A 72,089-nucleotide genomic window follows, 5' to 3' on the forward strand; every position below is an offset into this window, starting at 1 on the left:
TATCCTCAACAATAAAAGGACTTCAGGGGGAATCACTATCCCTGAACTCAAGCAGTATTACAGACCAATAGTGATAAAAACTGCATGGTATTGGTACAGAGACAGACAGATAGACCAATGGAATAGAATTGAAGACCCAGAAATGAACCCACACACCTATGGTCACTTGATTTTTTGACAAAGGAGCCAAAACTATCAAATGGAAAAAAGATAGCATTTTCAGCAAATGGTGCTGGTTCAACTGGAGGTCAACATGTAGAAGAATGCAGATCGATCCATGCTTATCACCCTGTACAAAGTTTAAGTCCAAGTGGATCAAGGACCTCCACATCAAACCAGACACACTCAAACTAATAGAAGAAAAACTAGGGAAGCATCTGGAACACATGGGCACTGGAAAAAATTTCCTGAACAAAACACCAATGGCTTACGCTCTAAGATCAAGAATCGACAAATGGGATCTCATAAAACTGCAAAGCTTCTGTAAGGCAAAGGACACTGTGGTTAGGACAAAACGGCAACCAACAGATTGGGAAAAGATCTTTACCAATCCTACAACAGATAGAGGCCTTATATCCAAAATATACAAAGAACTCAAGAAGTTAGACCGCAGGGAAACAAATAACCCTATTAAAAAATGGGGTTCAGAGCTAAACAAAGAATTCACAGCTGAGGAATGCCGAGTGGCTGAGAAACACCTAAAGAAATGTTCAACATCTTTAGTCATAAGGGAAATGCAAATCAAAACAACCCTGAGATTTCACCTCACACCAGTGAGAATGGCTAAGATCAAAAACTCAGGGGACAACAGATGCTGGCGAGGATGTGGAGAAAGAGGAACACTCCTCCATTGTTGGTGGGATTGCAGACTGGTACAACCATTCTGGAAATCAGTCTGGAGGATCCTCAGAAAATTGGACATTGAACTGCCTGAGGATCCAGCTATACCTCTCTTGGGCATATACCCAAAAGATGCCCCAACATATAAAAAAGACACGTGCTCCACTATGTTCATTGCAGCCTTATTTATAATAGCCAGAAAATGGAAAGAACCCAGATGCCCTTCAACAGAGGAATGGATACAGAAAATGTGGTACATCTACACAATGGAATATTACTCAGCTATCAAAAACAACGACTTTATGAAATTCGTAGGCAAATGGTTGGAACTGGAAAACATCATCCTGAGCTAACCCAATCACAGAAAGACATACATGGTATGCACTCATGGATAAGTGGCTATTAGCCCAAATGCTTGAATTACCCTAGATGCCTAGAACAAATGAAACTCAAGACGGATGATCAAAATGTGAATGCTTCACTCCTTCTTTAAAAGGGGAATAAGAATACCCTTGGCAGGGAAGAGAGAGGCAAAGATTAAAACAGAGACTGAAGGAACACCCATTCAGAGCCTGCCCCACATGTGGCCCATACATATACAGCCACCCAATTAGACAAGATGGATGAAGCAAAGAAGTGCAGACCGACAGGAGCCGGATGTAGATCGCTCCTGAGAGACACAGCCAGAATACAGCAAATACAGAGGCGAATGCCAGCAGCAAACCACTGAACTGAGAATAGGACCCCCGTTGAAGGAATCAGAGAAAGAACTGGAAGAGCTTGAAGGGGCTCGAGACCCCATATGTACAAGGTTTCTTTTATGAATATAGGTGCCCTTGTATTTGGAGCATATATATTCAGAATTGAGAGTTCATCTTGGTGGATTTTTCCTTTGTTGAGTATGAATTGCCCTTTCTTATCCTTTTTGATAACTTTTGGCTGAAAATTAATTTTATTCAATATTAGAATGGCTATTCCAGCTTGTTTCTTGTAACCATTTTCTTGGAAAAAAATTTTCTGGCCTTTTACTCTGAGGTAGTGTCTGTTTGTGTCACTGAGTTGCATTTCCTGTAAGCAGCAAAATGTTGGGTCCAGTTTTTGTATCCAGTCTGTTAGTCTATGTCTTTTTATTGGGGAATTGAGTCCATTGATGCTAAGAGATATTAACGAGTAGCAATTGTTGTTTCCTGTTATTTTTGTTGTCAGTTATGTTTTTGTGGCTCTCTTCTTTTGAGTTTGTTGAAAGAAGATTACTTTCTTGCGTTTCCTATGGTGTAAGAATCTCCTTGTTTTGGAGATTTCCATCTATTATCCTTTGTAGGGCTGGATTTGTGGAAAGATATTGTGTAAGTTTGTTTTTGTCAAGGAATATTTTGGTTTCTCCATTTATGTTAACTGATAATTCTGCTGGGTATAGTAGTCTTGGCCAGCATTTGTGTTATCTTAGGTTCCGAATGACATCTGTCCAGGATCTTCTAGCTTTCATTGTCTCTGTTGAAAAGTCTGGTGTAATTCTGGTAAGTCTGCCTTTATATGTTATTTGACCCTTTTCCCTTACTGCTTTTAAACTTCTTTCTTTGTTTTGTGCATTTGGTGTTTTGACTATTGTGTGATGGGAGGAATTTCTTTTCTAGTCCAGTCTATTTGGGATTCTGTAGGCTTCTTGTATGTTCATGCTCATCTCTTTCTTTACATTAGGGAAGTTTTCTTCTATAGGTTTATTGAAGATATTTACTGGTCCTTTAAGTTGGGAATCTTTGCTCTCTTCTATACCTATTATTCTTTGGTTTGGTCTTCTCATTGAGTCCTGAATTTTCTGGATGTTTTGGGTTAGGAGATTTTTGTATTTTGCATTTTCTTTGACTGTTATGTCAATGTTTTCTATGGTATCTTCTGCACCTGAGATTATCTCTTCAATTTGTTGTATTCTGTTGATGATGCTTGCATCTATGGTTCCTGATATTTTTCCTAGGTTTTCTATCTCCAGGGTTGTCTCCTTTTGTGGTTTCTTTATTGTTTCTATTTCCATTTTTAGATCCTTGATTTTTTTTTCAATTTCTTTACCTGTTTCGTTGTGTTGTCCTGTATTTCTTTAAGGATGCTATTTGTGTCCTTCTTAAAGCCCTCTATCATCATGATGAGATATGATTTTAACTCTGAATCTTGCTTTTTAGGTGTGATGGGGTATCCAGGACTTGCTATAGTGGGAGAACTGGGTTCTGAAGATGCCAAGGAGCCTTGGTTTCTGTTTTTTTTCATATTCTTGTGTTTGCCTCTCTTCATCTGATTATCTTTAGTGCCTGCTGTATCTGTCTCTGACTGGAGCCTGTTCTTCTTTTGATCCTGGTTGTATCAGAACTCCTCAGAATCCAGGAATCTTTGTGATTCTGTAATTCTGGGATCCCATGATCCTGGGATCCTGAGTATGACAGTGCTCCTGGGAGTCCAGCTGTTTCTGAGATACTGAAGTCCTTGTGTGACCAAGCTCCTGAGGTCCTGTTGTATCAGAGCTCCTGGGAGTCAAGCTTTCTCTGACTGTTACAGTAGTGTGTGTGTGTGGGGGGGGAGGGGGCAGAGCCCTGAGTTTGCTCTGGAAACAAATACAGGCTGTAAGGAACCCATGCCTCTGGGTGGGTCATGGCTTGCATTTCCCTGATTCCTATGTGGGTCCCAGTTATGCTGGGTGTTGGGGAAGATGTTCGTGCCTCAATTGTGCCTTGAGTGTGTCAGAGCTCCAGTGGTCCTGGTGTGTCTGATCTTTTGGGAGTTGAGTTTCCTCTGTGATCTTGTGTTCCTGTGATCCTGGGTCTGTTAGCACACCTGTGATTCTGTGTTCCTATGATCCTGGGAGCATTAGAGCACCTGGGTGATGGGCTTCCTCTGGGTGTTGTGTGAATGAGTGCCCAACCAGGGCCCAAGGTCTGCTCAGGGCACAAGTTCAGACCAGAAGGGCCAAATGACACATCTTACAGAGGTCAGAATGGCTAAGATTAAAACCTCAAGCTATAGCACAGTCTGGCAAGGATGTGGAGATGGGAACACATCTCCTTTACTGGTGGGAATGAAAACTTTTGTAATCACTTCAGAAACCAATATGGTGCTTTTTCAGAGAACCGGGGATACTTCTCCTTGAAAAGGCAGCTATATCGCTTCTGGGGATATTCCCAAATGATGCCCTACTATACCACAGGAATACTTGCTTAACTATGTTCATAGAAGCTTAATTCATAACACCCAGAAACTGGAAAAAGAACTTAGACATTGTTCAACTGAAGAATGTCTTTTAAAAAGTGGTACATCTACACAATGGAATATTATTTAGCTATTAAAAACAAAGACGTCATGAATTTTGCAGGCAAATGGATGGAACTTGAGGATATCATCCAGACCCCAAATGACATATATGCATGGTATGTAGTCACTTCTAAAGTGGATATACCCATGCTACATTCCACAGACCCAAAGAAGCTAAAGAAGATGGAAGGCTGAAATGAGGATGCTTGAATCTCACTTAGAAGGGGGAATAAAATAGTCATAGGAGGAGATGGAGGGAGGGAACTTGGTGAGAGAAGGGAACGGTGGTCTTCAGGATCAGGTATTGAAAGAGAAGATATAGGAGAGAGGACCAGAGGGCCAGGAGAAGTTAGTGGAAATCTATGGCTGATGAGGTTTGGGGTTTGGGGGTTGGGGTACATCTTGAGGATGTGCCAGAGCCCTGGGTTGGGGAAGACTCCCAGGAGTCAATGGGAGTTAACCTTAGCTGAGACTCATAGCAGTGGGGATATGGAGCCTTAAGAGACTACTTCCTGTTTCTAGGCAGGAGTCCCAGTGGAGAAAGGACTCCCCTGCCCTCCATACAACACACAAAACTTTCAACCCAAAACTTATCCTGTCTTCAAGAAATGCAGGGACAAAGATGAAGCAGAGACTGAAGGAATGTCCAACCAATAGCTGGACCAACTTGAGACATATCACATGGACAAGAACCAATCCCTGATGCTATTAATGATACTCTGTTATGCTTGCAGATAGGAACCTAGCATAACCATCCTCTGAGAGGCTCCACCCAGCAGTTGACTGAAACAGATGCAGAGACTCACAGCCAAAGACTGGATGGAGCTCAGGGACTCTTAAGGAAGAGTTGGAAGATTTAGGGCCCTGAAGGGGACAGGAAGACCAATCGAGTCAACTAGCCTTGGCTGGTGGGGGCTCTCAGAGATTGAAACACCAACCAAAGAGCATGCATGGGCTGAACCTTGCCCCTCATACTATGTAGCAGATGTACAGCTTGGTCTTCATACTGGTCCCCTAACAACTGGAGTGGGGGCTGCCCTTGACTCTGTTGCCTGCCTGTGGATCCTATTCCCCTAACTAGGCTGGCTGTCTGGCTTATTGGGAGAGGGTGTACCTAACCATGCAGAGACTTGATGTGCTAGGGTTTGGGGGATTACCCAGAGGTGACTCCATTCTCTCAGAGGAGAAGAAGATGGGGAGTTGGTGAGGGACTGTGTAAGGGGGGAATCAGGAGGGGGTTGCAGCTATGGGGCTGTAGAGTGAATAAAAATACAGCAAGACACAATACAGCCTTGTTAAAAACCAGAGTTTGTGATATCTGAAGTTGCTTTACTCTTACCATCCTTTCTTTGTCTCTGTCATGCTCTTGACAGCCAGCAGGTTCACCACTACGTCCACTCTGGGAAACAACAGTTGACTAGCTGAGAGAAAGAAAAGAAGAGGAGGAGGGAGGAAAGAAAAGAGGAGGAAGAGGAAGAGAAGGAGGAGAACACATGTAGAGGGCACATAAAATATCCTTCAAAGAGAGTTGTCACTGCTGTCTGCTACTCTCTGACCTGTTATTGGCCAGCCCTATGAATTCTGGCCCCAGGGACTTGTCTTTAATCAGGACAGATTAATAAAAACAAATTAGCAATAGTTACTTAATGATACTTTGGGGTAAGTAGGAAACTAACCAAAACTTTGTAAGAAAACTCAGGGAAATAAGGTGTCTACAAATAGATGTGAAGAATTCAACACTCAAGAATATATTGGGGCAGATCAAGATCAAATTTAGATCTTGCCCAGGAAATATCCAAAAAAGCCATCAATTTTTTTTTCTGTCTGACTTGCTGTCCTACAAAGACAGAAAATGAAAGCTTAGATGAAATGCCAGTCCATTATTGAATGTGTCTTCAAATGCAGAGTTATGACTCCAGATTATTAATGATCTAATCACTTGTTGGCCACTATTCTTCTGATTACCACACACAAAGGAAGAATGTGTGTGTAATGGAAAGAAGGAATAATTAAGACGAGGAAGTGGACCTTGGGTGAGCCATGTGAACATCACCTAGGAGACACCTGGGAAGTGTCACACAAGTGTACACTGGGAATCCCAGAGAAGTAAAGAAAGAGAGAGAACATTTGAAAAAATAATGGTTGAAAAAAGTCCTACATTTGATGATACATGTCAATCTACACATCTAAGGAGTTTAGCGAATTCAAAATCAGATATAAGGAGACTGCCTCCTGAACACGTCCTAGCCTTGGCTTTATGAAAGTGCAAGATGAAGGGTCATTACCAGAAACATCAAGAAAGAAAAAGGTAAGTTCCCATAGTCTAGAGCCCTTAATGGGTTGTTTCTTCTCAGAAATATGGATACCAAAATGTAGTGGGAAGATATACTCCAACTGTTAAAAGAAAAAGAAAAGACTATTAACCAAGAATTTTATGTGCACAAAGCGCTTTTTTTTTCAAAAACGTGAAAAAGAAATTAAGACAAAAATCATTGCTAGCAGACCTGCCCCAAGCAAGATTAAAAGCAATCCTTTGGGTGTGTTGCAAAGGATGATGGGAAGTAACTTGATTCCACTAGAAGAAATAAACAGTATTAAAATAGTTGGCTATAAATAGTTATAAATTATTTCACAGATGTATTTTGTCGTAGTTTTTCTATCTTTCTTAGAAGGGGAAGTGATAATGATCATAAGTCTATGTTCGTGGATATATTTCATGTCAAAATGTAATTTGAGTGGATAGTGTTGAATGTCATTGAATATACAGATGCTAGTATGCTTTTCATATGAGGCAAACAGTTCTATATTAGGCACAAGAGTAACTACCAAAATATTCATTTTAAAAATACGGCCAAATAGTGGGAAGGGAATGAATTATTAAGTTAGAAAACACCTTTTAAGATAGTAGGCACGGTGGAGAAGAAAAATAAACCACACATTAAAAAGGCAATGCAAACTGTGACTGTGAACCCTGCCTTGCTAATTTCATTGAATGGAAATCAATGCCTAAAGAAAGGGCAAATACTGTCGCTATTGCCAGAATACTAACGGATACAATGAAACTCAATGCTATGTGCAAGAGATATGCTTCTAGTTAGACAAAAGTGGGTTGGAAATAGAAGCATAGGAAAGACAGAGAGCATGTCAGCAATGAGTGAGAAGGCAGTGTGATGGCTAGAGTCATTAAGACAAAGTAAACTGAGACAAAATTGCCCTTAGCAGTTGGAAGGCCACTTTACAATTATAAAAGAAATAATCCACTTAAAAGATATGGTAATTAAATATGAACCTAACAGAAAAGTAGTCCACATAAAGCAATTTGGCAAAATTTTAGCCAAAACCCACAAAAGACTTAAACAATATTATACATAAATTAGACACATCAGATATCTAAAAATACTTTTCCCAACAGGAACAGATTACACTAAGTATGCATGGACCAAACGTAAGGATGTCAATGTTTTATTTAGTTTAAAAGAATTGAAATTATAGCAGGATGTTCTCATACTGCATGGGATGATAACTTAAATTTGAAAATGTAGAAATCAATAATCTCAAATAACCAATGGGTCAAAGAAGAAATCATGTGGGAATCTAGAAGCTATCTGTAATTAAGTATAAAGAAAACACAGCCTATCAAAATCTGTGGTACCTGTTTAGCAGTATTCTATGACAAAAAGTACTGAAGTTTATAAAGGACAAAGATTTCAGTTCACCTAACTTCCACCTAAAAAAAAAAGTAACAAAATAAGCATAAATCAAGTAGACAGAAGAAATGATGAATTGTCAGAAATAAATAAAATGGGATTGCCAACATAAAACTAATGAAACCTCAAGGTACATCTTGAAAAAAGAGCTCAACAAAATCGACTGTGTTTTAGTTAAACTGAACAAGAGAAAAGGGGAATTCCAGTCTCTGAAATAGTGAATAATGCAACCAAAATTTAAAGAAGTATGAGGGAGTGTTTTGAGGAAGCAGATGCCTGGAGGAAAAGCATCGGAGAAAATTGATATGTTTCTGATATGTCATCCAAATTAATTCAAGAAGCAATATGGACTGGAGAGATGGCTTAGCAGGTAAAAGTGCTTGCCAAGCAAACACGAAGACCCACCTGAGTTGGAATCCCCAGAATCCATATAAACCCAGATGCTGGGTGTAAGCAGTTACAACCCCCAGTGCTCCTGCGAGGTGGGAGGCAAAGACAGGAGAAACTCCAGAAGCTTATGGGCCAGCTACACTGATATATACAGAGATTTGTCTCTCAAAGCATGGTGGAAGGCCAGTCAATACCAAAGGTTGCTTTGATTTTCATATGTGCACTAAAATATGAACACACACACACACACACACACACACACACACACACACGTGAAGGATTTTTCTTAAGGAAGAAACAAAATCTGGAGACATGACAATTTAAGAGACTGAATCACTAGGCTTAAAATTCCATTGGTAGCTTCTATCAAGCATTTAAGAAATAACCAATGGGAACCTTTCATAAACCTTTTCTTTTTTTTTTTTTTCTTTTCTTTTTTTTCCGGAGCTGGGGACCGAACCCAGGGCCTTGCACTTCCTAAGCAAGCGCTCTACCACTGAGTTAAGGCAAGCACTCTACCACTGAGCTAAATCCCCAACCTTGTAAACCTTTTCAATGATAAAATGAAAACAAAAGAATAAAGTACTTCGAAGTATGTGGAGAGCAATGTTATCTTTCAATATAAACAAGAGAAAGATAAAGGAACAACTAATGATAAATATCCCTTATGCAAGATGTATTTTTTTCTATGTAAGGAACTTCTGAGATATTGAGTTAAAAGCAGTGGCTGCTCTAGTAGAGGACCCAGGTTCAGTTCCCAGCACCCACATGGCAGCTTACAGCCTTCTGTAAATACAGTTCCAAGTGATATGACACCCTCTTTTGGCCTCCATGGATATTGTGTACATGTGGTACACATATAAAAAACAGAAATAGAGGAGGAGACAGGAGAGGAGAGGGTGAGAAGCCATGGCAGGTGACGTTAAGATTCTGCTCTGTGTATTTACAGGTTGTTATTATTAATGTTCCTAAGGGACGGATGGTACCGGGCTTTGTATGTTTAAGTGGGCAATTATATCTTATCAATTGGATCTAAGATTATTGTGTTGTGTGTTCTTTTATGTGAGGGTTTGAGTGTAGGAAAGTGTTCGGCTGGGATGTGTTTCTGCCAAGATATTTAGCAGATACCTTGGGCACCGCAGTGCAGGACCTACTGGGGTAAAAGACAAACATACTTTTTTTATTATTATATTTTTACAACAAAAGATGGCAAACCAAGGTGATGGGCAAGAATCCACTAGTAATCCTACGAGTTGAGAGAAAGTTTTTATTTTCTAAGTAAGAGGAGCCCGGCGCCATGTTAAGTCATGTGATATCTTAAGCATGGGAATTCAAACAATGAAACAGGGAAGCCGCCTGGGCTGGCAGACTGTCGGTCCCCTGCTCTGTGATAAGTAAAGGCAGCTCAGAGAGTTAGAGATTAAAAGCTGCTTTTTAAAGTTGTTCAGAAAGTCTTTCAGGATACTCATATTCTTTTTAACGTGGGCTCCACGGGAACTTTGGGTTGAAATCCTAGTTAGACAAGCTACTTCTTAATTACAGGTATTATTAAAAGGTGATTAAGTTTGTTTTTAGAAAGAAGAGAGTAAAGAGATTACCTGAAATCAGGTGGGGATTTTCATCCATGGTTCAGAACTTAGGGAAAAATTAGTCACTACCTCCAAGTAGAGAGTTGTGATGAATGTCTGTAACACCAGGGAGAGTGGATGCAGACATATATTATAGAAGTTATTAAGGTTAAAGAAAAATTTGTGGCTCTGGGTAGAGAGCTTAACAGATGGATATATTTTGGGCTAAAGTCCTGAGTTTTAAGTTGCTTATTAGTTTTAGAATTGATAGAAGGTGTTTAAGTTTGTTTTAAGGAGAGTAAAGAGATTACCCGAATCATGTGGTGATTTTCATCTATGGTTTGGAACTTAGATAGGGAAAAATTGATCACTAACTCCTAGTAGAGAGTTGTGATAAATGTCTGTAACACCGGGGAGAGTGAATGCAGACATATATTATAGAAGTTATTTAGGTTAAATAAAAATCTGTGGCTCCGGGTAGAGAGCTTAACAGATTGAGATATTTTGGGCAAAAGTCCTGGTTTGATATGTTGCTTATTGATATTGGAATTGATAGGAAGTATTTGGTTTGTTTTATGAATTACCCTGCTAAAGGCCATATGGCTCATTGATGCTGGCTAGCCAGGGTTTGTGGTTACTTTTGATAATTACACAACATTAAGTTCAGATTCTCTTAACGTGGGCTCCACGGGAATTTTGGGTTAATTTCCTGATATCACAGAGTACAAAATCCTATCAGGTTCATTGTTTAGCTTACTTTCTTTTTAAAAAATTGTTTAGTCTTCATGATGGGTGTGACTTTGAGTTTTATGGTTATATTATTACTCTGGGAGAGAGTACAAGATACAAGCTTTTCTGGTTTCAGACTAAGGAACACAGTATTTTGGGAGAATGATTTTGTCTTTGTGCTTTTAAAACATGTGATTAGGCTCTGGAAACCTCACAGAGTCATACCAATCAGATTTGATAGAGGTAGACCGCCTGAAAAATTTATTCAGGAGAATCAAACAAAAAAGATACCTCAATTCTAAACTTTTGTCTTGAGAGTTGTATTTTACAGAGTGTGCCTACATGGATTCCTGGTCTCAAGGACTTTCAGCTGGGTCCGGTCAGGACACATCAGCTACAACATTTGCTTCATTCTTCCTACCCCCTACCCTCAAAGATATCTCAATGCCCATGTACAACTTGAAGAAGTTATGGAGGAGTCGTCGCCCCAATTCCCTGGACTTTGGGGGGGGGCTGAAAGTGGTTATTCTAAAGTTGTTTTTATGAGGAATTTAAAATTGGTTGTAATTTAACAGGGAGGAATTAGCTAGATTGAATTGTACAGCCATAATCTCATTTGGTAACTAAGCTTAAATCATATCTTTGTTTTGATATCGAATTTATTTGTTAAAAGAGCTTAAAAGTACAAGGTTTAGAGCCAGTCCTTTTATTAATGTCATTCCAAACTTCTGAGTTGATTACACATGTGAGTTAAGGGCCAAATGGCAAATATATTGTGGGAGTACTTTCAAGATATTATTAAGATATAAAGACAACAGTACAGATTGTCTTATATAGGTAGATGGTTTTCAAAAACGTCAGAAATCCACAAAATTTGAGATTTAAAGTTATTTATCTTTTGTTGAGACATATCTGCTCCTAACAGTTCCCCTTTGGTGGATTTAATGAAGAATGTGAACATCTCTACCTCCAGATGAGGCAATACTTTGTGGCTGGGCAGCCACTGGACAAAACTGCCTTTTCATCTGCAGACTAATACTGTCCAGAAAAGGACAAATTATGCAGAATAGTTGACTAATAAACTCTGCCAAGACAGGGTGATCAGCCCTTCAAAATCTGCATTTCTAGAGTCTGTCAGTTGATTTGGGGCCAGAAGGCTGACGACTTGCCCTCACATGTTGCTGACAGGGGACTGTGCTAGTGGAGATTTGTCTCTACAACCTCTCAGTTCTAGAAGCCATGTGTGGCTTCCTATGTGTATAGATATTTGGTCATTCTCAGACTTCTGACGGGGTTGAAGACTAATTATAGTCTCATAGCCTATCAGGCTGTTTAACTCTGAATATGCATATTTTACTGGATAGTTATCAGATAGTATACAAACTAGCCAAGATATAATATAGATTTTAAGCCTTTCTTAAGCTGGAATGGATAGCTAAATGTTCTGTTTAATTGATATAGTGATGAACTGGGTGTTGAGAATATCATATGCTTCATAAATTGTATAATGGTAATAATTGTCCTCAATTTATATATAAGTGAAAAGGCCTTTTAATTGGACAAAAAGAGGGAAATGTTGTGGTTTGCCCTGAAGTTATCTGTATTTGATGCTAATTCCACTGCCGCAAGGACAGCTGCCTAGTCAGGAATCAGGTGACTTCACCAGAACCGCCCCATTGAATTTGTAAAGTACAGGTGAAGGGCAGGTACAGGATAGAAGGAGGCCTGTCATTGGAAGAGAAGGAAGGATGGGCAGGAGAGAAGTTTGAAGGAAGAGGAGGAGACAGGAGAGGAGAGGGTGAGAAGCCATGACAGGTGATGTTAAGATTCTGCTCTGTGTATTTACAGGTTGTTATTAATGTTCCTAAGGGATGGATGGTACTGGGCTTTGTATGTTTAAGTGGGCAATTATATCTTATCAATTGAATCTAAAAAAAAACCAGAAAAAGCACACATACATATAAAATAAAAATAAATAAATCTTTTAATAATGTACCTAATCCTACTAACTGCATCCAACAATATATAAATAGGATTATACAATCATTGGCCAGGTGGGATTTAGCTCAGAAAAAAATGTAAGATTTAATTAATTTTAGACATCAAACACTTGGCGCTAAGCCAATAAAAGTGATCTAAAACATCAACTCAGTAACTGCAGAAAATGAATTTATAAATCCAACTATTTGAAGATAAATAAAACCTATAAATAAAATATTCTCATGCCAATAGTCTCAGGAAGGACTGGTTTGAAAAAATTGTGTTACCATACTTAATGAAAGGCACCCCACGACACGAACCTTTCCTTTAAGATAAAACTAAGATGTCAGCTTTTGCCTTCTCTGTTCAATGCTTACAAAATTTGACCCAAAATAATTTAGTAGAAAGAGTAAATAAAAGGCAGCAAGATTGGGAATGAACAAACAAAACAATCATATTGAGAGCTGGCATAATCTTATCTGCAGAAAATCATAAGGGATTCATAAAGATAAGCAATAAATGGGACCACTACAGTTGTCTGAGACAAGTTCCAAGTACATTTATATTTCTATGAATTACCTGTCAGCAATTTGAAATGAAATTAAGAGAATAATAATCCTCATAACAGCCTCACACAGAAGTAAATACTTGGGAATAAATTTAACAAAGCGAGTACAAGTTTTCACACCGTGAATTATAAACCACTGTAAATTAAAAGTGACCTAAATAAATGGAACACGTATATGTTGAGGAATTACAGGCTGGATATTGGTACAATGTTAATGCTGGCTCGGTTGAGCTATGGACTCTGTAGAACCTAACACGATAATGCTAAGTTTTATGTGAAAATGAAAGGGATCCAGAGTGGTCTTGAAAACAATGGCAGAGCTGGAAGAAATAGATTAAAAACAAATAAACAAAAAAACTTCATACTGTTAGAAAGAGAGTGAACATAAATACTGGAAGCAGAATTTAAAGTTCAGAAATAAATACACTGGCAGTTAAATAACTCTAAGTAAGAGCATTGAGGCAATTCACCCAGATTCTTCTATTCAAGGAATGGTACTTTCAACAAATCCTACAGAAACAACTGGATTGACACAAGCAAAAGAAAGATTTCCAGCTGCCTTTTCGTATTATATTTAATCTAAAATTCCATGCTTTAATTCACAATAGGCGAGCAGTAAGTTCTGCCCAATTATAACAATAAATTCTGCACAACAAGGCTCCCCAAAGGCAAGATATGAATAATATTATCTGATATTAAACATGATCCTAAAAAACACGCAAGAAAAATAGATTATAATTTATTAGAACAAAGAGTTTTTATGCCGTGCATTATAGCACCAGGACAATAAAAACAGAATTACCTATTGTCTCAAAGAAAATATTTCAAGTTGTATTTCTGAGAAATGACTTATATGATAAATATAGGAACCATTCCAAAAAAATCTCAAAAGTAAACACATTACTCAGTGAAGATATGGTAAAAGTCTTGAGTAGGTGTTTTCCCAGAAATATCCATGTGGATAGTTGACTCATAGAAAGATGTATTGGAGCTGGAGAGATTTCACAGTGGGTAATGTGCACACCATACAAGCATGAGAACCTGAGTTCAGATCCCTCGCACTGATGTAAGAAGCCAGTACATTGTTATGCAGCTGTGGTCTCAGTGCTGGAGGAGAGAAGTGTCTCCCTGGTGCTTGCTGGCCACCCACTCAGCCTAGCTGAAACTGTGAGTGTGAGCTCCGGGATTAGCAAGAGACTGTTTCAAAAGCTAAGGTAGAGAGCAATAGAGGAGGATGTCCAGGAATGATCTCTGTTCTCCACATACCAGCTACATATGGGAATCACAACATGATGTCATCTCATAGGATAATTAAATAGTATGTTCTAAAGGGCATGGAGACATCGGAACCCTCATGTGTTCCTGGTGGGTTCTAACATGCCACACCATCTTTGGCAAAAGAGGTCAACAGTCCCTTAAAAAGTTAAATGGTGGCCTGTGATAGCCTTATATAAATAGAGGCAGCAGACCCTCGACAGTGGATGAGATGCTGTAGCACAGAGAATCAGGCTCTCATTAAATGGCACTGAGACAGCTGTTCATCCACAGGTAGAAAAAGTAATACAGATACAGTCTTGCAACTTCTCCAGAAGCAGACGCAGAATGGGCCACAAACCTTAACATCAAACTCAAAATTGAAATGACAGAAAATCCACACGATCTCAGGTTTGACAAGGGCTTTCCAGTCCCAAAGATCTGTGGAAGCATCCATATAATTGAAAAGAATAAAATTTAAAATATCCCTCTGTGAGTAAAAAAACATTACAGAGAATAAAATTAAAAATAAATCAGCAAAAATGAGGCACAGGCTAAGAGAAGATATTTAAAATGTCTATCTGCTTGCTAAAGGCTCCAGAATGTACAGAGAATTTCTCATTCCCCAGAGTAAGAAAACAAAGAATGTGATTAAAAGTAGGCCGAACATGGGCCTAGGGGAAAGGCTCGGTGAGTAAATTCTTGCTGGGCAAACAAGAAGAGCCAAGTTTGAGTCCCAGAATCCATGTGAAATTAAAATATTACTCCAGACAAACAACAGCTACACACAGTATACACACATACTCATTAAACCAGACAAAGGCCTTGTTGACACCAGTGTGGAGGAGGGATACAGGTAAGCATTAGGCCTATAAAAGAATCCCCCCATATGTCTTTAGAGAAATGTTAACCAAAAGGACAAGGAGATACCACTACATGCCACCTATCAGAATGGCAACGTCCAGAGTCCTAGCAACTCCAGATACTGGCAAAAAACATTTACCATGCAAAGGCAAAAATGATACGGCCACTTTGGAAGATATTTTGATACTTTTGTATAAAACTAAACATATTATTAACATATCAACCAGTAATTGTGTTCCTTGATTGAAGATATGTCCACAGAAAAACCTGCACAAGAATGTTAATATCAGTTTTGTTCACAATTACCAAAACTTGCAAGGAGCTGTCTCTTGATTAGGGACTGGATAAAGATACTAGTTATGTCCAGATAGTACAATATTAATTAGTGTGAAATGGGAATGGATAATTGTGCTATGACAAGATAATGAGAAATTTTAAATGCATGTTTCTTTACCTTGAAAATATTGAAGTGTGTGTGTGTGCGTGCATGCGTGTGTGTGTGTGTGTGTGTGTGTGTGTGTGTGTGTGTGTGTGTGTGTGTGTGATGTGCTCAGTGCCATAGCAGAACATCAGAGGGCAACTTGGCCCGAGTAGGTTCTTTCTGGGAATCAGACTCAGGTCAGGTAGTCAGGCTTCGGAGCAAATGGCTTTACTTAATTTATTATCTCATTAGCTACTAAATATATATTCCTCAGTCAAAGCAGCCAGTTCATACGGCCTATGTACATGATGGCTTTAAACACATGACCTTCCAGACAAGAAAAAAAAAAAACAGAGCCAATCAAAAGAGCAGTGTTGCTAGGCTTGGGGAAAAAAATACACACAGCAGAGCACCTGTATGCTCAGGATGGGGGATATTCTGTATGACAGTACAACACATATGCAGTATTGAATATAGGGCACCATCTAGCCATATCTGAAGAATGTGCAATACTAGATGACCCCTGATGTAAACTATAGAGTTTAAATCCAGGCATAGCAGTGTGTACCTTAAATCCTAACAGTAGCCTCAGCTACATCACACGTCCTAACCAGTCAGAGTTAAACGGTGAGACCCTGACTTGGGGAAAAAAATGATATAATGTCAGTGATATTAATGTGTCACCAGTTATAACCAAGGTGTCACACTGATGGGGAATTTTGATAAGGGATGTGTGTGCTTGTGTGGGCATGAGGGATACATGGTAGAACTCTCCACTGATGGCTCAGGGTTGCTGTGAACTGCTCTAGAAAATACAACTCATTTAAACGCTTAAGGTGTTTTGTATTGCTTTTTTCAACAAGTATGTTCCCCTCCTAGACCAAGAAAAAAGGAACTATGTCCACACACACAGATTTGTACACAAATGTTTATGAAAACAGAGAGCAAGCAATCACTAAGTTCTCTCAGGAGGAAATATTGAAGAGTGTCACTCTATCTGGGTCTCTGGAAGAGTTAGCTGTCCCTGTCATGGGGAATGGGAAGGGTGTGACCTCTGTTCTTTGTGTCAGAGGCTGTTGGTACATTACTCTTGGTAAGATGCTGTTACATAGAGCTGCTCATGAACCACAACCCAGTCACAGAGTATCGCCGTCTTCCCTGGAAATCTGCTATTGTGACTTCCAGTCAGAGACCTGTGGTGAAGACCACTGATTTATTCATTCGAGGACATCCTGGCCCTTCAATGAACTCTGCTTGTCGGCTGTCCTGGTGGGTGACGGCATGTCTCCCTGAGGTACAGTCCAGGGCAATTACTCATGGGGGTGCACATTCTATGTCTTAAATCACACAGCTCAAACGGAGCCTCTTAAAAAATGGAGTGTACATTTCTCTAATTATTTTTAGGAGACATAGACATTTACCCTTATTTACATTATTAAAGACACCCCCTTTCTGTTTAGCCAATGTGATAATCAGCTGGGAAGACCGCAATGGGAGTAAATCTGACTGCACGCCTGTGGCTCTGACTCTGGGTGGGTACCCGGGTCTTTCTCAGTGTAGCCTGAACGAACAACAATGCAGAGAAGAACCAGGGATGCAAAGGACGCTGACCACAAGAAACAGCAGTAGACTAGAAGCTAGGCCAGAGAGAAGGCTGGGGAGCAGAGACTCTAGGGGGGCAAAGAATTAGGTTCTTGTCGGCTATCACCAAAGACTTCTCTCATGGTCAAGTAATTCATTGCTCTCCACTTGGGGACCAAGTCACAGCCGTGCAGAAGTCACTTACATGGTTAGGTAAGTTACGGGGAAAAAACTGCTTTTCTCCTGAGTCAGTACCTCCAGAAGCACTTTCCAAAGCCTTTGCTGTGACCAAGAAAGTAGCATTTCATAACTAAGCCTTTTTGTGAGGTCTCCTCTACCCCGTGAGCATCCATCCATATGCCGGTCTCCTCTGAGGCTTAAAATTAGAACAGCAGGCCCAAGTTTGTTTACAGTTCGACATGTGTAGGGTCTGCACCACCCAGCACGCCCAACAGGAAGTGTGTGTAGGTCATCGCCTCCCTCCTTCTCCTGGTGGAGCATCACCCTGGTGTGTTTAGACAGGAGAGCCCAGAAAAAAATGAGCGCACCATCAACTCTGCCAGCAATTCAGAAACAGAGATATCTGGAAGTGATAAAAAACAAAACAAAACTAGCAATTGATAAAAGCTTCCCTTGTTAAGCTTGGGCCACACATAGTCTAAATAAAATATACCACTTAGGAAATGATTTGTGTTGATAAAACTTGATGGAGTTGTTTTTCCAAATGTCTTCTCCCTGCTGGGAATTTCACACTTTGGCAGGCTGCGCCTGGCCTCCCCAGTTGCCAGTCTCCTTCCATGACCTGACCTGCTGTTGTTTATACGGCTGTTTACACATGTCTTAACAACCTTTGCAAAGGGTCTTTAATGACTTTCACTCCTGGCCGTGTACAGCTCGAGGCAGAGCTCTCAAGGCTGACCACGTTGTTGTGTTTATTTGTGCAGTGCCCTCCCAGCTTCCCCTGAAGCTCTCAGAGAAGGGCCTGGAAAACAGGCTGCAGGTTAGGTCGCTGTGAGATAAGTTTTAAGACCTGGGGGCTTTACTGCAATTCGACTGCCTTTGACATGATCATGCTAAACTATAATTAGATGGGCAGGGTGGGGGGAGGTGACACCATGTTTGCGGTACACAAGGGGTCAAATCAGAATATAATAGAGAGGACGTGACAGTATATAAGACCATGGAAAGAGACACACAAACATATGACTTCATGTATACTTCATGTGCACACATAACTAGAGATATTTGCTGATAAGGCATGTTAGAAACAGGCAAATAGCTAGGAAAAGGAGGATTCATTCTGAGACTGTAGGATTGTTGGGTAGTCTGAGAAGACCTTACTTGAGTTAAGTGCAAAATGAAAGAAAACATGGATGGAGAAGAATAAATTAAGAGGGCCAGAATTCAGTCTGGATTTTTAGTACAGAAATGCCAAAATGGAGGGACAATAATGCATGACATCGTTTTCTTTATCTCTTTTTTCAAGGACTTCAATCTTTCAAAGATTAAAAAAAAAGAGTTTAACTTCCTTCCCACCTGTCTACAAATACCTACCTAGTCAGGAAAGGGGCCCTGAGCAGATTTCTAAATGCTGCCTCTATACCTGCCTGGCTTGTTGCTGGTTTACAATTCTGTTTCTACTCTGCTGTGGCCAGAGATAATCAAGATATTGTGCGAGACTCCCAGATGGTCTTGTCTAGCTATATTTTCCATTCTGCCACATGGCTCTCAACTAACAAGACCTTTGCATTAAACTAAAAGCTCTAATTTTTATATAGCACCTATTTTTTTTCAGTTTTTCCTTTAATATATTGTCATTCAGACCTGAATGATTTTTATAGTATTACTATTATTTTAGCTTCTCTGGAAAACTGGGCAAACTGCCTATCAGCCAGCAAGATGACAGTACGATTTAGAAACCATTGCACAGACCTCGCGAGAAAGACCCAGCAAAGCTGTCGTCTTTAAGCTGAAGTTACTAGTTTCTGTGACAGTCACTTCTGGCCAGACATTCATTCCCATCCTTGGCAGAAAGCAGGGGCCTTTAAAAGGTACCATATTGAGAACAAATGTCTTCTTTCTTCATTTAAAGAGCTTGTGATAGTTGGCAGAGTCAAAATTGTTCCATTAATTATTGATCTTAGAGCCTGAGCTGTGACTCACAGGATATGGAACTTGAAGAGGCCACCTTCTGTAGCCAGGCAAAAATCCCAGTGGAGTGATAGAGACACCAACCCACCCACAAAAGTTTCGACCCAAAATTTAACCTCTCTACAAGAAATGCAGGGATTGGGGATGGAGCAGAGACTGAGGGAATGGCCAACCAATAACTAGCCCAATTTGATACCCATCCCATGGGCAAGTACCAATCCCTGACACCATTAATGGTACTTTGTTTTGATTGCAGACAGGAGTCCAGCCGGGCTGTCCTCTGACAGACAGATGCAGACACCCACAGCCAAACTGAATGGAGCTTAGGGACGCATGGAAGAATAGGGGGGAGGATTGTGGGCCCTGGAGGGGGATAGGAACTCCACAGAAAGATAAACAGAGTCAACTAGCATGGACCCTTGGGGCTGTCAGAGACTGAACCACTAACTAGAGAACATACACAGGCTGGACCTAGGCCTCCCCACATATAAGTAGCAGGTATACAGCTTGGTCTTTGTGTGGATCCCAAACATATGGGGCAGGGCCTACTCCAAAAGTTGTTTCTTGTATGTGGAATATGTTCTTCTAGATGGGCTGCCTTGTCTGGCCTCAGTGGGAGAGGAAGAACCTAGTCTCACCGAGACTTGAAGTGCTAGTGTCAGGGGGGATATACAAGGGTCCCCCATCCTCTCAGAGGAGAAGGGAAGAGGGAGATAGGAAGAAGATTGTGGGAGTGGGTGACCCAGAAGGGAGTAGTGAGTAGGATGTAAAGCGAATAAGTTTAAAAAATTAAGTAAGAAAGAAATTGTTCTATTAATTCTTCAGTCCTGAATGTATGAGCACATTTGGCAATTTGTGATGCACCATGATCAGAGGGTGGAATTTTAGCTGTACAATTGAAAGGACTCTCAGTCCTGAACGTTTTCATGGGTTGGTCTCTTTGAGAATATTATCATATTGGGTTAAGATAAAGAGACCCAAGTCTGGCTAAATTCTGCTTTCTGGATGGATAGAGGAAACTCCGTCTGCAATTTTCCATCTTTGTAATAACAGTAGCCTGTTCTAAATCAAATAAGGCTGTGACCAGGGAAATACTTTGAACAGATCCCTGCACCATTTTCAATTTAACTCTTCATTAACTCTAATTGTTCCCGCAGAGTTGGTTGCTTTTGTGTCCTACTTGAAACCACATCATTCTCCTTTTATTATGCTAGAAGTTCTACACACACTCTGCTTATTGTCTATTAAATGGGTGTGGTAACTGAGGCATGCCGTGTGCAGGAACTTGCCCAAAGTCTCCAGTGGTTTAGGTGGTCAATACTATGATATTTAATTTCTAAATTCTGGGCTTCAGGGCTTATAAGAGATTCAAGGTATCCCTCTTCCATCACACGTTCCTTTATTTTTCTTCAGTGTTTACTCTGCTTAACAGCCATGATGCAAAGCTTCTGACTTGGTTCTCAGTGGCTTTGGATTATGTAGTAGAAGTGAGTATAGCACAGTAAATGCTTGATCCAGCAACCCACACACCCAAGCTGGGCCAGGTCCTTGGAAAGACCCCGTGCTTAGCTTAATATTTTGTTACTGATGTTTTGAAATCCTTAAACATTTTGAACATGCAACTCACTGTCTCCTCTTTCCCAACTGGTGTAGCAGTCCATTGTTCTGGCACAACTCTAAGTCATGTACCATAGAGGCGGCTGAGGTTAGAGGAAGGATATTAGAAGAAGTTCTGTATGAATTTGACCTTGAAACAGAAGAAAAATCTAGTGAGGAATAGAAGGCAAGGACAGCAGGACAAAGAGCCCAGTCTGGAGAGGGTGTGTGAGAGCCCTGCTTAGACTCCACCCTCTGCTTGACTGGATAAAAGACTTTTGAAGCTATGGTGGGTTAGGTAAAGTAAGGCTTATTTGCATAGTTTACTGGTAATGCTAAATGTCAAACAGGGTCAGCAAATCACAGTACCTTCCACAGGAGCCACATGGGTTCCAAAGCATTAGTTGTTATAGCAACACATGGCAACTGGTCTCTTCTTTGCACATGGACATTAAAAGTGAGGGAAAAAAAACAAAGGGACCAGGTGCCTGGGCCTCCAAAATAGCCAATGCAGTAGAGGAATGCACTAACCATGAGAGGAAGAGTTCCACTTGGCAAAGAGACTGCACCCTAACAATCACTAGGTAGTAATCACAGGTAACCATTGTACATTGTGTACAAAGGGCTAGGTGCTTTTCTAAGCTCTTGCTTAAAGTAACTTGTTTAGTGTTCTAACAGCAAGGTGACATAGGTACTCTAGGGAATGACAGTTCACTTTATTGAGAGATGAAAAAGTCAACACATGCAGCTTAAATTGTAGAGGAATTTTAACCTAGCAACTTGACTACTCTGGCAAGGGATCACATTCAAAGACCTTCTAGGACTATCTGATCCAGATGACTGCAGAAACACCCTGGATTACAGCACGATTTGACTGGGATACAAACATTTCTTTAGTACACACTGTTAATCCCTAAGAATGAAGGTAAGGTTAGTTTGTAGAAGGAAACAACAGCCATGTTCAAAAGTGTCATCTAGTTGAGAAGCAAAGTGATGAATCAGAGAAAGATTTGATAGAATGAGTCAGAGTTTAGGATATACACAACTTACTGATACCCTGAGAACAGTGAAGGGAAGGGAGACTACTTAAGAGCTTAAGAGGGTGTGTTGGAACAATTTTACAGAGACAGGTTATAGAAAGAACAAGCTAGACATCAGTGAAGACAGAAGAAGCCACATAGTAAGGTACCAGAAAATTAGAACATACTGTCAAAGTTAGTACAAGGCCAAGCAGAGCAATTCAGGCAGAAGACAAGAGAAGCCAGATTGTGTCAGTTTAGAGGATTAGATCGTATGGAGGCTAGAAGCTCTAGGCCTAGGCCTGAGGATAGCACAAAGAAAGAAATCCCCTGGGCTCAGCCCAAGCCATGTATTCACACAGCCCAGGTATGGCTCTCATCTCATCCCTTTGTCTTAGGAAATTAAAGTGACATTTACATTAAATAACTTCCCAACACCACACAAGCAAAAAAATGGAAATGGAATTAAAATCCAACTTGTCTGTCACCATAGTCCGTGCTTATAGTTACTTTAATATATTGAATACTAATATATTGAATACTACAGTGTATTTCTAAAGATAAATTTTCTTGCTATAGTAAAAACCGTGGTGGGATCCACCAACTGTCTTGACTCTAGTCTTTAAGTGCTCACCCTTTGAGGTGTGGAAGCAGCCTATGCACTTTTGTGCTTATAGCTGATTTCATTTTTCAAAGATGCCCCACAATATGTCCAAGTCATGGGCACTTCTTAGAATGTGACATTGGTGACCACCCCACCTCCTCACCTCAGGCAGGTTCAAAGCTTATGTCCTTCTCTACCTCGAACCTGAGAGGCTGTACTCTTACAGGAGAACTGACTCACCGAGAAGGCTCAGGAAAGTTTACTTTTGGTTCTCTGGGAAACTAATTCCTGAGACCTAGTCACACTGCTATGCAAAGAGATGATGTGGAGAAGCATTTTGTAGGTAGGGGTCTCAGTCATGGACCCAGCTGAAATCAAGCATCACCAACCCTGCCTCCACTATCCCCCAACCCAGACAGGAACAAAAGTCTTTAAGAGAACTCATTGGTCTACATCACGAGTGAGACTCTAGGCAACGCTACTTTGCTGAACCCACTCAGCCCCCTGGGATTGTTGAATAAAAACACAAACACCCCAAAACACTGGCCCTTGTTATTTTAAACCATTAAAATGTCTTAAAGTCTCCTTCCACTTATCCTTTGTTATGGAGTACCCAAGTATCTGGGACAAAAGCCAGTTTATTCTGTTCACCAGTAGATGACAGCCAGGCGCAGAGGAGTGTGTAGCTGAGAAGCAGAACAACTTTTGCTTTGAATAATAAGGGGGGGATTGATAGAGAGATACAATATGACAACGTGTGTGCCCAGAAAACGACTGAGATCATTGCATAACAATGGTGCCCAGAAGACACCTTGTCTCTGGGTTTTTCTGTCTGCATTGCTCTTTCCTTGTTCAAAGCAGGTTTTCCAGGAAGCTTTTCTGGAAAGCCCACGTAATTCCAGCCCTGTCCACTCGGATAAGACCATGCTGCTTCTCTATGAATCTTGCGAGGTCATGTTCTTTCTTTTGTAGAGTAAAAGTTAGTTTTCTTTTTATTGTGTTACTAGTAATTTACTCTTCACGACACAATATGCCTTATGAAAATGTTTACTCCCCCCCCAATGCCTGAATATATAATGTTTGGGGACAGAAGACTACTTAAGTTTTGTGTCCCGGTCTATCAAGTAAATCTTGTCTAGTAAATCTTGGAATACTTTTCTGAGGCTATGGGTACACCTGGTTTCTCAACACCGTGCCAGAGAGAAATGAATATACAAAATTGTAGGGAACAGAGGCAGTATTTTGAATGGGTGAATGTGTGCTGTTGACTCCAAAGCCTAATACCTAGAGAGGAAAGACAGAACTCCCCCACTCACCCCTGGGGTAAGGCTAGCAGAAATGGCTACCTTTCTTTGGTCCATATGTAGATGTTCATAGTGTGCTCAAAAAAAAATGTCCATCATAGCTTTCTCTACCCTGCCCCATATCTAAGACCTGACGATTCCTCCCTCACAGAGTTAACCCAATCTACTTCCTTGTTCTGCTGTATGCAACATCACTGCCTCTCTGTTCAACTCTATGTAATAGACACACTGAGCTTCCAGAGTTTTGTGTGTATGCATCTCTTTCTGCTAGTCAGGTCTATTCTTGAAGGCTGTGCACCAACACAGAACATCTGAGGGTAACTCCAAGTTGCAGTTCCAAAGTTGTAATTGGATGCCTCAGGGTCCAGTGGCAAAGACAAACTGTATGTGGAACCAATGCACCTTGTTTGTAAATAGAGTTTGCAAAGATAAACCCGCTCACTGCCCATATGTGTTTCCCAGCTGTAGCTTATACCGAATTCCTCCAGGGTTCAGTATTCAGCATGCTGGGGAGTCCCTCTGCAGAGGAAGCCTTGCTGTCTTAATGCTCGGAGCACTTCTAGATCAGTTTACTGAAACGATCCAGAATCCGTGCGTGCCTCATTTCATAGCTGACTTCTTAGTAAGGATCGCTTCATAAACTTCTAAGCAGCACCATGAGCATGGTCTGTAGAGACTTTCGTTGTTTTGGCCCTGGGCAAGCAGAGACAGCTCTCTCCAGGTGTCAGGGTCTGTAGTCTGTGCTTCTGAGTTTCCCATTCTCAAAGCAAGAAGAGCTGACCAGGTTATAGCCCAGGGCAGTAACTGAAGACTGACTGAAGGCTTACTATAATATCTGTCAGATACTAAACTTTAGCATCTTGTCTTGGGAATTGAACCAGGTGGAAAAGCTGTTCATTCGCAAAGGAACTTTCTTTATAAATGTCTGTGCTATCTTTATATGTTTTGGATGTAGAGGAACCAGTCATCTTGGTTTTCCTGGGGTTAAGTTTTCTGGGAGGCAGACTAATCGGTGCTTGTAGGATAGTCTACACCAGGAGGAGTTATTCACTCTGATGGCAGCTGGAAACTTGACACTGAAGCTCATGTTCAGAATGATGCCATAGTGTTTTCTGGAATGCCCTGCCAGCTCCATATGGATCCTCTTAGGTATATTTATGTCTATGCAACATTTTCATATATGTTTTAATCTCCATCAACACACTGCTATTAAACCAAATGACACTGCCAGTGTCCGACTGTTTTGACAATAAAAGAAAAACAAAACAAAACAAAATACCACAAGGCAAAACAAAGAACAATTGTTGGAGGTCAAGTGTTGTTACCCTCTGATAAGGGTGAAGAGGCTAAGAGGTTAATTTAACTATGACTTACGGCAAGGAACAGTAAATTAGATGCTGTATTTTCATAACCCAGTGAAGACCAAGTGTCTCCAATCCTTATCACAAACTTTCAAGATAAGGATTAATTGTACTTGTAGCAAAACAAGGTGCAGTGAGCTTATGCAATGTGCTCTCCTTAGACACTTCCCCTTCTTGTATGTTTCTCTTCACCAGACTCACTTTCTAAGTGTGTCTTGGCTTTGAGAGTGAGCTTGTGCTTCGTCCATTTAAGTACAGAAAACTGTACCCGAATGAATCCACAACATTTCATAAGGAAAACTTTCAAATGCATATCTATTTCAAAGAAGCACCCCCATCTCAAGGCCTAGCCTCTATATTGAATGTTTTTGCTTTCTTGCGTAGCTAACCATTGAACCACCATACATTAGGATGCATTTAAAAGTGAGCCGCACTCGGCAGCTAACACCATAGCTGTTCCTGTCTGTAATTTACAAGATAATCAAAGTTTAAAGGCTCCTTGTCTATGATAAACCTTGTATACAAATAAACACCTATACATGCCACTTGATGACCGCTGCTACGCACTCACACCTACGTACTAGACCAAAGCACAAGCTGTCTGTCACCCTGGAAGTTTTCCTCTGCCTCCTTTCTACAGCCTTTGTCCTTTGACTTGCTCCTCCAAAGGTAACCAACCATTCTTCTGAGTTTGTTTGATCTCAGTCATTTTTCTATCTGCTTTTAAATTTCATAGAAATTGAAACATGCGATGAAAAGTTTTGACAACTCTTTTAATCAAACAAAACTTGGTATGAATTTAGTGATGCTTTTAAAAAGACCCCGCTGACTTTTGCACTGAATGAATATGTATTAGTTTGCATACTTCCTTGTAGACAGGCAGGAAAATTGCTGTGGGTCGTTAATGTCTAAATTTGAATACTCTGGTTCATATTAACACTGACAACATATGTGAGCTTCACTCACTTCTATTCCTCCTCTACTTGGGTTAGTCAGCTTTCTGTTATTGTAACAAAACACTTGTGCTAAATAAGTTATAATAAAGTTTTGAACTGGTTTTTAGTTTCAGGAAATCCTTAGCTGACACTGATATTTTGAGTCTTTGGTGAGTTGTGGCAGGATCATGTAGCAGATAACATAACTGCTTACCTCACAAGTCAGGGAGCCAAGAAAAGAGGTAAAAGTTATGGTCCTATAGTCTCATTTAAGGCCACACCTACAACAATCTGGACGTCCCTTATAAGCCCCCCTTGCTAAATGCTTACAGCATTTCCTGGTAATACCATTGTAGGGACAATATCTTTCACAGATGTACACTTGTGGCAAAATCAGTTCCCAAACTTTTTTGGTAAGATTTATTTTTAATTAATGTGTATGAATGTGTGTCTATTTGCATGCGAGTGCAGATACCCATAAAGGTCATAAGAGGGTATGGGATCTACTGGGGTAGAATTGCAAAAGCAGGAAATACTTTTTAAAAAGTTGTTAAATTTATTTATTTATTCCCTTTACAACCGAGTATCAGCTGTTCCTCTCCTCCCAGGACCCCCTCATGCAAGTTTGCCCCTCATTCCCACTTCAGATTTTTCATTTGAGAAGGAGAAGCCTCCATCTGCGTGTCAACACCCCCTACTCCTGAACAGGCAGGAACATCCTTCCCTTCAGGACTAGGCACATCCTTTCCCACTCACAACACAACTTAAAGACAGAGGCTTTATTTTCACTCAAGGTTTGAGAATATATAGCCCACCGTGGCAGGGAAGGAACATGCAGTGGTGTGTGATGATATGTGATGGCGTGTAATGGCATGTGATGGTATGTGATGGTGTGTAATGGCATGTGATGGCATGTGGTGGTGTGTGGTAGCAGGAACACACATTGGGTGCTTATTCACATTGTACGCACAGTCAGGAAGCAGAGAGGGATGAGTCAAGCTCTCATCCCACTTTCTCTTTTTGTCATCTGGGGATTCCAGCATTTGGGGTGCTGTCCTCATTCAGGGTGGCCTTTTCCTCCTCAGTTCTGCTTTCCTGAAAATATCCTCATTGACAAACCCAGAGGTTTGCTTCCATGGTGATTCTAAATCCAGGCAAATTGCTTGGGTCAACACTCATGGATCAACACTTGTGGGGTACTTGGAATGTCTAACACTTTGGACAAGACATTGGTCCTGTCTTTGTGCTGGAAACATTTAAAATCCTCTTTAGTAATTAGCTTGAAACATTAAATGAATCACCATCAAGCACAATTATCTTGTTGTGCTATGGAGAACGTGGAGTAACTCCTATCTCATGGTACCTTTGATTATCCCTATTACTCAGGCCATTTCTTCCTGTTGAATTGTTCTATGGGCTCCATCCCTACACCTCTGTACATGTGTTCATCACCTTTCTGTCATTATAACAAAACACTAACAGTTACGTGCCTACATTTGGGTTTCTTTGAGATTATTCTATCTGGAACTGGCTGGACTTCTAGAGAATGCAAAGCAATTATATTCAGGGCTGGTTTGGACAGTATTTCTCCAAGTCTTGCCTTCTCCTCTCCCATTTCTCTCCTTCAGTGATTCCCGTCTTCCCATCATGCTGCTACTAATGTTTGGCATGCCTCTGAGGCACAACTTTTTTTGATCATTCATTTTTGTATTCTGTTCTTAAGAATTCATAATGTCAAGTTGAGCAATGGTAGTCTCCCTTACATATGCCAAGACCACAGTAGATCCCCAAACTAGAAATCAAACCCTATGTATATACCAGAGTTTCTACCTTAATACAGGCCTCTGGTGGGGTCTAGTTTATAAATTGCACACAGTAAAAAACTAGTAACATTGACTAATAGTAAAAACAAAAAATTGTAAAAGCATACTGTAGAAAAATTACCAATTGCACTGCTCCTGTACAGTAGAGCCATCATTAAGTAAAAAAGAGCTACTTGGATATAATTCTGTAACTGATATAATTGATCCAATAACTGGATGCACTATTAACTATTAGGAGGTGATTGATTTTATACATCATAGAAAGTGAAACTTTACATAGAGAGTATTGTCCTCTGATTTTCTATTCAAATATGACTTGAGTTCCTCTGCCAAATTCTTTTGTTTGCACTGTTGTACTTGTCAGATCTATAATTTCTGTGTGAGCGTACTTTAGAGCTTGTATCAATTTATATTATCCACAGGCTGCTGTATTGCTTTCAATGCTGTTTGGACATGTATTTTAGATAATGTGTTTAAAGTGGCTGACAAACTCTTTGTCTAGTAAATCCACCATCTAGGCATCCTTAGTTCTTATTGACAGGTCCCTTCCCCCAGCTCTCTGAGTTCTCTGAGAAGACAGATAATATGTAACCTATTTTACATGTGTTAAATTTCATTTCCTCGTGCCAGTTTATAACTAGGTTATGAAAATATATAATGCCCTCTCTGTTTCCACTTTCACTTGATTTCCAACTTCTCCTTAGTCTTCAGGACAACAAAATCAATCGGACCCCTCGGTCTTACCAAACTGTTGAGTGTTGAATTGTAGATGGTCATATTAATATTATTGATCACGTCTTTCTTTGTTTGGCTTTGTTTCCCAAACTCAATGTCTTTTACAGCCACACTGACCATCCTAGCCTATGTTTCCCTTTATTTATTAATTTCTGGCTTTAGAGTTGCCTTAAATTCCTTCCATTTTTCTGGGGTAATTCAGTGTTATTGTCAATTTTTTTCATCAGAAAGCAGTGTTGTATCTTTTCAATAGCAGGCTTCTTTCTGTATATTTCTTATTTTCCTTTCTAAAGTATTGAGTTTATTTCTCTGTCATAAATCTAAGATAAGAAACAAAATACTTATATTTTCTTTTCTACCATTGTGGTTGAAGGCTCATCAACATCCTTTCATTTCTCACTGTACTCTTTGTGCACAACAGTTCCATGTTTGGGAGAAAATAGGATGGGGGGGACGGATCAACCATTAAAGTCTAGGATCATAACCAAAAAAAAAGACAGGGGAAAAGACATGAACCCAAAGGTGAAAAACCATTTTAAGATCCTATAAATTGTTAGCAGTAATATTCAAAATAGCAAGATATTTCTTCTCTATGCCTTTTATGTACTTGAAGATGTGTCCTTCAAACACTTGTCTGAGGCAGTATGGAACAGCTTGGAGATGGCTTCTGTGTTTTCTTAAAGCAAGAGATGTCATGCAGCAGGTTTGCTCAGATAAGCGTGAGCTGAGAATACGTGGGGAGAGAATACCACATCTCCAACTAATTAGGGAGTTATCACTGGGAAAGCTACATAGCTCTGAGTCTCAGAGGAACAGCTGTCCAAGAAAATTTCCAGGAGCCATCTTGCTTTCATTCTACAATCTCCTGATGACAGACTAGGCAGTAAAATTGGTAACATACTCCTTGAAATATCACTGCTCTCTCCATTTTAGTGTGAGACTAGAAAGACTCTGAAGGGACAAAAACACTCCAATCACTTGAAATGCTTACGACTTAAGTACATGTAGAACTGGCATCTGGGATGGAAGCTATTGGGTTTCAAATAATTTTTACACTTTCGGTATTGAAAGTATATTTTATCCAGCCTCCTGCTCCCAATCCATGACAGAATTATTTTATTCACCACCACAAAAATAATCATGGCCAAATTAGTACTAAAAAACAATTAGCTTTATATCCTCACTCAACTCCAGTCTATCACCTGCATTTTCTCCTTCCTTATCTCCTTATATTAGTTGTTTTTGTTCTCTTTTCTTTAGGTTGTACTGAACCAAAACGTCTGTTTGTTTATGTGTGCACATACATCCGTGGCTAGGCTCCACATATGAGAGAGAACATGCAATTTATAAGGCCGGCTTGTAGCCACTGATATTGGGATATAAGTTTGGTTTTGAACATTTTAGTGGTCAATGGGGACAAAGTTTAAAAGAGTCACACACTCTAGGACCTTAAATCTTTCTCCAGGCAATTATTCTGATGAGAGCAAAACTCTTTAACATTGGAAATAAAAATCAAAATCAAAACAGAAACAGCGTATTAAATTCTAGTCTCAGATCGCTTAGTAATTTATTCTTTATATGAATTACTTCATCACAAGAGGACTCATTTTTCTCATAGGTACTCCAGGTTGAATTAGATAGCTGATAAAATCCTTGCCCGTTCTAATACTCTGTCATCCTATCATTCAAGTTTCTGGCAAACATGACCCTGTGAAAATCCAATCAGGCTGAACTGAAACATGAAATGGAAATGATTCTAAAGGCATAGTTCCCCTGGTTCTTGGATTATAAACTTGTTAAACTGGAGAAAATAATTTATTTGTCCTTTACTACACACCTGCACATAGAAAGGTCTACTAGGCTGAACTGAATGAAAATCATAGCAATATAGTTCAAATGTTAGTAAATGTCAGTAGTTCCAAATGGTTCGACCTAGCGAGTGTGTCATACTGAGATCGGTAAGGGTGTTGAAGCAGGGAGATCTTTAGACATCCTTTGACTGGCAGCACAGAAGAAATTATTTTGGAAATAAAGAGGCAAGTTAGCCCTTTGGGCTTTAGACTCTATTATAGTCATTGTTTACATTACTAAATCTATAAGAGGTAGAATGTCCTGGAGGCATTAGGTCATAAAAACTTCAGGATTAGTGTTCTCATACAAGAGGCCCAGGGAAGCTCAGTTGCTCTTTTTGGCTCTTTCCGTGCACAGGAGTGTACAGAGAACTCATTCTATGCGTGAAGAAGTGCCTTTGCCAGACACCAAACATGTGGCCTCTCTGATTGTGGACTTCTCACCCTTTAAAATCATACAGATGCATTTCTTGTGTTCCTGGTTTGTGGCGGTTTTCTTATAGCAACCTTAAAATACTGTCAGGCAATAACTGTCAGGTGAGGACTCCTGAACTAAGGTAACCAGTTTCAAATTCTGCTTCTTCCTTTCTGTAGCTGAGTGATATCAAACAGTTAGTTTTGCTTTAATTTTCCTAGTCTTAGCTTCCTCATCCTTAAAAATAAAATAATTGTATGCACATGTCCCCTTATCTGTTGGGCATAAACTTCAGGATTGCCTAATGGATGCTTGAAGCTGTTACTAAAACAGAATATACTACTTTCCTATAGAAAGTACATATATTGAAACATTAAATTTATACATTAGGTATAGCTATAGTGTGAGATTAACAACAACAACAATAAAAATGATAAAATAGAATGATTATCACGGCATTCTGTGAAGAAAGGTATGTAAACTTACTGTACACATCCTTTTTAAATGGTATCCAGTAGGCTCCATGGTGAGCGGGGGAAGGGGGTGAGAGGACAGAAGAGGCTAAGCATTGTGGTATAGCATTAGGCTACTTTGTATGAGTAACTCAAACACTAGTTCTGTGAAGCCCAGATAGTTGATGTGATAACCATGAGGATAGCTAAGTGACTAACAGATGGATGCCAAATAGAACATACAATTCCTAGACAAAAGTGACAACTCTTGTCTCAGGACAGGTAGGACAGGATGGTCTGCTTGGATGTTATTACTCAGAATGGAATGGAATTTAAACCTTATACCAAGTGTTCGCTTGTGAATTGTTTCCAGTTAACACTTTCAGACTGTGGGTGACCATGGGTAACCAGCCAGAAAGTGAAAGCCCAGACAAGGGGGTACTGCAAGAGTATCTAAATCACAGGCTGCTCAAAGGATTCAAATATAGAAAACCCTCAGCACAACATGGAACGACGGCTAAGAGCTGTGCAAACATTAGCTATTGTCTGCATTAGCTCCTTGATGGGCAGCTTAATAAAGTGCCCAGAAAGGATTTAGGAGTGACCAGCAGCCTGGGATGGAGAAATCAGATTTCTCCTTACTATCCGACAACGTGAGTTGTAAATGGACACAGGCATGCTGTTTACTAGCCAGTAGCTGTCAAAATTTCTAAAACCTGAGACACAAAGTCAGAAACACACATGTAATTGAAATAAAATCGCCCAACCCAACCTCCAGTATATGCTTTGTACCTTATCACACTGTTTTGTTTTTATCTGATTCCTAGACATTAAACTGATTTCATGACCCATGAATGACTCTTTGTCATATTTAGAAATTCACAAAGCAAGGCTCTATTTAGTTTTGGACAAAAAGGAACAAAAACATATTCTGGTCCTACAGGGTGAAGACCAGGTTCATAAGGGAATGTGCAGCTTCAGGATACCAACCACTCCTACACTTACCTCTGAAGCAGACAGTTTCAGGTCCTCCCTCTTCTGTCCTCCCTCTCCTGCCATGAATCTCTAACGCCATCACAAGCACATTGATTAAACAGGGTGTACAAATTATGCTGTTGCAAATCCTAACGAGTAGACCCGGGCAACACACCTGACTTTCACAGAGACATCAAGATAAACCCTTCCGTCATCAGATGTAGGGGAGAAGTGATAGGTTGAATATTTGTAGTCCTCATTCTTCCACTAAGTTTTCACCTTCTCACTTATCGTTGGGTTAAAAGTGCAGCGATTGAGTTTAGCTCCTCCTGGCACACTGTCCAGCAACATCTGCACCACACACTGGCACGTAAGTCATGTCCGTCAGCACACACCACATTTTTCAGAGTAGCAACTTGACTTTCTGTTGGTAAAGTACATACATCACTGTCTTTCTCTTTGGGTAGGACCCAAGATATAGTTCAGAAAGTCAGGCAATAGTCTAGCAATTCTGCAAACAAATAAACAAAGTTGCTGTTGTTGTTTTGTGGTATGTGTCTAAGTTCATTGAGGAAGATCAGCTATATCCTTTCCAAAAGAACACTTGAAATAGGTACTTAAAGGACTACACAGACGACATGGTGTGGAGGGAGGGGCAGAATCCATAGGACTAAGAAGCCCACTGTGACTCTCAGTCTCTGAACTGTGAGGTAAAACTGTGTCACATAGAATTCATTCTGCTCAGAATTATCTTAGATACAGAAATGTAAAGTCTTCAGATTGATCCATCGAACATGCCTGTTGTTTCGGTTTTCCCAAATCAAGTTTCTTTCTTCATGAGCAGCTCTTCTCTGGCCTAGGAATGGCATAGGAAAGAGCTATATGGCATGGCTCAAGACTAACGGCGGCTAAGAAGGCAACAGCTAGCCCTATACAGTGCTAGTGTGTGCAGGCCCTGGCCAGTCCTCATCTGATTCATGCAGCACGTGACTCTTTACTGTTCCATTTAATTGGGAAAAAAAACTCCTGAAGCTTAAAGTGTTGTTAAGTACAAGGGAGATAAAAGATTCAGACACAAGCGAACTGACCCCAGAGTCCATGGTCTTCTCTCTGGTGCAGAAACACTGTGAAACACTTACCAGTCAGGATGACTTTCCTGGAACAAATAGCTGGTAACAAACTGAATTAGCTGAATCAGAGTCAGCTGAATTAAGGACATTTTTCTCATTTGAGTCTTAGATATGTACAGTGCCCGCCCATCCATCCATCCATCCATCCATCCATCCATCCATCCATCCATCCATCCATCCATCCATCCATCTATCTATCTATCTATCTATCTATCTATCTATCTATCTATCTATCTATCTATCTATCTATCTAGTGGAGGAGAATCTTTTAGTGCCATGGAGTGTGATAAATATGCCTTGGGATGGTTAGTGCTAAATGCCAAATTGATAGAATCAGAATCAGCTGGAGACAGGCCTCTGGCCTTGCCCGTGAGCCTGTGAGAGGATCTCTTGATCATCTTAGTTGGGATGGGAAAATCTGTCCATCCCATGACTGGACTCCTAAACTGTGTAAAGGAAGAGAAGGAACTTTTTGTTGTTCTCTTTTCCTGGAAGAATGTAATAGTTTCTGGAGACTTCTGCTGCACTCCCTGCCCCTCCATGGTGGACTGTAGTTTGAACCTGTGAACTAAAACAAACCCCTTCCCTCTTCAGTTGCTTTTGTCTGGGGAGTTTATCAAGGCAACCTCCTCCCTGCGTGCACACTCACATGAAGAGTCTCTGCTCATTGATACATAGGTGACAGTATCAATGGGTATTACACAGGAACTAGCCTAAGACTCAACTTCCCGGTTACACTCAAATCATTCTTATTCACAGCTTGCTCTGTTAGCGATGCCATGTGAGCACACCAGCTAGTTTTAGACAGTATTACTGCACTTTAATATGCTTAAAGTCCAGCACAGGTGTTTATTTTTCTCCCATTTCCATTTATAACTAGCAAGGTGCATGCTAAATCTCTCCTTTTGAGGCATATTTATTCTGATTTTTGAAAGAACTCATCGAGAGACATGTTTGTGCTTCGATGCAATGGAGGGTGCCTCTGTGGTCGTTCTGCTTTTCTTTCTTTCTTTTTTTGTGTGTGAAAAGCTGAGCATTACACCAGAAGGCCAGTGCATATGTGGCACAACAATCTAGACAGATAGCTAAGGTGAAGTGGACATCAGCTGACGTGGATAGAGCCTGTGCCTAAAAGAACTGATCTCCTCAGAGCTTTGCAAGAATGAGCTTGCCTTTCCCAAGACTAAAACCACAGAGCTGTCATATATGAACCACACCTTCTCTTGTAATGAGCCATTAAAGGCACAGGACCACCACTATTTTCTTTTCTTCTGTAGTAGAAAGTTTTTGTTTGTTTGTTGTTTGTTGTTTGTTGTTTTTACCATGGTCTGAGATCACGAGATTCAAAGCTTTAGGCGGCCTATCCAAGTCATAGGCCAGTGACTGCTTCAGGTACAAAGTAAGCTCTGGAATTGCTACTTGAAATAGAATCTCAGATCCACATTTCTGAGGATCACTGGTCTCAAACGTGTGAGCCCTAGAGAAATAGAAACTAATGAGCCATGTTGGTTCAATGTTTGTTGTCCAAAACAATGTTATTTGTTTTCCAAATGTCTGTCTGTCTCCCTGTCTCCCTGTCTCCCTGTCTCCCTGTCTTCCTGTCTTTTGTTTCTTTCTGTCTCTCCTGTTCCTCTTTCCCTTTCTCCTTCCCCTTCTCCTTTTCTCTCTCCCACCCTTCATCTCCCTCTTCTTCCCTCCCTCCCTCCGTCCCTCCCTCCGTCCCTCCTTCCCTCCCTCCTTCCTTCTCGCTCCTCTATCTCTCCCTCCCTCCCTCCCCTTTCTTCTTCTCTCTCCCTCCCTCTCTCCCTTCTTGTCCTCCCTCCCTCTCCTCTCTCCCTCTATCTCTCTCCCTCACCTTTCTTATCTCTCCATCTCTCCCTCCCCCTCTCCTTCTCTCCTCTTTCTCCCTCATTCTCTCACCTCATTCTCTCCATCCCTCCTATCTCTCTGCCTCCCTCGTTTCCTCCATGTGCTGTATATGTGTACACATGATCAAGCAGGGGCACACACTCATGTACAAGCACTGGGCATCTTGCTAATTCTCTCTCCTCCTTGTTCTTTGAGTCAATATTTCTCACTCAATCCAAAGCTCATTAATTGTGGCTTTTATGTGGGTGTGCAAGGATCCAAATGCTTAGATGACAGACACCTTACTGATTGAGCCACCTCCCTAGACCCTCCAAATGAGTGTCTTTAGTTTCCAGTATCAAGGGAGTTTGTAGAAACGCCATCATCTGCCCTTCTTTTTTGAAGTCCCCACTTTACACCTCAAAGGTTCTTAAAGACTCACTTATTGGTAAGCCCCTTAGGAGAGGGAAATCTATTTCCTAAACTGTTCTCCCAACAGAACTCTTCTTTGTAATAACCTTCAGTAATTTTCCATGGAGCAAGTAGTCTTTGAATCTTGTTTTAGGAAATGTTGGTCATAGGTTAATGGAGGATTTCTAGAGATGAATTTGAGCTTGGAGACCACAGTTCCAGCTTTAATCCCGGGTTGTTAGGAATCCTTATAGAAAGGTGAGAAACCCTACAGCTTAATAATTACACCTCACATCTGTGTGGATTTTATAGTTCCACAGACCCCCTTTCACACCTTTTCTCATTAAAAATAAAACTCCATTAGATTCTTGTGTGCCAGCAGGCCAGGCATTATAATCCCCACACTGCAAGTAAATAAACAAACTCACAAAGGTGAAGAGTTTGCCTACCTAGGTCATGTGTCTCTGGGCCTTGGCTCTTATTAATGGCATAACACATGCAAGCTTTAGATGGCCTGGCTAAGGTTCCAACACTGTATATTATATTGGCTTTATATCATTTTGCTATATTTACTAGTAAATGGATTATCTTTTTTAAAAAATGAGTCTCATGATAATATGAACTAGCTGTTGGCTAAAAGTAATTGTGACCTCCCTTCTCAATAGTGGTGAGGGAATAACGGCAGCCCTGCTCCTCTTTCCTGCAGCCTACAATAGACCATGATTCTTGTATAGACCTTCAAAAAAATCATACATCTACTAACAAATGGAACTCGTGCTTCTTCTGCTTGCCAATTTTGTAACTTTGACCTTTAATTTTAACAGTTTTGTAATCTTTTTTTCTAGACTTCTTTATACCTCGACTTATTCTAATCTATTTTGGTATAAAACTACAAAAAGAAGATTTATATAAAGGCTATAAGGTTCTACATTTATGTGAACCTGCAGCAAACTATTTCAAGCAGTGAACATTGAACTAGATTTATATGTACTGTTTCATTTTTTTTCAACATTCTTATCCGTCATATCTCAGTTGATTTTGATTTTTTGTGACACATTTAGCTTATAAACGGGTGTAACTTACAAGGCTCATTGAACATGTACGACCAAAAAACTTTTAAGTTTTAGCTTCTCTGTTTTGGCTTTGTTCAACAACCCTGATTTTGGCATTTAATAGCTCTTTTTCGTCTAGAATAAACTGAGTCTTATTTTCTTAGGCTTTCCACCACAAAAATACAGATATCTCTAGAAACACTCCATTTCCCCACCCCAGTTTTGTAATCTCTTTTTTTGCTCTGACTGATCCAGAGAAAATAAAAATGCATCATGTTTGAAGTCTACCCTGCTCAAGAGTAAATTGTGTCTCACTCTGAGTCATATTATATGTTTCTTACATCTAGAAAAACAATCTGGATAATAAAAATGCCAAATGCTAGCCCAAGCTATAAATGCACAATGGCACATTTACATCAGGCGTCAGACTTTTCTAGATGTCTTTTGGTAATACTTCTTGCCTTGTGCTAAAATTCTTAACCCATTTGTTCCTTGAATTATGAAACAGATTAATTATTTTTGATTAATGAAAATTAGGAACCTTAATTGGCCCCTATTTGGGGTTTGGTTGCATTAAACGAGTCTACTGGTGATCAAAAATGTATTTTTAAGGGGAGTTTAGGCTAATATATCAACAAATGAGGAGCTATAAACGTGATTAATATGCACATTAGACTCTCCTTATCACACTTTGTTGGCAGTTTTTATCCGGTCACAGTTAAAATTCCATTGAGCTCTTTCTGTTTTTGTATAAAATACAGATTATGTGGAGACAGCAGTCTGAGCAACTGGAGTTTCATCTTGTCTGCCCATTAATTATTAATGGTGTCTCAGGACTTCTTATCTGTCACTGCCGATGGCTGGAAGGCTGTATTTTTATAGTCATTTTCTAGGAAGGAAACAGACTGCACGATGCCTCTGCACTGGGCATAAGGAAAGGATAGAATGTCTGCTTCATGCAAGTGCTCAAAAAGAAAGCACCTTCTCACAGATTTTAGCATCTCGTGGAGGAGTAGTGTGAGTTTGGAGGACAAACACAGAGAAAAGCCCAGGTCTCTTGGCATCTTTTTAAAATGCCACAATCTCTAAGACATTGAAGGTGAACCATTGTGAGTACTGGAGACCCTGAAGACCGTGTGTGGCACGGATCACCTTGACACTGCTGTGACTCCATTATAATTGTATGTCTCAAATGCCTGACGAGGTGGCTTAATCTTCTCACAGTGGGACGGTGCTGTGACTTGGAGCTGGCAGTAGAAAACACACTAGGCAAACAACCTTGTAGCATGGACTTACTGAATCCCCTCATCTATAGTGTGCCTGAGAAAGCAGATGTCACAGGCTATGACACATGGATCTAATCAACCACAATGGGCCTCGACATTTGGATGGCTTTGTTTGCTTTGTTTACTAAAATCAGTAAAATGTATAACCTTAATTTCAACAAGAAATAAAACTTCCGTAAGAGAAGGTTGAAAGGGTATTTCACCAGCTCAAATTTAACAAGCTGGGAGCCAGTGGAGGATGAGAAGGAAAATACGTGTTAAATTCTCAAAACCGAATTTTTGTATTAGAATATATTTTTAAAAAATCTGGTTTATTATTAATAAGACTCAAAATACCAAGAAACTTTCTTGTGATTCCTTGATTAAACAGATTACTTCAAGTTTTATCTCATGCTTGGTTTATCCTTTGGAGGAAAGACTGCTGCCTATTAACTCCTTCCATTAACTGCTACTAACAATTGTGAAAATAATCTCAAAGCACATGAGAATGCCCATACACACACATGTGCTTCTGTGAGCATTCGTGTCAATAATAAGTACAGTGTCATCACAGTTACAGTCAGTGACAGGAACCACCATTGACTAAGCATCCATTCTCCCCTTCATCTCTCTAGCCTTTATTTCCAGCACTTTAGAGTTTGAGGCAGGGGGATCTCTATTAGATCAAGGTCTACAAGGTTAAGTTCTAGACCACCAAGACTACACAGTAAGACTCTATTTCAAGCAATGCCATTACACACACACACACACACACACACACACACATACACACACACACACACACACAGAGGAAAAAATCTTTGTGGACAAGAGTAAAATTCTGGGACTTTTCAATATAACAATACAGAAATGCCTGGGCTTCTGAAGCAGCTGAGGAAAATATACACCTACTAATGTGCTCCATGGAAGGCACCAAAGAAAAGACAGGAACTCCTGTAGTATTTCAGGCATTCAAGCTGAAGTTTACTCCTCACAGCAACCTACCGTATCCCTCACAGACTGTTTTCTATAGGGAGAGCTCCAGCCATGAATAACAAGATAGTCACTCAAAGTCTTGGCTTGTTCTGGCCAGTTCTGGTAACATGGCAGCAAAAGATCACAAACGAAGTATCCTGTTTTGTTTTCTATTGCTGGCCATCAAGAGCAGAAACAAAAACAACTTGGAGAGGAAAGGATTTCTTTCATATTACAGCTTATAGCCTGTGATTAAGAGAAAGCATGGCAGGAGCTCAAGGTAGAGGGAGAAGAAACTGTGGTAAGGATGTGTTATATCAGAGAAGAAGCTATTTTCAATAAAACAGTTCTTTCCAAAAGAAAAACTTTTTGAAAACTTTTTAAATAAGACTTGGTTTTTTTAGAATTGCCAAATGGAATTAAATAAAATTAAAACTTATGGATAGAAAAGAAAAAAATATGGGGTTGGCGATTTAGCTCAGTGGTAGAGCGCTTGCCTAGGAAGCGCAAGGCCCTGGGTTCGGTCCCCAGCTCCGAAAAAAAAAAAAAAAAGAACCAAAGAAAAGAAAAAAATATATATATAGAGAGAGTGGTAACATGTGAAGAACTCAAAAAACAAGAAATGATAGGAAATCAAACAACACAATCAACAAATGAAATAATTGAAAAGAACAAAGAAAAAATGTTCAGCATTCGTAGTCATCGTGGAAATAGAACTACATTAAAACATCATCTCGCTCTAATCAAACAGCTATCATTAAGAAACAAACAATTGCTGATGTGGATGTGGAGCAAAGGGGACACTGTTGGTAGGAATGTAAATTGGACTAGCCATTTTGGAAGTCAGTATGGAAGCTTCTTGAAATAACTAAAAATTAATTAACATCCACCCCAGCTATACCACTTCTGGGTATATACCCAGAGGACTCCACAGCAATACTCCATGATGATATTTTTGGTTCCATGTTTATAGAAGCATTCATGATATTCATATGAATATATTATGGCTTTCAAATCAGCCTAGGTGTTGGTCCACAGATAGATGGAAAATATGTGAGTGTACATATGTATATACATATATATGTATATACTGTACCTATAGAGAATTCTAGATCCTAGAAATAATTGAAAATGAAATATTTACCTTTCTGTATCTGATTTATTTTACTTAATATGATAATCTCTAGTTGCATCATTTCCCAGAAAAATAAAACAATTCCATTCTTTCTTATGGCAGAGTAAAACCAATTACAGAGAGAGGGGGGGGAGGAGGAGGGGGAGGGGGAGGAAGAGCAGGTATGTGTTAGAGGTGTGCTTAGTCATTAGGAATACTGCAAAATTAGTCTGCGAAGTGTAATTTGTAAATAATTGTAAGCTAGGAAGAGAGATAAATATCTCTAAGCTGTTTATACTAAACCTGTCATTATAATAATAAAGGTAATAGGAAATATAACAATGGTATATGAGAATAATAATGAATTATTTTACAACAAGAGCATAGAGCCAACTTACTATCTGATCCTTTAATATAAAAGTTTAAGATCACAAGTTAAAAGTCATATTTGGAGTCTAACATCAGCACAATAGTTTATATATTTTAATTCAATTTTATTCTATGCAGTTGGGAGACACTCGTGTCCTTTTCTCCAGCCAGCAGAATCACATGAAACTAACTGGCCCTATCTGCCTCTAGGAGGAAGATAATAAAATAAACATATTTAGCATTTCCTGTGTTATGTTTTTTTGTCTCTGTACACTATTACTGTGACATTTCACAGAGTTATCATCTGGACCTAACTCATTGGATGGGCATTGGTAGATACTTACCAATTTATGATTTTGTGAAAAATATTCCCAATGAACAACATATATTTTCCATGGAGCATCCCTGAACACATCCCAGACAATTAAGTCGTTCTGTGCTTTATCTCTGTTCTAAGAATTACCAAAGAGTAAAATCTATGTCTTTGATTTACCTTCCAAGTCATCTTCCTGCTTTGGCTAACTATGTAAACTCAGCAACAACTCACAGAAGATGCCCCGAAATAGCATTGGGTCTGGCAAGAACCAATGGGATCACAGCTCACTTTCTTGTTACAGTGCTATGATTCATAATATCTGAATTAGTTTCTTGTGTGAAACTATAGTTGACCTTTAAAATGTGGTAGTGAGAGATCTGGCCCAGTGACAAAAAAGACTGAAATCGGGAAACTGGGAAAAAATAACAACCTAGAGAATAACAGTTGAAAGAAGAGCATTAATACTAAATAATGAAGAAGAATGTAAATAGATAAGGGACTCAGGGAGTCCTGGACCTTTAAAAGGTTGGAAGAAGGATGACAAAGATAAAACGTGATAAGACATGTCAGGAAGAACAAAGTCAATGTGTGTACATTATTCAGTTTAAGGAATTAGAGTCATGGGGTCAAGTGTGGGTAACATTAAATATGAGTAATGAGGAATAAAAGAAGTAAAAAGCAAGCTCGTCCCATAAATCAATTCCAGAGCAACTTGGCTGGGGGAGGAGAGTGGAGAACAGAGGATAACCCACTGCAGCCTGTTGAAATGTCAAGATGTATTACCAGTGACTAAATATCGGTATGTTCTTGCAAAACCCCAATGCTTGGAATCATAAAGGTTCATCCCAGCAGCCAGTGGGATCAAATAATTTTCATTTAGAAACACACTTGAAGAAAACAAAAAAGAAAATGCTAGCATCGGTAGTAAAAAAAAAAAAAAAGAAAAGTGCAGCATAATAGCAGGTTAGCGGAGGAAGAGCATGGGCGACTTCTAATAGGAGATCCCATTAAGCCACGTAGACCATGCCAGAGAGGACACAGCTCCAGAGCACAGGGAAAAGAGAGAAGTTAGAATGAAGATTTGGGTCAAAGTCAAGGGCAAGGAACCTTGCTTTCTCTGCTCCCACTGGGAGCTGTGCAGGCAAGAGAGATCAATTGTATAAGATGAAATCACTTTACATGAGTCATCTTTCTCACCACCCTTGATCATGTTTATCTCTGAGATCCTACAGAGAGCAGAGCTCCCCAACAGAGTGTAGCTGAACATGGAGCACAAGAGAAAGAACTCCAACAGCCATAGCTTACATTGTCACTAAGGTTCCATGATGGACTCGTTACTGCTGTACTATGCTAGCTCATATTGTTCTAATTGACATGTTGCCACTAAGCTGGTCCTTTGTGGTTCCCATATGTCTGGACTTACAGAGTTTCATTTACAGAGAAATATTCATAGCATTTCCAGGGCATATGCTTCATTATCCAGAGATAATTTCTAGGTCTGAATCTTTAATACACGAGAGAACAGTCTAGGTTGTTCATAACTTCTTCAACCATTGAGTGTATATACTTTTTTTCTTTCAAAAATCATTTGTGTTGTATGAACTTAAAAACTAATAGCTTTGGTCCTACACTGTGACCACACATTCTGAAGTACACACAGGTTTTACCCACATTCAATAATTGGTCTTTATATGGACAACTCCGAAGTTCAATGTGGCAAACCTAATGATCTGTATTCTTTAACACAGACTCCCTTAGCAGCCTTGTATGGATGGATCTTGTCTTATACCTAAGTATGATGACAGGTAAGGAGGAGGAGATTTAAAGGGTAGCTAGAACCTGCTCGGCTTTTGAGTCTCACTGCAGCAGCTGTATGAACATCTGGAGCAGTGGTCCCCACAGTGCTTCGTGCTAACCTTCCACTAGGTGGAAGAACAAAGCATTTTGCTCCCTTGTTTGGCTGCGACACTTCTGGAATATATTTTGGATTCTGTAGACAGACCTTTTACACAATTATGAGTGGCACAATTGTTTTTTCATCTCAAGAAGTACACGATTGCTACGTTTTAAAGCAAGGCGTCTGTTTTCTGTAAGCAGAGATACAGGGAGAGTTTAGTGGAAAGAGGTTGAAGTGTACAGTCTGGCAGTCTAAGGTAAAAATTCCAACATAATGTTACAACGCCAGCTCTTTCATAAAGTATTGGGTTTTTTTTTTTAATCTGGAAAGGGAGTATGAGCGCATTTCTTCTATCACGCATTTTGGATCCAAATATCCCTGATTCTTGGAGGCTACTCAGTCAATATTTTCTCTCTCTCCGTTCCATAAAAATTGTGAATTTTTTTTCATTAAAAAACCACTACTTCCTTTTACAATAAATCTCATTATCATATCTATTAGCCCACCACAGGATATATATATATATGTGTGTGTATATATATGTATAAATATATATGTATGTGTGTAAATATATATATATATATATATATATATATATATATATATTTCCAGGAAACGTGTGTAATAGCTTGCTGTGAGAAAGCATTTTGGGAAGATTCAATATCACAATAGGAATCTCACCCTTTAATAGTAATTCTTTCTAACTCACTTTTCCTTTGTACAAATTGTTGTTCCTTTGATATTTGCTCTTTTGTTCAAGTGAGTTTTCCTAATTCATTCATGTAATACAGATGTAGCCATTGGGCCAAAACTTTAATCCATCCACACAAGCTTGTCTCACCATAACGCCTTTCAGAATTTTATAAATCAATTTAATCAAAATTGTAGAGATTTTCAAAACATTTTTCTTTTTTTAACTTTAGCATGTTTTCTAAAATGCCCCACAGAGACAAATAGTACATGCTTTGTCTCATTTGTAATATTTTGGAGGGGAAAAGTACATGAAATTGGAAGAAGAATTATTTGTAATGTGATGGAGCAGGGGAGTGGGAAAGGAGAAGAAGAAAGCAATAAGGGGGTGAACATGATCAATGTACACTGTATGATTGTGTAGAAACATCATAACTAATTCCCTTTGCACAAGTAATGTGCCAGTGAAATTATTGCAAAACTACTCTGGTCTTATACACTGCTAAATCAATCGCTTCTATGATATGTAGGTAAATGGAAAAATGGAATAATCCCTGCTATTAGAGGTTCCCATGGTCATATATTCTCATTGCCACAGTTGTTTGTCCAAATCTTTACTTGTCTTTGCTGTGTCCCATGTCCTGTCCCATCTGTAGTTCCTTTCTATTTTAGACTTTACCCTTCCCTCATTTTTGATATTTATTTTTATTTTTGAATTTTTAATGAATTATTCAAACTCCACAGTCAATTTGCAACTGTGGATTTATTCATCCAATAAATACCCACCAACCCAGGTGTCTCATTTACTGTTATATTGCTTTTAAGAGACATCATAACCAAGGCAACTTATAAAAGAAGGCATTTAACTGGGCTTGTTTACAGTTCCCAAGGATGAGTCCATGACCATGATGGTGGGAATCATGGCATCAGACAGCTGTCATGGAGCAGTAGCTGAGAACTTAAATGTTGTTGCAATAAATACATGGCAGAGAGAGAGAGAGAGATAGAAACTGGGCCTGTCATGAGTTTTTGACACCTCCCCCCACAGTGGCACGCCTCAGGAGGGTACACCTCTGAATCCTTCACTAAACAATTCTACCAACTAGAAACCAAACATTCATATAAATGATCCAGCCAAGGCCATTCTTCCTCAAATCACTACACCAAGGTAAATATCCTTTAGACTACCTACACATTGTATCAATATTGGATACATTGGCAGGCCATCACCCATCAAACAATCAAATTATGTATAGAACATTTGACATGCTTTCTAGTTCAAACTATGGAGAGTAGCCCAGGGAAACTGACAGCTTGGATAGCAAGAGTTGGAGAAACAGATGGCAATCAACCAGCCACACCTTTTGAGAAACTTAAAGAGAATTCTGTTACAGAAGTGTGTAAATCCAGCTTCTTCACCTTTTCCTTTGAAGCATTTGTCCTACCTTTATCTGTTAAGTTGTTTCTGCTTAAGATTATTCTGTCTAAAGACAGGTGTGCTTGACTTTCTCCTTAAATATCAAATGCATTAGTACTCAAAATTAATGAAGATAATGTGGATACTTGAATATATTTTCTATACTACCCTCAACTTAAAATTAACCTGGAAATTTGCCAATAAGCGCTCTATACCTACGCATTTCCCAGTGAGCCTAAACCTTGCTCAGTCTCGGGCTGGGTACTGGTGTCAATCAAAAGTTGTAGTTTTGAAGGCATGCCTTGAAACTATCACATCAATTGTTCCTCCCAGCATGGACAGTAAGAATTATTTTATTCTGGGAACAGAGAAACGGAAGTTTGGTTACTTTAAAAACTCTCCCTGAATCACTTAATTAGTAGTGGAGTTGGATTCTATTTAATTTTGTCTAGAGTAGAGGGTGGTAAATTTTTTCTTCCTCCAAATTTAATGGTTTAAAATCCTGATCTGAACATGACTTCAGAAATGCAATAACAAAGAGCTCAGGGGATCCTCATTCCAGCAAAATAATCTAAACTTGTAATTATAAGTATTTTGAAGACTGTAAAATTTTTTCTATGGGCGTATAGCAAATGGGAAACTGTCGTTCAAGAAAACTTATTAACTCTCAGTAAGAATGAGGTGAGTATGTAACCCTTGAACCATGGTTTTTCCCCATACACAGATTTTTTGTGCATTAAACTTGATTTTATTATCAATAGGGAGAAAGGATAATTTCTAATGAAGTTTTTTTTTTCCACATAGCACTTTTACTGTTTGTCTGGGAATTTCATATCCCTTCTTGGTCCTTTCACATCTGCCACCTTTGATCCTCCCCTCTCCACATAAGACATAAGATAGAAAAATAAAAAGAAAGAAAGAAAAATAACAAACAAACAAACAAACTCAAGCCCACTTTGTGCTATCTATATACTCACTGGAGCATGGTGAGTGGCCTACCCTTTACCTAGAACTGAGTCCTTCCCCTCCTGCACTCCTCCCCTGCCCTGCCAGAAGCCATCAGTTGTGGAGAGCTACACATGTCAGCACTTTTTAAGAGTTCTCAATGATGGTTTCTTTTCTAGGATATTACTTTGGGGTATGCAGCCTGAGGCTTAGGGGTTAACACAGAAGCCTTCCATGTCTCTCCCTTTCAATTGTGTCAGTAGTCATCCTTATCATGGCAAAAGCAGACTTTGTGCTCTTCATAGTTAACAGGAGCACAGATCATGGGCCTCCACATTGGTTCTGACAATAGCACCAACCATAGCCACAGACCTGGTGTCAGTGGAGGCTACCCATATGCCATGGCTTTCAGTAGCAGGACAGCCCAAAGACGTCAAGTAGGTTTAGGTTGCAGCTCAGACTGAGACACCTGTGTAGCCCTCAGTGGTAATATGTGCCATAGACATCATCTCAGTCCCCAGTATGGCCTTCAGTGGTAACCTGCATCATGGATATCAACACAGACCCAGGCTTCAATAGGACCCCAAACCCAGACATGGCCCTCAGGGGCAACATGGACCCAGACGTATCTGTGGCCTCAGGTGGCAGTACAGGGAGCCCATGCCAATATGGCCCCCAGTAGCACCATGGCCTTTGGACATTGATTTAGCCTCAGGCTGAAGCACAGACTACAAATAGCTCATGCTAAAGACATTATCCCCATCCCCAGTACATCCCCCAGGCAGTCAGGGGGCAGGTTGTCATGAGCTGGGCTGGTTCTCCAGACTGCTGACTCTTTCCCTGCAAGCACCTTCCCGGGCTCCTACACAGATCTTTGTTACTAAAACTCAACCACAAATACTCTAGACATAATTCACAAACTATAAAGCTTCCTTCTCTCCCTGACCTCACATTATGGCTGCAGCTGGCTTTCAATCTGAGAAGAGGGCCCTGCTTAGGTTTCTTGTAAGCAGGTTCTAAAATTTTCATTGTAGCTATACAATGAAAATAAATATGAAGTTTCCTTCCCCCACCCAGTGCATACTTCCACAATGAACACTGAGCACAAGGTACTGGGGCATAAGTTACTCCAGGCTCTGCCAGAAATTGGTGAGAAGCACATTGCCAAGGGAGGAAAAGCAAGAAAGACCAGGGGCTACCCACCTACCCAGTGTCCCTCTCTACAATGAGGCCATTATGTTGAGAAAAGTTGATCCCATTAATATCCTTGTTTCAATGCAGTGATACCGAAGTTTGCAGGAGAAAAAAATAAAGGCGAGATGACAAATACCTTTGCATTCTATCCAAAGGAAAAGAATCTAGTTGAAAGATTTATATTTTAGGGCACTATCAAAACCAATATTTGGTGCCAACTAGTTAAGAGGATGATAGTAATTCTATGATAAAAATCAAACCACAGAGCATCTGGAATTTTAATGGAAAGGTCCAAAGACCATAAAGACACTATGAAGCTGTAGAAGGCTGGTGCATGTGTTAGATGGTACTCAAAAAGTGATAATTGAAACAAGGTTTTGCATATATTTGAAAACATTCCCCAAGCTCCACACAGACTCATCTCCATAGCAGAGGAAGTCTGAGAGTTTTTGAAAGGCGCAAAAAACACCACTGGCCAAATGATATTTACTGTGACACAGAGAACCACTAGGAAGCCAGAATTCGAAATATAATCATAGTCTTCTAGGAAATCCAGAAGGTAGTATACATTCCCCTGGTTGATGATGGAGGGCCCTATTGCTAAGGTCCACAATGTTCAGAAAGTTCTTTGAGTTTGGTATAAAATGGAGGACTCTGATTCTCAGCAATGCTTCCTCTTCTCCACCGAACCTCAGTTGGAGAGTGTCTCTAAACACAGATGTCTGACTTTATTTGGACCTAATTTGATCATGCAGGAACCTAAGCTTTTCAGGACTAGTATGCCTCAAGATTTGGATCAAACACATATGTCTTCAGCCTCAAGATCTGGATCAGAGCTGTGTCCTCCGTTTCTGAATTGTAGCTCATTTCAGATTAAAGGCCAAATGGAAACAATAACCAGGTAATAACTAGGTAGCACCTAACTTTATATAACTATTTCATGTACAACTGTGAACACAAACAATAAACTTAGCTGGGTGGGATCTTGCCCCAGGTCACCACTTCCTTGATTCCACTTAATATCCTTGAACACAGGACTTAGCTTCATTACACTTCTTGGTGCTCCTTTAATATTGGACCATGTATTTTATATTTTCCCTTCCAAGTTTGCTATGGTTGATCAAAGCACTCCTCAGAAGAATAAACCATAGGTCAGAGACCTATTCTTGGTTGATTTGGAACTTTGATTGTCAATGCAATAATCTGAATCTTTTTACCTCAGCCCCAGGCAGACTCTTCAGTCAAGAGTAAAAAGCTGCCACATTCTTTACCAAAATATCTTAAAGCAAAATATCTCTAGGCAGCATGCTATAATTTTTCTCTTCTAAAACCTCTTGAGTTAGGCCTTTAGAGTTTGTTATCAATGTCTTTCTTTTTTAAGTGGGGTGGCCCATTAATTCCCACTTAAAGCAATACACTACTTTTCAAATCCAAAGTCCCAAAATTCACATTTTTCCAAACAAAGACATGGTCAGGACTATCACAGTAATATTCCACTCCTGGTACCCAACTTGTGCCTCAGTTTGAGTTTTATTGCTGTGAAGAGATACCATGACCAAGGTGGTCATAAAGGAGAACATTTAAGTAGAGCTGGCTTACAAGTTCAGAGGTTAAGTCTATTATCATCATGGTGAGAAGCATGGCAGAGTCCAGACAGACATGGTACTGGAGAAGCAGCTGAAATCTCTACATCTTGACCTGACAGCAAGCAGAAGGAGACTTTCTTCCACCATTGGTGGAGCTTAAGCATAGGTCCTAAAATCCTACCTCCCACAGTGGCCAACTTCCTCCAACAAAGCCACACCTATTCCAACAAGACTACATATCCTCATAATGCCACCTCCCATGGGCCAAGCATGTTCCAACCATCACGGTGACCCTAAACAAATCTTTCTGCAAGAATTCCTCTTTCCTCTCTCTCATATGATAATTAGGAGATGTGTTATGGTCAACCAGCCCTTTCCACCTATAGGAACAAGAACCCTCATATACCTTAACCCTAGAACAATAAAATGAGTGGTCTCTCTGAAGCTGACTTCCAGAAGTGCTTTCCATCTTTGAGTTAAGAAGGCCCATACCTTTAATTTAGAACTTTGGAGCTGAAAAAAAAAGATATACTTTTAATCCAGATCATGCCATGGAATGACACACCTTTAATCTGGTCCACATCTTCTGCTGGAAGCCTATATAAATAAGGCCATGGAAGAATAAAGCTTTTGCTCTTTACCTGCTTACCCTCACCTTGAAAATAAGCTCATTCTTTCACTGGCATTAGAGCCTATTTCTTCAGGATTCCTTAAAGGCCAGATGAGACATACAGCCTTGTGATTGAGCAGCTACTAGATTCTTGGTTCTCATTCATAGCTGCCATTGTTGGATTAACTAGACCCTAGCCTATAAGTCATTCTAATAAATCTCAGCCCTTCCCACCTACAGGAACAAGAACCCTTACATGCCTTACCCCTGGAACAATAATGTGAGTGGTTTCTCTGAAGCTGACTTCCAGAAGTGCTCTCCATCTTCCTCAAGGCCATCTGAAACCTGCTCAATGCTTCTGCTCCCTTCATCCTTGAAGCCAATGGCTGGTGACCCATAACAGAGGGGTGACCCATAGTTCTACACTCTCATTGATTTATTTCTACTCTCAACATATATGTATATATATATATGTATATATACCTTATTTCAAATATAAATATGTATGAACATATAAAATAATGGAAAAAGTAGAAGATAAACATAAAAACTCTATAAACCATAAAACAGCCTCAAAAGCATGCACATAGATAGTAGTAAAGAGTAAACAAAATACAATCAGTCAAGGGTAAAGAAATACAATTAGTCCATGTATTTGGAGAGAGACAGAGAGTCATCTATAATTCTATTACTCTAGAAAACTCTGACTTATACAGAGACCTAGCATTCAGGGTTGACATTAAAAAAAATCTAGATATCTTGTTTCTAATACTGACAACACAAATATAAGAAAAACGAATAAATATGAAAGAATGAGACACACTCAGGAGCAGTAAAAAACAGGCAATAGAAGCTTCAAAGTGCTTATGTAGTGGGTGTAGAAGACAAAAACTTCAAAGAAGCTACAGTTTCTTTGTTTAGAAGGAAGCATATAGTTTATATGTTTGGGTATAAAATTAACTCAAATAAATCAGTTGCCTTCCTCTATACAAAAGAGAAACAAGCCGAGAAAGAAATCAGGGAAACGACACCCTTCATAATAGACCCAAATAATATAAAGTACCTCGGTGTGACTTTAACCAAGCAAGTAAAAGATCTGTACAATAAGAACTTCAAGACACTGAGGAAAGAAATTGAAGAAGACCTCAGAAGATGGAAAGATCTCCCATGCTCATGGATTGGCAGGATTAATATAGTAAAAATGGCCATTTTACCAAAAGCAATCTACAGATTCAATGCAATCCCCATCAAAATACCAATCCAATTCTTCAAAGAGTTAGACAGAACAATTTGCAAATTCATCTGGAATAACAAAAAACCCAGGATAGCTAAAGCTATCCTCAACAATAAAAGGACTTCAGGGGGAATCACTATCCCTGAACTCAAGCAGTATTACAGAGCAATAGTGATAAAAACTGCATGGTATTGGTACAGAGACAGACAGATAGACCAATGGAATAGAATTGAAGACCCAGAAATGAACCCACACACCTATGGTCACTTGATTTTTGACAAAGGAGCCAAAACCATCCAATGGAAAAAAGATAGCTTTTTCAGCAAATGGTGCTGGTTCAACTGGAGGGCAACATGTAGAAGAATGCAGATCGATCCATGCTTATCACCCTGTACAAAGCTTAAGTCCAAGTGGATCAAGGACCTCCACATCAAACCAGACACACTCAAACTAATAGAAGAAAAACTAGGGAAGCATCTGGAACACATGGGCACTGGAAAAAATTTCCTGAACAAAACACCAATGGCTTATGCTCTAAGATCAAGAATTGACAAATGGGATCTCATAAAACTGCAAAGCTTCTGTAAGGCAAAGGACACTGTGGTTAGGACAAAACGGCAACCAACAGATTGGGAAAAGATCTTTACCAACCCTACAACAGATAGAGGCCTTATATCCAAAATATACAAAGAACTCAAGAAGTTAGACCGCAGGGAAACAAATAACCCTATTAAAAAATGGGGTTCAGAGCTAAACAAAGAATTCACAGCTGAGGAATGCCGAATGGCTGAGAAACACCTAAAGAAATGTTCAACATCTTTAGTCATAAGGGAAATGCAAATCAAAACAACCCTGAGATTTCACCTCACACCAGTGCGATTGGCTAAGATCAAAAACTCAGGTGACAGCAGATGCTGGCGAGGTTGTGGAGAAAGAGGAACACTCCTCCATTGTTGGTGGGATTGCAGACTGGTAAAACCATTCTGGAAATCAGTCTGGAGGTTCCTCAGAAAATTGGACATTGAACTGCCTGAGGATCCAGCTATACCTCTCTTGGGCATATACCCAAAAGATGCCTCAACATATAAAAGAGACACGTGCTCCGCTATGTTCATCGCAGCCTTATTTATAATAGCCAGAAAATGGAAAGAACCCAGATGCCCTTCAACAGAGGAATGGATACAGAAAATGTGGTACATCTACACAATGGAATACTACTCAGCTATCAAAAACAACGAGTTTATGAAATTCGTAGGCAAATGGTTGGAACTGGAAAATATCATCCTGAGTGAACTAACCCAATCACAGAAAGACATACATGGTATGCACTCATTGATAAGTGGCTATTAGCCCAAATGCTTGAATTACCCTAGATCCCTAGAACAAACGAAACTCAAGACGGATGATCAAAATGTGAATGCTTCACTCCTTCTTTAAATGAGGAAAAAGAATACCCTTGGCAGGGAAGGGAGAGGCAAAGATTAAAACAGAGACTGAAGGAACACCCATTCAGAGCCTGTCCCACATTTGGCCCATACATATACAGCCACCCAATTGGACTAGATGGATGAAGCAAAGAAGTGCAGACCGACAGGAGCCGGATGTAGATCGCTCCTGAGAGACACAGCCAGAATACAGCAAATACAGAGGCGAATGCCAGCAGCAAACCACTGAACTGAGAATAGGTCCCCTATTGAAGGAATCAGAGAAAGAACTGGAAGAGCTTGAAGGGGCTCGAGACCCCAAAAGTACAACAATGCCAAGCAACCAGAGCTTCCAGGGACTAAGCCACTACCTAAAGACTATACATGGACTGACCCTGGACTCTGACCCTATAGGTAGCAATGAATATCCTAGTAAGAGCACCAGTGGAAGGGGAAGCCCTGGGTCCTGCTAAGACTGAACCCCCAGTGAACTAGTCTATGGGGGGAGGGCGGCAATGGTGGGAGGGTTGGGAGGGGAACACCCATAAGGAAGGGGAGGGGGGAGGGGGATGTTTGCCCGGAAACCGGGAAAGGGAATAACACTCGAAATGTATATAAGAAATACTCAAGTTATTAAAAAAAAAAAAAAGAAAAATTTGAAAGTCAACATTTTACAATCTGTAATATCAAGGTCTGGGGATATTTTATAAAGTAGAAAGAAAAATACAAAACTTTCAAAAGTGGAAATGCAATAGTCAAAAAGCAAACAAACAAACAAACAAACAAAAATGCAGTCGACTTGAGCTGACAGAAGAGTCACCAGAATGAAGATACCCTGCTAGAGCTGAGACAAGCTGAACCCAGAGGCAGATGAATAAAGAGAAATGAATGGGACCTGAGGAAAAATGTCAATGACATGAGACAAACAAATGTATAGGTGCTGGGGAAATCATAAAGAGAGAAGAGAAAAAGATACAGGAGAAATATTTTAAAAATTATGGAAAACAAAATGGCTGAAGACTTCTTGAATTTGAATATCAAGAATGTAGTGCCTTCAGAGATGAAATTGATTTATCAATAATATAAAAAGCAGAAAACTTAGTAAAAATGCTTGAAACAGAGGAAAAAAGACATTTGAAAAAACCTGAAGCAAAACCACATACTTTAGAGAACACAGAAGAACAGCTGAGTGAAATCCCAAACTTAGTTTCAAAACCCAGAAAAGGCTGGGAAATTATCAAGTACAACTTACAAAGAACTTAACAATATATGGTTATATCTTAGCAATATAAAAATTATAGCATTATTAACCCTAAAGTGACACAAATAACAGTATTCATACAAATACGCAAGTTGAAAGCAACAGTAAATTACAGGACCTGAAACAGGCCTGGAGAGAAGAAAGGCTCAGTGTGTGAGAGTCTGTGGATCAGATCAGAATATCCACATTGAGTGACTCACAGCTGCCTGTAATTCAGCTCCAGGGGATCTGATGCTATCTTCTGGCGTCTGAGAGCACTTGTACTCACCTTTACACACACACACACACACACACACACACACACACACACAAGGGAGGGGGAGAGACAGAGTGACAGAAGATATATAATTGAAACTACAATAAATCTTTTTTTTTATTTTTTAAAAATGAACCTAGAATAGGGAAATTCATGCAGGAAAAGAAGAAGGATGGTTATCATGGGCTTGTAAAAGAAAATGCAAGTTTATTTAATAGGGACAAAAGTTATGTACAAAATACTGAAAATTTCCAGAAACGATTACACAACTTACAAATACATTTTATGCCATGGAATTACCAGAGTGTCACAATGAGACCCACTGTACATCTTGACGAAAAAATTGCAGCCAGAAAGGAATAGAATAAAGATGCCATCTGAGTACCAAAAGATAAGCAATATCGTGATTCTTGGACCACACATATTATCTTTAAAAGAAGTATGTGATGTAAAATTGTTTCAAGAAATCCTTTAAAAACCTGAAAGAATTCATTGTCAATGGAACTTTTGGGCAAGACTTTTCTAATCAAGCTCTTCAGCCTGCAACCCAGGGACAACAGACCATACTTGACATTCAGGTGAGAAATCAGTGTGCAGTAAAAATAACTACGAATACAGATGTGAAAGACAGACTCTCTTTTTAACTATCTTTTGGTATAGTTTGCATCAAACTATGTGAATTTTGAATACAAAATAATAATGCTGACCCAATGGCCTAAAGAGATGGAATATGCTTGCCAGTGTACAGATTTGACAAAGGACACAGGGAAGAACAAGGCCACATTGGAAGAAAGGAGTTGGGATCCGCTGGTAAATCAGATCCCCAGTAAGAAAAGCAAGTAAATTAGCTAATAGAGCCACTTTGAAGACATAGACTTTGTTCCCTTGGCTTTTGAAGAGAATGGGATAATGTATAGAGTAAGAACTACATCAGTGTGTTGAGGACTTAATTCCTGTGAAATACTAGGTACAACAGTGAGAGAAAAGTTGGTGTGTTTCTGAAATTATGGTAGTGTAAATCTAAAACAGATTTAAGAGGCATTTTTAAAATAATTAAAACGTTTTACTAGAATCATGCAGTAACATAAATGAAAGCAATGAATGAGAACAGAAAATTTTAAAAAATTGGAACATACAGAAAACCTGAATCCAATCCAATAAAAGCAGCAAACAGACTACATAATTAGCAAAAGGATGAACATATTAAACTGAAGAAGATTGAGCTATTCAATATGTGTTCTAATACACTTTAGATTCAAAAATAGAAACAAGTTAATCAGAAAAAGGGTGAGAAAAGACATAGTTAGAAATGCAAGGGAGTTGAGGTGGCTATGGTGACATGAGAATAGTCTGTAAACCAAAGATCATGTTTTTTATAACAGGAATATTTTATAATTATACAAAGTCAACTTCTTGGGACGATGTAACATTACACACATGTATGCATATATGTGTTTATGCCAAAAGGTCCAGAAACACATGGGAAAAAACTAAAACTAAAACTGTGAAGAGAGAAACAGATTCTTCTACCTACTCTGAACAATGGCTAGAACAATAGAATGTCAATAGGCAGGCAGAGAATAAAGACTATACCCCAAGTCATAACAGGCAACTGTGAGCCATGCTATTTATGATAAAAATACATGTTTTTTCTAAACTGTTCATCAAACATTCTCCATGTAGACCATATCTTAGACCTAAAGAACCATTATATTTAAGAATATTGAACCTACACAAAACATATCGTCTAACTACACAATGCGAAATTAGATCTAACAACCCATGGCTTTACAAATGCCTGAAAAATTAAACAATACATACTCTGGCATACAATAGTTCAAAAAAATATTAAAATAAGCCAAAAGTAAAATACACTAAATGTCCAGGATCTAGCTAAAACAGGGTTCAGAGAGAATCTTTAAGCTAAAGACTACATTAAACATGGTCCCAAATGAGTAATTCTTCACATTGTAAGACCAGACAAGAGCAAACATACCTCAAAGCAAGTGGAAGAGAGGAAGTAATAACATTTGTAACACTAATAAATAAAATACAGTGTAGAAAAAATAGGAGAACTAAGAAAACATAGCTTGGTTCATTAAAAGGTAAACAAATTGGTGGGTTTAGCTGAACTGACCACGAGAAACAGAAGCTTTGACAACTAGAATGAATTGAAGAGAGGACACAGCTGTCAATCTCATAGATATGGAAGACAGTGCTATGCAAGTGCCATGAATAAATATTATGAGGCATGAACTAGATGACCTAAATTAAGGGAACAACTTAGAAAAGCATAGATTGATGAAATGAGCTTAGAATTTCAAGAAATAATTTAAGCTTTTCACAAAGGAAGGCTTAGACCCAGATAGTTTCAGAAACTCCTCCTAACAAACATCAAAGACAGGATTAGTACAATGTATCGCCCACTCTTTACCCACACAGACAGGGAGGGAACACTTCCCCAAACATCCTGGGAGGGTGGCATTATCCTCATTCCAACACAAAATATTACATGAAAATTGCACAAAGATTTGCTATCCCTTATAAATATAGATGTGAACCTCTTCAAGAAAACATCAACAATAAATATATCCTGTGATTGAGGTACTGAACTGACATACAAATTAAATAAAACAAAATATCACAGTAATAAGACAAATGAGAAGAACCCTAAAATTGTCTCGATAGACATGAAAAAAGCATTTGACAAAATCCAACACTTTTTTCTTTTTTTGGGGTTCTTTTTTTTGGAGCTGGGGACCGAACCCAGGGCCTTGCGCTTCCTAGGCAAGCGCTCTACCACTGAGCTAAATCCCCAACCCCAAAATCCAACACTTTTATGATAAAAACACTATTCCGTAAAGAAGCATATCAATCAAATGGATAGAAGTTATATAATAAAGTATTAGAATTACTGTTATAAAATCCAAATAATAGACCACCACTTACATCACATTAGAAGTAGAAGACTAACTACTTGTCACATGTTGAAGCACAAGGCACGAAGATCTATTTTCACTGCTTCAGTTCATCTCTGTACCAGAGGCGCCAGCCAAAAGTAGTTATGAAAAAGAATTGAAATTCTTTTAGGTTGGAAAAGAAGCAAAATATATTTTATGTAGAATATTATCTTAAAGGACCCACTAAGAAAGCTGATAGTAAGTTAGGAATTCTTTAGATGCACTGTCAATATGAAACAATTGACTTGATTTCTACATAGTACAGTGAACAATACAAAAGTCAAGTTTATAAAATAACTCCAGTTACAATCATATAAAAATCAGTAGTCAACAAAAATGTCAGAGTTAAACAGTTAAAATATTTTTTCTCCATCTTTATTAAATTGGGTATTTCTTATTTACATTTCAAATATTATTCCCTTTCCCAGTTTCCAGGCCAACATCCTCCTAGCTCCCCTCCCCTTCTATGTGGGTGTTCCCCTCCCTACCCTTCCCCCATTACCACCCTCCCCGCCAACAATCACATTCACTGGGGGTTCAGTCTTGGCAAGGCCAAGGACTTCCCCTTCCACTGGTGCCCCTACTAGGCTATTCATTGCTACCTATGAGGTCAGAGTCCAGGGTCAGTTCATATAGTCTTTGGGTAGTGGCTTAGTCCCTGGAAGCTCTGGTTGGTTGGCATTGTTGTTCATATGGGGTCTCGAGCCCCTTCAGCTCTTGTATAGCTCAGGAGAGATATACATCCTTAAAATATTTTTTAAATGTTGAAGAAAACTCACATTTGAAATAGATAGATAAGACACCCCAAGTTCACAGTCAGAAGATTTACTATTTAAAGATGGTAGAATTCTCCAAATTTATTTATAGATTCCAACTACTAGTATCAAAATCTTGTGTGGATTTTTATATCAATTGGTGAGCTGATTTTAAAAGTCCCCGAGAAATGTGAGAGGCTTAAAAATCCCAGCTAAGCACCAGTGGAAGGGGAAGCCCTGGGTCCTGCTAAGACTGAACCCCCAGTGAACTAGTCTATGGGGGGAGGGCGGCAATGGGGGGAGGGTTGGGAGGGGAACACCCATAAGGAAGGGGAGGGGGGATGGGGATGTTTGCCCGGAAACCGGGAAAGGGAATAACACTCAAAATGTATATAAGAAATACTCAAGTTAATAAAAAAAAAAAATCCCAGCTAAGGAGATATAGCCAGCTGATAACTTTCAGGGCAGGAAGAGTCACTTTTCTTGAAGGGTGTAGTCCTTAGAAAGCCTACTATGCTCTCATGAGTGGCCCTGAAGTTGTGAGTATATCAGCAGAACAAATTGAATCAGAGGAGGATGGGGGAGAACGTGAAATTTTGAGGGACCTGATACTATAGTTAGAAGGACTGGGAAGTGAATATGACCAAAATACATTATGTGCATATGTGGAATTCTTGGCTAATTATTTAAAATGTTACATCTTTAAAAAAGAAAATTTGGTTTCTTTTTTATACTAAACATAATAAAAATTTAAAAATCTGAATGTTGGTTCTAACAGCTATAAGTATGAAAGTCTTATAGGTTGACATATATGAAAGCCTCATGAGGTTTAGGAGGGTAGAGGGTTTAAATATGGTGCCACATGAAGAAGCAACAGGGAACTAAATATTATATGCAATAGGTAAATAAAATTACAAATTTTAGTTTTAATATTACAGAGAAAGCAAGAAGTTTTAGTAGAAGAAAGCACTTTTAGAAAGTGTGAGAATCTAGGATATGTAAAGAATTTTTACAACTCAACAAAAAACAATCCATACAAAAGTGGGCAGAGGGGCTGGACATGTGTTTTTCAGAGAATGTGAGCACCTCTCAACTACCTAACATGCACAACACACACACACACAGATATGCTCTCTCTCTCTCTCTCTCTCTCTCTCTCTCTCTCACACACACACACACACACACACACACACACACACACGCGGCTATGTACTGCCTATCCAACAGAGATTTGTCAAATGGGTTTTGTTTTATAGAACTTTTCCATCCAAGAACCTCAATGAACCTGTGATAAATATGATTTGGGGGAAAAAAATCTGAGTTTCAGAGGGTCATATGAACTATTGGAAAGTTAGTATAGAAGAAAGGAAAATGATTGAAAACTTCAAGAAAAGCATCTAGAGGCAAGTGTGGTGTGTGTGTTTGTAAGCCCAACACTTGTAATAAAGCGACAATTGCAAAAAATTGGAAATGAGCCACCATTCCTCCTTGGGAAAGGGAAAATGCAGTCCACAGCACCTACAGGTAAGTTATAATTAGGGATCTAAAGTGCACAGCCCATCACTGAGACTGAATTTCTAGGGTATGAGGAGATGTAGCAACTCTCAGGAGAGACCAGTCCTCATCCCCAGCTTACACAGAAGGACTGATTTTATTTGTCTTAGCCGGAACAAACTAGTACCTTCAAGTTAGAACACAGTGAGAAGGCTAGGTGTGGATCAGAAGTAGGGGACCACTGTCTTAGCACTAAACAGTGGCTGTCTGTTGTCAACCTGGCCTTTTTTAATGTTTCTCAAACATTTTCTGGCCATGAGCCTCTTTTTTGTTCTCTAAGTACCATTAGCCTTTCTGAGCTAAGGGCATCACTCCTTCAATTGTAAGTTGTAGAGGTTGTCAAGGAGAGAAGGAGTGATTTACTCCTGTTCTAAAGATCTTGAACGAAAGAGCTGATATATGCACAGGGACTATGAGACACTCTGATATGTCCAGTCTGGCTTCCATTATGAAGATGTAAATGAAAGAAGACATCTGAGTTAGTTAGGGTTTCTATTGTGATATACGCCATGACCAAAGCAAGAGAAGGGTTTATTTCTTTTTACACTTGAACACTATAAAACCTGGATGCAGGAACTGAAGCAGAGGCTATGGAAGAAGGTTGCCCACTAGCTTTCTCCTCACAGCCTGCTCAGCCTCATTTCTTAAAGCTTCCATGACCACAAGCTGAAGGGTGGCTCTACTCACAGTGAGCTTCTCTCCACCCCCGTCAATCATTCACCAAGAAAATGCAACACACACTTGCTCAGAGGCTAATCTGATGGGGGCATTTTCACAAGTGAGGTTGCTTCTTCCCAAATAATTCTAGATTGTATCAAATTGATGTAAAAACTAGCCAGCACAACTGCCTTTCACATCCCAAAGAGACCTCTATTTTATTTAATTTGGCCAAATTTTGCAAAGGTATCCATTTTCTAGACATTCTTGAATAAACACGGGGCTATTTAATCCTAATTCTGAGGATGGCTAGTAACTCAACGGGTTTCTTCCAAGTCACTGTTCCTGCATAAAAACCACGTGTAGGTCATTGTGCTGGATAGTTTTATGTCACCTTGACACAAGATGACTTGAATTAAAGTTGTCTGAGTGGAGGAAACCCCGATTAAGTAAATGTTTCTATAAGATCGGGCTGTAGACAAGCCTGGAGGACATTTTCCTAATTAGTGATTGATGGGAGAGCCTCCAATCCACTGTGGGTGGTGCCATGCCACTTGAGTTCTGGTAGTCCTGGATTCTGTAAGAAGGCAGGCGAACAAGCCATAAGTAACAAGCTGAACAATCACTCCTTTATGACCTCTACATCAGCTCCTGCCTTCAGGTCCCTGCCTTGTTTGATTTTCTGTCCTGACTTCCTTCAATGATGAACTACAATGTGAAAGTTTATGCCAAATAAACACTTTTCTCCCTGACTTGCTTTTGGTCATGGTGTGTTATCCCAGCAATAGAGACCTGAACTAGGACAGTCATTATGATTGCTATGTGACTCTGAGCTCATGTCACCACTGATAGGCCACAAAGATCTGAGCCAAGGTTTAAGATGAGGTTAACAGTAATTCCCAGAGATCTTGATTTCCTGAGAATCTCAAAGTAACAGCCCACCATGATGTTCAAGGGTTTCAAGAGCTGACAGCCTGCCTCAACTATCAAGTCCTTCTCTGAAGGTATTTTCATAAACTCAGGAAGGTGAATATCTCCACTAATCCAGCATCTTCTATCAGCGTCTTCACAGGATCCTATTCCCAGGACAAGGCAGAGGGCAGTGCCCATACCACTTGGACCCTTGGGATGCTGCTCCACTGGCCACATGAGAAATCATGTAGCCTGCTTGGGCTATTTCCCTCTGCTGCTTTGAGATCTTATGCAAAGTAGTTGAATATAGTGTAGGAGTATATTTTCTGTCAGTTTAAGGAATAGTTTCCATGACTGTCATCTGTATCAACTGGAACCTTCATTTGTACTTCCTATCTCATGGCATGCCTTACCATGGGATAACTGTGTGCCTTGTGAGAGGTCAGAGTCACGGAAATGGAAACTACTTGTAATGAAGTAGATGAGAGCAAAGGCTGCCCCTGGTCATCAAATGCCATGCCTTGGAAACATCCCTGCATGGCTCCAGACAGGGAATGGGTCAGACACCTGTCATGAATACTTGCACTCAATTCTCAAAATACTTCAAACAGGTTATGGCTGAGTTCAAGAGTACTGGTTGTTTGCCAGAGGACCATGGTTTGATTTCCAGTACCCATTTGGCAGTTTATAACAGTCTGCAACTCCTATTGTGGGCACAAACTTTCAAGGAAGCAACTCCTGCTCTCCCTCAACACACACACACACACACACACACACACACACACACACACCCTATATGCACCACACACACATCACACCACACACCCACCCACCCACACACCCTATATGTACCACACCCCCCCACACACCCCCCCCACACACCCTATATGTACCACACACATACCACACCACACACACACACCCTATATGCACCACACACACACCACACACACACCACACACACAAAAACACACACACCCTATATGCACCACATACACCACACACACACACACACACACACACACACACACACACACACACCCCATACACACACGCACACTAACACTAAATGATAATAAAAACACTTCAGAAAAAGTTTCTGGGACCACAGGGACCCTGACAGGTTCCGGTGAATCTTGAGATTGCTTGAGGCAAGGTCACTCCCAAGCAAATATAGTGGAGCCACAATCTTCAACAAATACCCATGGCTGCTCTGCTCGGTCTCACCTTCAGGATGGTGCCAGTGGATTCCTGCACTGCTGTGCTATAGAGGCCCTGCTTCCACGAACCACCAGGAATGTTCTTATTCTACTGTGGTGGGATAATTGAGAAACAACTTTCTCTAATTCTCAGAGAACTAATGAGCTGTGACAAGAGATTAGACAGGAAAGAAAGGCTTTCCTTAGAGGCCACTTACTTTCCTGGGCCTGGTTTTCTAAACAGCTCCTAAAACTGCTGTGCTAAATCCTTTTGGTGTAAGATTTGTCAACCCCATGAAAAAGCACACCGTTGCACTGCTAAAAGTTTTCCCAATAAAGTTTGAACTCAAGAATTCAAAGATTTCCCATTTGAAATAGTTGGCAGCTGGTTCCCCAGTCAGATGCTCTCCTGATCTGAGCAAACTTGCTCTTGGTCTTGTGCCAAACCATGCAGTGCCAACATCTAGGTAGGAATGGGATGTGTGGGGAAAGGTGGCAGGACAGACCTGAAGAGATGGAGCTGGCCTAGGCATTGAGGATCTGTCTCTACATGGAAAGTATAGTTTAAAGTGACAGCAAAAAAGATTGGCTTCAGCATGGATTAACATACTCCTTCATGTGTCTGTCCCCCATATTGTGACTTCTATCACCTCTTTAATGTTACATGTTCAAAAATAAATCTCATCTAAAATTGGCCAATTTTAAAGTATCCTATTGCCCTTCAGTGAAAATACCCACTTAAAAGACCTCCTGGGGGTGTACTCTGTGCATGTCATAAATTCATCAACTGCTTGATACCCCCGGACCACAAGGATATAGCAGAAACAGCTGCTATCATTTCTGCTGTTATCAGTTTCTGCTGGGCATGCTGTTGGCCTAGATGATTGGCAGTGGTCATCCTTCTGTTCTGCTCACCCACTGGCAATTTTGAATAATTCTCCACTTGATATTAGAATAAAGTTATAGAACAACAAGTGTTCTCCAGTGTCACAAGCCATAAGACATGTAGGTAGATAGATGAAGGATTGGTAGGTAGCTGATAGATAGAAGATAGATAGATAGATAGATAGATAGATAGATAGATAGATAGATAGATAGACAAACTATAATAGGAAGGTGGTCAAGTCAATAGAAAGCTGTATGTGGAAATATATGCATATCCACTATATATACATGCACTATATATACATATAGGAATGTGTTTTGATGAATAAATAGATAATAGAAGGGGCAATTGGGGGAGATGGCTCACATGAAGGGGCAGAAGACTAATATTCTAGGAGAGAAAACCCAAATATGTATCAATACTTGTTTGTTCTGGGCCTCCAGTTCTCACTGAGGTTGGTTACTTCCCATCCACTCACATATGGAAATGCCTTCTTATATGGTAATGCCTTTATTATCATATCTAGATGTGTTTCTAACCCCTAGGTATCCTTGAACCAGTCAAGTTAACCATTACAAATTCAGAATGACTGAAGGTCTGTGCCACGTGGAGCAGCTGAAGCATTATCATTTGGGATACTGAAAACAGCTGAACGACTCTAAGCAAAGAAGCAATAGGAACAAATTCACAAAGGTACATAGACATGTATTAACTTATTGTAAATTTGCTGATGTAAAGTGTATATAACATATTACTTATAAAAAATAATAAATATGAAATTGTTCTTATTATAAATTTCAGAGACAATTGATGCTCCTAGAATTATTTTATTGATTTGTGCTCAACATTTGTACTGAGGATCAATCTCTGGCTACAGTTCAAAGATGGTTTGACAGATAAGCTATATTGTCTACTAACTATACTCAGTAAGATTACTTCCGCCAAATACAACAGGCGACCTACTGTTAAATTATATACCACCCATACATGAATAATATTCATCACATTGAAACCCATTTCAGCCTCAGCACAAGGCACCATGCACCTTTAAGTATAACTTATACTGTTAAGATTTGCCCCATAATGATCTGATGCTTAGACAGAACAACAACACAAATAGCAAGACTCAATGTGTACTACTTACTGAGTTCTATAGAAATGTTCTCACTATGACTGAGTTTAAGCTACTTACATTGTGTCATTAGATAGAGAGTTGGGAAGAAATGTTTAGAAGTGGCGGTTTACATAATTGCCACTTTCCATGTACAAGGGAAGCTCATCAGCAGGGAAAGAGCAAAGTTATTGAGAAATTGTGGTTTTAAATAGTTACCATGGCTTCCTAACTGTTCCAGGACGAGAGCTCCAGTGATGGACCCAATCCCACACACCCCATACTCCAGTTGCAAACCAACTCCCTAGGTATTCTGAAACATCCAGGATCATAGGATCACAGGACCACAGGAAAGAAAGACTCCAGTCAGAGACAGGGAGGCCAGATAACACCAGTGTTAACCAGATGGCAAGAGGCAATCCCAAGAACATAAGTACCACAAACCAATTTGACTTGGCATCATCAGAACCTAGTTCTCCCACCACATCAAGCCCTGGATACCCCCAACATACCTAGAAAGCAAGATTCAGATCTAAACTCTCATTTCATGAAGATGATAGAGGACTTTAAGAAGGACATAAATAACTCCCTTAAAGAAATACAAGAGAACACAACCAAACAGGTGAAGGAATTGAACAAAACTGTTCAGGAACTAAAAATGGAAATAGAATCATTAAAGAAAACTCAAAGAGAGACAGCCCTGAAGATGGAAAACCTAGGAAAGAGAACCAGAGTCACAGAAGCAAACATCACCAACAGAATACAAGAGATAGAAGAGAGAATCTCGGTGCCAGAAGATAGAATAGAGGACATCATCGACACGACAATCAAGGAAAATACAAAAAGCAAAAAGCTCCTATCTCAAAACATTCAAGAAATCCAGGATGCAATGAAAAGACCAAACCTGAAAATAATAGGTATAGAAGAAAATAAAGATTCCCAACTCAACAGGCCAGGAAACGTCTTCATCAAAATTATAGAAGAAAACTTTCCTAACCTAAAAAAAGAAATGCCTGTAAACATACAAGAAGCCAATAGAACACCAAACAGATGGGACCAGAAAAGAAATTCCTCTCATTACATGATAATTAAAACACAAAATGCACAGAAAAAGAAAGAATATTGAAAGCAGTACAGTAAGGGAAGAAGGTCAAGTAACATACAAAGGCAAACTTATCAGAATTACACCAAACTTCTCAACAGAGACTCTAAAAGCCAGAGGATCCTGGACAGATGTTATATAGACCCTAAGAGAATGAATATGCCAGTCCAGCTACTATACCCAGCCAAACTCGCAATTACCATAGATGGAGAAACTGAGGTATTCTAAGACAAAACCAAATTTAAATAATATCTTTCCACAAATGCAGGCCTTCAGAGGATAATAGAAGGAAAAGTCCAAAACAACGAGGGAAACTACACCCAAGAAAAAAGCAAGAAATTAATCTTTTCATAACAAATCCAAAAGAAGAGGAATACACAAACATAATTCCACCTCTAACAATAAAAATAACAGGAAGCAACAATCATTAGTCCCTAATATCTCTTAACATAAAGGACTCAATTCCCCAATAAAAAGACTAACAGACAGGATATATAAAGAGAACCCAGCATTTTGCTGGATTCAGAAAACACATCTCACAGTCAAAGACAGACATACGTCAAAGTAAAAGGTTGGGAAAAAATTTTCCAAGCAAATGGTCCCAAGAAACAAGCTGGAGTAGCCATTCTTATATCTAACAAAGTAGACTTTCAACCAAAAGTTATCAAAATATTCACAGAAGGCCACGATAAACTCATGAAAGGAAAAATCTGCCAAGATGAACTCTCAATTCTGAGCATCTATGCCCCAAATGCAAGGGCACCCACATTTGTAAAAGAAATGTTACTAAAGCTGAAAGCACGCATTGAACATCACACAATAATAGGAGGAGATTTCAACACCCCATTCTCACCAAAAGACAGATCATGGAAACAGAAACTAAACAGAGACACAGTAAAACTAAAAGAAGTTATGAACCAAATATATTTAACTGATTTTTATTGAATATTTCACCCTAAAACAAAAGAATTTACTTTCTTCTCAGCACCTCATGATATCTTCTCAAAAATTGAAAATATACTCAAACACAAAACAAACCTCAGCAGATACAAGAACATTGGATTAGTCTCATGTATTCTTTTGGACCACTATGAACTATAAAGCTGGTCTTTGATAACAACAAAAAACAACAAAAAGCCTGCATACACATGGAAGCTGAACAACTATCTACTCAATGATGACTTGGTAGGGAACAAATAAAGAAAAAAATTAAAGACGTTTTAGAAGTCAATGAAACTGAAGGCATGGCACATCCAAACTTATGAGACACAATAAAAGCAGTATTAAGAGAAAAACTCATAGCTCTGATTCCTCCATAAAGAAATTGGAGAGATCATACAGTAGCAGCTCAACAGTTCATCTGAAAGCTCTAGAACAAAAAGAAGCAAATACACCCAAGAGGAGTAGACAGAAGGAAAAGATCAAACTCAGGGCTGAAATCAACTAAGTAGAAACAAACAGAACTATACAGAGAATCAACAAAACCAAGAGCTGGTTCTTTGAGAATATCAACAAGATAGATATACCCTTAGCCAGACTAACCAGAGGGAACATAAACAGTATCCAAATGAACAAAATCAGGAATGAAAAGGGAGACATAACAACAGAAACTGAGGAAATTAAAAAAAATCATCAGATCCTACTACGAAAGTCTATACTCAACAAAACTGGAAAACCTGGATGAAATGGATGATTTCCTAGACAGATAGCAGGTACCAAAGTTAAAGCAGGATCAGATAAACCATATAAACAGGCCCATAACCCCCAAGGAAATAGAAACAGTCACTAGAAGTCTTCCAACCAAAAAAGGCCCAGGGCCAGATGGTTTTAGTACAGAATTCTATCAGACCTTCAAAGAAGATCTAATACCAATACTCCTCAAACTGTTCCATAAAATAGAGCAGAAGGAACACTACCCAATTCTTTCTATGAAGCTATAGTTATACTGATACCTAAACCACAGAAAGGCCCATCAAAGAATGAGAACTACAGACCAATTTCCCTTATGAATATTGATACAAAAATAATCAGTAAAATTCTAGCAAAGTAGGTCCAAGAACACATCAAAGTAATCATCTACCAGGATCAAGTAGGCTTCATTCCAGGAATGCAGCTATGATTCAATATACAGAAATCCATCAACATAATTATGTAAAAAAACTCAAAGAAAAAAACCACATGATCATTTCATTAGATACTGAAAAAGCATTTGACAAAATTCAACACCCCTTCAAGTCTTGGAAAGATCAGGAATTCAAGGCCCATACCTAAACATGGTAAAAGCAATATACAGCAAACCAATAGCCAACATCAAACAAAATGGAGAGAAACTCAAAGCACTCCCATTAAAATCAGGAACAAGACAAAGCTGCCCACTGTCTCCATACCTATTCAATAGAGTACTTGAAGTTCTATCCAGAGCAATTAGACAACAAAAAAGAGATCAAATATAAATTGGAAAGGAGGAAGTCAAGATACTGCCATTTGCAGATGATATGATAGTATACATAAGTGACCCCAAAAATTCTACCAGAGAGCTCCTACAGCTGATAAACAACTTCAGCAAAGTGGCTGGATATAAAATTAACTCAAAAAATCTGTAGCCTTCCTTTATTCAAAGAATAAAAGGGTTGAGAAAGAAATTAGGGAAATGACATCCTTCACAATAGTCACAAATAATATAAAATACCTTGATGTGACTCTAACCAAGTGAGTGAAAGATCTGTATGACAAGAACTTCAAGCCTCTGAAGAAAGAAATTGAAGAAGACCTCAGAAGATGGAAAGGTCTCCCATGCTCATGGATTGGCAGGATTAATATAGTAAAAATGGCCATCTTGCTGAAAGCAGTCTACAGATTCAATGCAAACCCCATCAAAATTCCAACTCGATTCTTCTTAGAGTTAGAAAGAGCAATTCTCAAATTCATTTGGAATAACAAAAGAAAAAAAACCAGGAGAGTGAAAACTATTCTCAAGAATAAAAGAACTCTTTGGGGAATCATCAACACTAACCTCAAGCTGTATTACAGAGCAGTAGTGATTTAAAAAACTGTATGGTACTGGTACAGAGATTGGCAAGTAGATCAATGGAATAGGATTGAAGAGCCCGAAATGAACCTACAGACCTATGGTCACTTGATCTTTGACAAAGAAGCTAAAACCATCCAGTGGAAAAAAGACAACATTTTCAACAAATGGTGCTGGTTCAAATGGAGGTCTGCATGTAGAAGAATGCAAATCGATCCATTCTCATCACCTTGTACAAAGCCCAAATCCAAGTGTATCAAGGTCCTCCACATAAAACTAGATACACTAAATCTAATGGAAGAGAAAGTGGGGAATTGCCTCAAACACAGGGGCATAGGGGAAATTTTCCTGAACAGAACAACAATGGCTTATGTTTTAAGAGCTTTAGTGGACAAATGGGACCTCATAAAGTTGAAAAGCTTCTGTAAGGCAAAGGACACTATGGTTAGGACAAAATGCAACCAACAGATTGGGAAAAGATATTTACCAATCCTACATCTGATAGATGGCTAATATCCAAAATATACAAAGAACTCAAGAAGTTAGACCCCAGAGAACCAAATAACCATTTTAAAAACTGGAGTACAGAGCTAAATAGAGAATTCTCCACCAGGGAATCTGGAATGCCTGAGATGCACTTAAAGAAATGTTCAACATCCTTAGTCATCAGGGAAATGCCAATCAAAACAACCCTGAGATTCCACCTCACACCAATCAGAATGGCTAAGATCAAAAACGCAGGTGACAGCAGATGTTAGCAAAGATGTTGAGAAAAAGGAGCACTCCTCCATTGTTGGTGGGATTGTAAGCTGGTACAACCACTCTGGAAATCAGTCTGGAGGTTCCTCAGAAAATTGGACATAGTGCTACTTAGGACCCAGCTATACTCTCCTGGGCATATTCCTAACAGATTACCCAACATATAACAAGGATACATGCTCCATTATGCTCATAGCAGCCTTATTTATAATAGCCAGGAGATGGAAAAAGCCCAGATGTCCATCAACAGAGGAATCAATACAGAAAATGTGGTACATCTACACAATGGAAAACTACTCAGCTATCAAAATCAGTGACTTCATGAAATTCATATGCAAATGGATGGAACTAGAAAATATCATCCTGAGTGAGGTAACCCAGATAAGAACACACATGGTATATACTCACTAATAAGTGTATATTAGTCCAAAACCCCACAATGCTCATAATACAACCCCCAGAACATATGGAACGTAGAAGGAAGGAAGATGAGGGTATGGAGGCTTCAGTCCTGCTTTGAGGGGAAAACAGGAGGATTGTGGGAGGTGAAGGGAAAGGGAGACTTGGGAGGGAGAAAGGAGGGAAAGGAAATAAGGGTGTCAGCATCAGGATCTGGAGGAAATGTGAGAGAGGTACAGAGGATCAGGAAATTGAACAGAAATATGTAGCAGGGGGATGAGGAACGGGGCTAGCCACTGGAGAATCCCAGACACCAGGGAAAGTGAGGCTCTCAGGACTCAATGGGGATGACTTTAGCTGAAATGTGTACAGAAGGAGGAGATAGCTCCCATAGAGAACTCCTCTAGCAGATAGTCAGGCTCCTCTGGTCAAGGGATGGGGCTACCCACCCATCTCAGTTTTTAACCCAGAAATGTTCTTGTCCAAAGGAAGAACAGGGACAAAAATATGGAACAGAGACTGAAGGAAAGGCCAACCATCTGGGGATCCATCATGTCTGCAGATGCCAAACCCAACACTGTTGCTGTGGTCAAGAGGTGCTGGCTGACAGGAACATAAGTGTGATGGTTCCTGAGCAAGTCTGGCCGGCAACTGACCAATGCAGATATGGATGCTTGGATCCAACCATCAGAGGGATCTCAGGGAACCTGGTGGGGGAGCTATTGGAAGGACTGGAGGAACGGAGGGGGATTGCAACCCTACTGGAAGAACAAGATCTCATTATCCAGATCTCCCAGATTATATACCACCAACCAAGGAGTATACCAGGAGGGATACATGCTCCAGATACATATGTAGCAGAGAATGGCCTTGCCTGACAGCAACAGGAGAGGAGGCCCTTGGTCCTGAGGAGGCTTAATGCCACAGCATAGAGGGATGCTGGATCAGTAGAGTGGGAGAGTGTGGGTGGGTGGGCGAGTACTCTCATACAGGCAAAGGGGAAGGAGAAGGGCAGGTGTAAGATGAGAGCTTTGTGGAGAGGCAACCAGGAAGTGGGATATTATGGGATGGAGTTGGTGGAGGGGATAACCAGGAAGTGGGATATCATTAGAGATGTAAACAGATGGAATGATTAATTTAAAAAAAGTCAAACACTCAGGCATCGGAATTATATCATTAAAAATAAGTAGTTACTGTATTTTAATTTTAGCATGACTTTATAAAGTTATCATTTAAGAATTAAATTTCTAATAATGGCTATGTATATAACAAATTCATACCAGGTGAGCTGCTTTGAGCACACCAATGCTTGCAACTGATAACTGAGTATGAAAAGAAGTGCAATTTGGATTTGAGTTTTAAATTCATTAGAAGAAATGCAGTAAATCCTTTTGAACACTTGTGGTACTATTGCATTTAGTTCATAGTCAGCATTACCACCAATATAGACTATTGGCACTAACAATGTGTTTATTAATGTCTTATGTCTAAGAATGCCAAGCAGGTATCCCTCACAGCTGTGGTACCTACATGGGAACAAAAGCCCAGATTTCTTTCAGCTGCATCTTTCAATTTTATAGCTCCAGCTATCATATGTACAAATCATAAAGGAGAAGCTAGAAAATCATAAAGAAAAACTAGTCAACTTTATCTAAGACACTTTAGGGAGGTAGAAAAATTAACCAGTTAAATACTGGTCTAACCATGGTCAGGTCACATAGTATTTATAGGTTTATGGAAGATGGGATTTCCGATTTGTTAGCCAGATGCTGATCCCTGGCTATGAATTAGGGTTCACACGAGTAAGGATAAACAGAAGAATTAATATGAGAAAGTCGTTTTCAGTCTGAATTCAAACGTTGAGGCTCACCTCCTTAAAGAAAAAATAGTCTAGGCTCATCATTGCCATGGAAACATAAAATATGGTCTACTTTGAAATAGTTTAATCCATGGTAAGAATACTATTTTGCTAACTCAAGTGCTTCTTCAGCACAAACTGATCTGCCATCATCCTACCTGGCATGGGCTGTGCCCCAAATAGGCTGGAGACATTTTCTCTCCATTATCACCTTGTTAAGCTGCGTGTCTCAGCCCCCTGCCTCTGAGGCATGTTCTGGGATCTTAACGAGGTGATAATGAGGAGAAAAATGATGTGGCAGTACTTGGTCTGGTCCATTCACTGTAGTTCAGAAGAAACCAAGCTTTAATTAAAAATAATTCACTTTGATATAGAACTTACGGAATGCATCATTGTATGTGTGCACACTTTGTGACTAGGAGAAACGAGGGAGATGTTGTATTTCTACTACTGTGCTCTGAGAGTTGTCATCCCCTTATGAAGCTAACTTGGACATTCTTTTTAAAGTGACAGGAAGTGTCTCAAAACTGAATTGGTAAAGGTGAGGAGACAGTGGCAGGAAATGGAAAATAAACGAAGAAGCCAGGTGTTGCACACTTGAGCAGGAGGGAACATCGTGGCGGTTTCACCATTTCCATTTGGTGCCTTGTGAGGGCACACATTAGTGAAAAGTGTATTGTGACATCTATATGTTCTGACCATTAGTATCATTTGAACATATTGTACGAATCAGTCAAATCACTCAAAGTGTATAAGGTCATAGGATGGTATTTGAGAAGATATGTCAGAGTAGACTTGTTGAGGGGGCTTGCCAGAGAATGTCTTTCTTTTTTGTTTTTAATTTTGGATTATTTGCCCAATACAAAAGATAAAAACCACTTCAAACATCGTTTTATCAGTAAAAACTTATTAAATTTTTCATAAATAGTTTTATGTAAGATTAGCATGTTAAAGGCCATTATAGAGTGTTTATCTGCCCCTTGACATTCCTTCACATTATAAGTGTGTGTGTGTGTGTGTGTGTGTGTGTGTGTAAGACAGAGAGAGGGGCAGGGGAGGGAGGGAGAGTAAACTGACAGCATGGTGGAATCTAGGGTTTTGGTTTGATTAATTTGACTCTGGGTCTGAGCATCTGTATTTTCAATTTTTCTACACAATCTTAATACACATTTGATTTAAGAAGCATCACTATCTAGTCAGCAAGATGCAGAGAGGTTGAATGATTTATTTAGCAGTGGGTAAGGGTTAGTGGAGACCCAGAATTAGAACCCAGCCTTCTTTTAAAATATTTTGTGTGTGTGTGTGTGTGTGTGTGTGTGTGTGTGGAGAGGACAAAGTAATTGCTGAAGTTCACTAGTTCTGTGTCCAAAATTTTATCAATTGCTCATACTATTTGTTTGTGCAATCTGTTAAAGAAATTCATGTAATAGAGCCATCATGTAAGATAGTTTGTGGCACAAAGTTGTGGTTCCAAGTACCCAATCATCTAGTTTTCCCCA

The sequence above is a fragment of the Rattus norvegicus genome, chromosome 8 (assembly GCF_036323735.1).
Source record: "Rattus norvegicus strain BN/NHsdMcwi chromosome 8, GRCr8, whole genome shotgun sequence".
Classification (NCBI taxonomy): domain Eukaryota; kingdom Metazoa; phylum Chordata; class Mammalia; order Rodentia; family Muridae; genus Rattus; species Rattus norvegicus.